General features: G+C 43.7%; 1 long non-coding RNA gene across 1 annotated transcript; it reads right to left on the reverse strand.

Moving 5' to 3' along the window:
* Positions 1–24,227: 24,227 nt before the first annotated feature.
* On the reverse strand, positions 24,228–28,256 carry LOC116975770. The gene is made up of 3 exons (XR_004412761.1): positions 28,246–28,256; positions 25,304–25,309; positions 24,228–24,410 (listed from the first exon to the last, which is right to left on the reverse strand). It is a non-coding gene; the product is annotated as an uncharacterized LOC116975770 (long non-coding RNA).
* Between the last annotated feature and the right edge of the window lie 43,833 nt (positions 28,257–72,089).

Raw genomic sequence — 72,089 nt, forward strand, 5'->3', positions numbered from 1 at the left:
CTAGGTGACCCACTTTTCCTTTGCAGATCAAGCTGAATTGATAATTTATTCAGCTCAGTTTTTGAATCGTTACAGCCAAGATATTCCAGCGAGGCTTTAATTAGTCAGGCCTGCCAGTTAACTGGCTCCAGACCAGGTGTTTTGTTTCAACCTTTGATGAACTTTGGCAGGTAATCAGTTCTGGGTTGATACTGAGAAGCATCTATGTGTATCTGTCTGGATTAATTTTCATTGGAGGCATGCTGTTTATAGGAACTGAGGAATTTGGAGACCAAGAAATGTATTGGAAGTACAGACGTTGAAAATCCCAGCACATTACTCATCCTCCCTTACTCCGATCTCTGCCACATAGGAACATGAGTAACTCATTCAACCCCTCGAAACTATCCACTGAATAATGTTAGAAAGACACAATTAGAGGGCCTAGCTTGAAGGTCAGAGGGGGAAAAGCTTAGAGGAGATGTGGGTAGCAAGTTTTTTTACACAGTGATTGGTGAGTGCCTGGAACATGTTACCAGAGGTGGTGGTGGAAGCAAATATGATAGTAGCATTTTAGAGGCTTTTAGATAGGTTAACAGATTTGCAAGGAATGGATGGATATGGATCACATTCAGGCAAGGAGATTAGTTAGACTTGGCATCATGTCCAGCACAAAAATTTGTTGCCAAATAGCCTGTTCCAGTGCTGTACCATTCCATGTAATATGATCATGTTTGTCTGATCCTCATATCATTTAATTCCCTTTGAGTCTAACGATTTGGTCACAGTTCTGAGTATACTCAAGGGAGTCAAGATTGTTTATTTGTCATATGCACCAAATATGAACCGGAAAAATGAAATTCTTACTTGCTGCAGCTTTACAGTCATCCGGCCACCAAGTATCCATATCTCCCTGGAGTAGAGGAACCAGTGATTCATAACAGTGAAGATGTTTCACCTCATACCAGTGCAAAATAGGCAATAATGAAATTGTCTTCTAGACTGTGCAGCTGGACAAAATAGAATCCCTTCAGAATCTCACATAATTTACCTCACAAAACTGCAGTGAGCTTATTAATTTCTTTATCACCTATGATAAACCCCTTCAGCCCGAGAATCAAACAAATCCAAACTGCATTGCAAACAGCACAAGTGTCTCCTTATTAGAATGTATGTACAATAATTCAGATGAGGTCTCATCAAAATAGCTGTACTGCAACCTCTATGTAATCAAAGCCACTTGGTTTCCTAATTTCTAAATTAACTTTCTGCGTTTCATGAACTTGCAAACCAAAATCATTGGTTTGCTTGTTTTGAAACAAAAATAACAGTGCAGGCAGATTTTGTGGAGCAAATTAAAGTTTCTGGCTGACCCACTAAGTTACTCCAGTAATTTGTGTTGTTTTTTTTTTTGTAAACTCTCATCTGCTTGTGTCTCGTAAAGAAGTGGGTATTGAGATATGAATTATGAATCATTAATATTGACAAATGGTAGGGGGCACAAAATAAATAGTATCATCCAAGCTAAAGAGCTAAAGATTGATATCTCCTGGCCTCATTGCTGGTGTCCCAGGTTCATAAAAGAGATGCACTTCTTCAGGGTTTCGACCCGAAACGTTGCCCATTTCCTTCGCTCCATAGCTGCTGCTGCATCCGCTGAGTTTCTCCAGCATTTTTGTCTACCTTCGATTTTCCAGCATCTGCAGTTCCTTCTTAAACACCCAAACTGACCTTTCTGTTCTGGGTCTCCTCCATTGCCCGAGAGAGGCCACAGAAAACTAGAGGAACAGCACCTCATACTCAGCTTGGTTAGCTTACAACCTACTGGTATGAATATTGAATTCTTCAATTTTTGGTAACTAACCTACAAACTGCACCCTTAAAAAATTAAGATATTGAGATACTGGATGCATTATTTATAATTTTCCAAGAATTCTTATATTCTGGCGAAGTGCCAGAGGATTGGAAAATTGCCAATGTATAGCACCTGTTTCAAAATAAAGGAGGAAGTAAAAGCCAGAGTGGATTTGCCTAACATCTATTGTTGAAAACATGTTGGAATTAATTATTGAGGAAGAAGGAGCAGCACATTAGAAAATCCTAATTTAATCAAGTCAAGTCAGTATGGTCTCCTGAAGGGGAAACCATGTTGGATGTATTTATCAGAGTTAAAGTCATACAGTCATAGGGCCCTACGGTTCAGAGACAGGCCCTTAGGCCCATCAGATATGTGCCAACCATCAAGAAATTACTTAGACTCGTTCCACACAAATACCATTTAATTTCCCCCAGAATAGAAGCAGTTTATGATGGCTAATTAATCCAGGCACACTGGAGCTAACTGAAGCACACGCGGAAATCTACTCAGTTACAGCAAGAACATACAAAATCCATATAAACAGTTCTGGAGGTCAGATTCAACCAAATCTCTGGGCTTGAGAGTTAAAGGTTCTCCTAGCTGAGACACAATGACATGCATAGTTGCCTGAGGAAGTATTTACTAGATTAGATTGAGGGGATCCAGTAATATATTGTATTTGAATTACCAGATGGTGCAGAAAGAAATGTGCCCCACTAAAGGTAACTCATGGGGTTAGAGTCCATGGTATTGAAGGTAATATCTGACCATGGTGAGAGGATTGGCTATCGGGTAGAAATCAGGGAGTAGAGATAAGGGGTCAATTTGCAGTTGGCAATTGGTGACAAATAGGTTAGTGTAAAATTTAGCGCTAATGTGACTGCTTACAATATATTTGAATAACTTGGGAGTACAAAAAACAATGCATGCAGGCTAAATATACAAAAATACAGAAAAAAAATAAAGGTGAGAAGACAAGTTGTGATAATACAAATAATTCATGGAGCGACACTACAAAGACATGTAGGTTTGTAGGTTAATTGGCTTCCATAAATTGTCCTGAGTGTGTAGGATAGTGCTATTGTACAGGGTGATCACTGGTGGGCATAGACTCGGTGGGCCGAAGGGCCTGTTTCCATGCTTTGCACTAAAGTCTAAAGTGTAAATTCTAAAGATAAAAGAAAGTTTACAATCCAGCTGTATGAATGCTAAATTTTCTCTCTCTCTCGCTGAGTTTCAAGTAACTTCTACTAACACTCCCCTCCCCTCTCCGCTTACCACCTTCCTCCACCCTAGATGTTTAATCAGTTCCAAAGTTCACCGCATTGTATCCCCCTTGCAATCACACCTCCCCTAGCCAACAATGTGCCTAACAGGGCACCACCCTGCCTGACATCATTTGTTTCTGGCCCTTATTAGTCCCTGTCTTTTCTTACCTCCAGCTCTGGATGCCCCCCACCCCCCACCCCACTATTACCACCACCCTACTTTCATTCTGAAAAAGGGTCCTGACCTAAACTTTTTCTCCAGAGATACTGCCTGACCCGTTGAGTTACTCCAGCATTTTGTCATAGAGTCATGGAGTCAAAGAGTGATACAGTGTGGAAACAGGCCCTTTGGCCCAACTCGCCCACACCGGCCAACAATGTCCCAGCTACACTAGTCCCACTTGCCTGCGCTTGGTCTATATACCTCCAATCCTGTCCTATCCAAGTACCTGTCTAACTGTTTCTTAAATGATGGGATAGTCCCAGCCTCAACTACCTCCTCTGGCAGCTTGTTCCATACACCCACCACCCTTTGTGTGAAAAGGTTACCCCTCGGATTCCTATTAAATCTTTTCCCCTTCACCTTGATCCTATGTCCTCTGGTCCTCGATTCTCCTACTCTGGGCAAGAGATTCTGTGCATCTACCCGATCTATTTCTCTCTTGATTTTGTATACCTGTATAAGATCTCCCCTCATCCTCCTGCACTCCATGGAATAGAGACCCAGCCTATTCAACCTCTCCCTATCACACCCTTTAGTCCTGTCAACATCCTCGTAAATATTTTCTGATCCCTTTCAAGCTTGCCAATATCTTTCCTATAACATGGCGCCCAAAACTGAGCACAATATTCTAAATGAGGTCTCACCAACGTCTTATGCAACTGCACAATGACCTCCCAACTTCTATACTGAATACCCTGACTGATGAAGGCCAAAGTACCAAAAGCCTTTTTGACCACCTTATCTACCTGTGACTCGACGTTCAAGGAACCATGCACCTGTACTCCAGAGGCCTACCATATATTGTGTAGGTCCTGTCCTTGTTCCACGTCCCAAAATGTAAATCTCACACTTCTCTGTATTAAATTCCATCAACCGTTCCTCCGCCCACCTGGCCAATGGATCCAGATCCTGCTGCAATCTTTCACAACCATCTTCACTATCTACAGAACTGCTAACTTTTGTATCTTCAGCAAACTTGCTATTCTTGCCCTGTATGTTCACATCCAAATCATTGATGTAGATGACAAACAGTAATGGGCCCAGCAACGAACCCTTTGGCACACCACTAGTCACAGGCACCCAATCTGAGAAGCAACCTTCCACCATCACCCTTTGCTTCCTTCCATGGAGCCAATTTGCTATCCATTCAGCTAACTGGTATAAACTGGCATCTGTAGTTCTTTATTTCTACAGGGAGATTAATAGGTTTGATCTAACTGTCTTTAAAAAGATGTGACTGCATGACTAAGAGCAAACTGTTCTAAGTGCTTAACACTCCTGAAATAAATACAAAATGAACATGAAGACAGCATTGCTTGTAAGGAAAATTCATAGAAGGGTCAGACTTGGAATGGAAAACTAGAGAGAAGAATCAGTATACGGTTTGAGTAGAAGGAAAAAAAGTGACAATAAAATTTTTTTTTAATTGGATTTATGAATTTATAGTTTATAGATTTCCAAGATCAACTGCTGTTAATCATAAAGAAATGTAATAAATGTTTTATAGAATTTTTGGGGATCTTTATTTTTGGCATAGGTTAATATTTTGGAAGAGAATTTCTGGAGTGCATTTGAGAACACATAGGGCGTGTCCCTACATCAATATATTGTAGAATTTGTCCAGAAGATATATATATATATATAAATTGATGGAGTTGTGGATAGTGAGGAAGGTTGGTCAAAGGTGTTTCAGTGTCCCCTCTGATCCCTATCCCAGGAGAGGCCAATCTTCAGCCTGGTAATACAGCCTCAGCATTGGTAATACAGGCAGCTGGGTCTAATTAGCTAATATCAGTTTGGCTTGCCTGAACTTCGTCAGCCTACTCCTTATAAAAAAAGAGGAAGAGGCAGAGGAACCCATGTCGAGCAATGTTCCCCCCTGTCTCAGGTTAAAGGACGACTGAGGCATTGTGGCAAACACGAAACCACCAATGCCACCATGTGGTCAAGACTGGGCTATCGGGAAGTAGCGCTAGACAGACAGCGCCTCAACTGAGGCTAAGACTGAGTGGCTGAAGCAAGCCTGGGTTGCCAGTGCCTCTTCCTGCCCAAGGACAATGAGGGATTGCGCGCACATAGAGGCAAAGACTGAGCTGCCAGGATAACTTAGACATCGCCAGTTCTGCCTCTTCAACCTCAAAAGATCTGCAAGTCTATAGGATGTGGGAGGAAACGGGATCACCCGGAGAAATCCATCACAGGGAGGACACGCAAACTCCACACAGGCACTCCCCAAGGTCAGGATCTATCCTGGGTCCCTGGCACTGTGAGGCAGCAGCTCTACTAGCTGCACTTTTGTGCTGCCTTGTCAGAAAGGAAATAGGGTGGTTAAAGTCAGGAAGCAATGTTGCAGCTGTATAAAACTTTAGTTGGGCCACACAGAATGTGGTGTGTTGTTCTGGTCTCCACACTATAGGAAGGATGTGGATGCTTTGAAGAGGGTACAATGAGGTTCACCATGATTAAGTCTGGATTGGAGACTCTTAGCTACATGGAGAGATTGGACAAACTTAGATTGTTTTTCTCTGGAGCATCAGAGAATGAAGAGTGACCAGATAGAAGATAACATTAGGAGAGTCAGTGAAAGGGTAGATAGTCAAGTTATTTTTCTCAAGTGTTAAATATTCGACAGCATACATTTAAGGTGTGCAGCAGGAAGTTTAAAGGAAATTTGCAAGTCAGGAATTTCAACAGAAAGTGTTGGGTGCCTCAAAAATGCTGCCAGTGCAAATTGTAGATGCAGGTACAATAGCAACATTTAAAAGGCATTTTTTCAGACACATGAAGAGGCAGGGGATAGAGGAATCGTGCTCAGCATGTACTTGTGAGTGAAAGGACTTGAAGCTGTGCTCTACGGTTCTATGTTCTGGCAGCGTACATGATGTATTAGTTGGGACAAGATGGAATTGTAATTCCATATTTAGGGATTCCTTTGAAAAGAATGATCTAATCACATACGCATTGCAATTTAAAGCATTCTCCTCAGTAAATCCCCTACCATTAATAACCTGAGATGATCAGCTTTGGCACAAAAATGTAAATATTGTGGCTATGAGAGAAAGTATGAGACTCATTTTCCTATGGTGAGTGAGTCATGTTCTGCTTCTCGATCACTTTCCCACATTAGCAACACAAACCAGGATTATGTAAAACGTATGCTCAGTTTACAGCTCTGACATTTAAGCTTAATACCATCCAAGATGCTTAATTGGTACACATCCACCAGTTTCAATAATTCTTCCATTGGCATACCATGGCTGTAGTCTTCACAAGATGTCTCGCAACAACTCATCAAAGCTTCATTGACAGCAGTACCAAAACCTAGGCACAGGTCCCCCCCCCCCCAAGTGACACACAATCCTGATTTGAAAAGATGGTACCATTTCTTCATCAGTGCATAATCTAAATCCTGGAATTCCCTGGAATTCCCTTCTTAACCAGACCAAGTCCCTTCATCATAATGATAGCAATAGTTCAAGATGGGGGACATCAACAGCAATAAACACTAAATTTACTGGTGATAAATGAATACAAATACAACAATTTCATGCTGGTTTTGGAATTACATCAATTCATAGTATAGAAACGGTGCCTTTGGCCCAACTCTTCCATAACAACAAAGATGCCCATCTACACAAGTCCCATTTCCCCACATTTGAGCCATATCTCTCCAAACCTTTCTTGTCTATGTAACTGATACATTTTAAATGTTATTCTACCTGCCTCCAACAACTTACAGTATTTGGCAGCTCGTTCCAAACATGAAGGACCCTCTGTGGAAAAACTTGCCTCTCAGGTTCCTATTAATTCTTTCCCCTCTCACAAACCTACACTAAGAGAAAAATGAAAGAAAATATGTTAAGAACCTTATGAACATCATGGTTGGCACAGACATCGTGGGCTGAAGGGCCTGTTCCTGTGATGTAGTCTTGTATATTCCATGTTTTAAGTATGTGAAAAGGAAAAGAGTAACAGCAGTCAATGTAAATTCACAGGAGGCAGAGCCAGGAGCAAATCTAGTTGTGAATAAGGAAATATCCAGGGAAGTTAAGAAATATTTCTGTCTTGATTGTCCAAGAGTACAACAAAATAGCAGTGAACTCGAAGTCTCAAGGAATCTAAAATAAATTCCTCGCATTAAGGAATCTAAAATAAATGAGTAAAGGAAAAGATTAGAAAAAAAGAATGTATATATTTAATGTAAATTACCAGTGAGGTTTACAGGTGATTTAATAGCACAGTTAAAAAATAATGAAATGCTTTGATACAGAAGGTGGAGAAAACCCATCCTCATTAGAAAGAAGGTACACAAAAATGCTGGAGAAACTCAGCGGGTGCAGCAGCATCTATGGAGCGAAAGAGATAGGTGACGTTTCGGGCCGAAGACCAGTCTGAAGAAGGGTTTCGGCCCGAAACGTCACCTATTTCTTTCGCTCCATAGATGCTGCTGCACCCGCTGAGTTTCTCCAGCATTTTTGTGTACCTTCGATCTTCCAGCATCTGCAGTTCCTTCTTTAACACATAACTCATTAGAAATAAGTTTGGTAACTAAATTGCATGGATGCACAGAAAGAAAACAAAGAAGGGACATCAGACGTTAGTCTTATGCGACTAATAATTGTGACCTGGAATTCATCAGCTGAAAATCACGAGGATACAAATTTTGGAGGGAGATTAAAAATATACTTAGACAAAATATTTGCAGAACCATAGGATGATGGGATTTTTTGGATAGATCTTTTAAACATAGGGCAGGCCAAATGGCTGTTCTCTTTGCAGCAGGATGAATTGATTCTATAATGGCACATGTTTGTCATTCATGTAAGGTTTGCATTATTCAAAAAGTTTCATTCCAAGTACTGTGCCATATTTGTGGCTCACCACACCAATTTTGAGTGTTTTCATTTCTTAAAGTTGAGCATTTAATTGTGGTTTAGAGTTACAATAGATAGTTATTGCAAACACAGTGGTAATAATGATCTGGAAATAGACTGCAGGCTTGGCAGATTTATCTTAGAAGTCATCACTCTTGGGTTTCCAATCAATCATTGGAACCTACTTTCAACTTATCTCAAATGTGTCAAAATGTTCTCCATGAAACAAAATGAGATGGTGACAGAAAGTAGGAGATGGAGACTCAAGAGAGTTTGCAGATACCAGAATTCTGATCAAGAAACAAACTGCTGGAGGAACTCAGTGGGTCATGAAAGGTCCCAACACTAACTCACCTGTCATTGTCCTTCCACATATGCTGCCTGACTCACTGAGTTTCTCTTGCAGTTTTGTTTGCTGAAGATGGGATGTTTGAAGAAACCAAAGAGACAAAAATGGAAACAGAGTTATAAACTATGCTACCAGACTGATATTGCTAGGTGCAGTGAAATACTCACGACCACCATGTTAAATTATGAATTACTTTGGGAGAAAAAAATAGGGGAAATGGGGCTGAGAGGCAGCTGGAAATATGATTAGAGAGGGAATGAGGAAAATGGGAGGGGATAAACATGCAGGGAAATGAAGTCAGCTTCAATGTCTAGTACAGGTGCACAACCTTTTATCCGAAAGCCTTGGGACCAGACACTTTTCGTAATTCGGAATTTGTCGGTCTTCGGAATGGAATTTTTTTAGCGTAGATTTTAATGGCTGGCTCAGTGGTAGAGTGCTCGGCTCATATCCGCAAGGTCGCGAGTTTGCGCCTTGATCCCGGCAGTAAACTCGGTCGCGAGTTTGAGTCTTCAATGTAGTTTTTTCTTGCAGAATAAATGTTTGTATGAAATGCAGTGTAGGAGAAGTGTACTGACTGTGTGGGCAGAACTTTGGAAGTGATTGCCCACCAGTCTAAAAAGCCGCTGTGTCTCCCTGTCCCTGGGATAGCAGGGGGCGATCAAACAGCACAATACCCCCCTCCCCCTCCAGAGGATACCGCTCCCCGATGGGCCGCTACGGCGACAAGTGGCAGTTTGCCCACAGCCCGAGCTGCGCCCCCTCATCCGCCACCCCAAGAACAAGACGTACCTTGCACACCATCAGCTTCTGCCCCTACGTGTTCCTCTGGAGTTGGAGCGGGGCTGGGCTGGAGTTGCTGCTGGCTGTGGGTCTCTGGGATCTCCGTGCTTGCAGTGGGCCTGGGGGTCGGTGTCCCGTTGGTCCTGACGTCTCCGGCCACCCCCCTGGACTGGAGCTGAGACTGGGAACTGTACCGCCCTTGCCCCCTCCCTCTGCAACAACAAACAACCCCACTCTCCTGCAAGGGCGGTACAGTTCCCGGAGGATGGCAGGTGGCCGGAGACGTCAAGACCAACAGGAACCCGCTCCCCGATGGGCCTCTACGACGCCCCGAGCTGCGCCCCGTCATCCGCAACTCAGGTTCCTCTGTAGTTGGAGCGGGGCTGGGCTGCTGTTGGCTGTGGGTCTCTGGGATCTCCGTGCTTGCAGTGGGCCTGGGGGTCGGTGTCCCGATGAGGGGGCGCAGCTCGGGGTACGGCTTCTGGTGGTCTTGACGTCTCCGGCCAGTTTGCAGTTTTCCTCTGGAGTTGGAACAGGGCTGGGCTGCTGCTGGCTGAGGGTCTCTGGGATCTCTGTGCTTGCAGTGGGCCTGGGGGTCGGTGTCCCGTTGGTCCTGACGTCTCTGGTGAATGGCACGGTCCTGCTGCAATCGCCGACTTGAAGACAGTGCAAAGCCCCCGCGCCGGTGCAGAGGGGAGGGAAGGGGTCACACACATGGCCGGGAAGCAGAGGGGTGTAGGTGGGGTGAAACTGAAGCGAGCGACAATCTGCTGCTGCCTGCCCGCTGAGTTAAAACGTTCCCACGCAAGACTCACGAAACACTGTGTATCGTGAGTCTACCGTGGGAACTTTTTAACTCGGCGGGCAGGCAGCAGCATATTGTCAATTATTAACCATCCCGCGCAATATACCCTCACCTTCTCTTTTATGAATGGGGATTTAGTTCCCCTTTCTTCGAGGACCGACCGGAGGTTCCGCTGTCACCTCTGCGGGCCGCCCTCGGTGAACGTTTTCAAGGACCTTTCTTCAAGGACCGAAAAAATGTCCGCTATTCGGAGGTTTTCGTTATTTGGATCTTCGGATAAAAGGTTGTGCACCTGTACTAAGCTTCTTGCAGATGTTGATAGTATGAGGTTTGACTAGTTGAGGCTGTTATTACTCTAAATATATTCTTAAGAAACTGTCCTTTGGATTGTAAATGCTTCAATATAATAAACTCGTTCCATAAGAATAGAAAAATATGCCTGTGTTTATCTATTATACGAAAACTCTTATCTTGTGTGTATGTATACGTGTGCGTGGGTGCGCGTCATCTGGGCAAAATCTGGTTAATTCCTATTTTCTTCCAAACGGCAGGCCACAGCCTTCCCATTTCCACACATTCTACTCACATTTTCCCCCTCGAGGTGATACATATCTTCCCGTCGCATTCCCACCAAATGTCAAAAACTTTTAAATTGTTTAAAGTTTTAAAAACAGTCCGAAAACTTACCCATTTTGAAAAAAATACCCCCCGAGTGATTTCACAATGGACTCACAAGACAGGACGGGACACTCCGGGAGGGAGGGACACTCCAGCGCACTCACGTGGCGGCCGCTGCTGGCGCCCGACACCTGGTGGCGAGGGTGGAGCCGCGGGCCCTGACTGTAGCCGAGCCTGGTGCTTGAGCTGGAGTGAGAGCCGAGCCCGTGGCTTGGGATGGGGCCATGACTGCCGACGCCCGACACCTGGTGGCGAGGGTGGAGCCACGGGCCCTGGCTGGAGCCGAGCCTGGTGCTTGAGCTGGAGTGAGAGCCGAGCCCGTGGCTTGGGATGGGGCCGTGACTAGGGCTGATAAAGAAGACGCCGCTGAAACAAGGACGAGCCTGGGTCCAGGGTCAGGGATGGTGAAACCGGAACCTGCACTGGAGCCCAGGCAGCAGTCGAGCTGACGGCTGGAGGCTGCCACTGGAACCAAGGACAAGCCTGGGTCTACAGCCAGGGCCAGGTGGAGTACGAGAACCAGGCCGAGTTCCAGGCCCTGTCACTGCTCTACGACCTGGGTAGTTCCTGTTGCCGGGAATGGGAGTGAGGAGAGGAGGATAAGGGAAATGAGGAGGAACAAGATGAGGTAGAGTATCTACCCCCATCCCTCTCTGCCTCTCTCCCTCTCTACCCCTTCCTTCTCTACCCCATTTCCCTCCCTCTCTACCCCTTCCCCTCCCTCTCTACCCCCTCCCCTCCCTCTCTATCCCCTCACCCTCCCTCTCTACCCACTCCCTCTCTGCCGCCCCTCACTCTCTAACCCCCTTCCTCTCTAACCCCCCTCCCTCTCTAACCCCCCTCCCTCTCTACTGCCCCTCCCTCTCTACCACCTGTCCCTCTCTATCCTCCCCCTCCCTCTCTAAGGAGTGGTGAGTATTGGGACCTATGGGTGAGTGGTGGAATATTGCGTTTGGGGACCAGCCCGTCCCCTGTGACGCTGCATCTCCAAGAAAGGCAACATTAATTTCCCAATTTTTGTTTGTCGGCAACAATGAATCACCTTCTTGTACTGATACAATCAGTGTGATGATTTTATCCCAACAGGGATAATGATATGTTGTAGAGTCTGTATGATGTGTGATTTGTGGGGGAACCTACAGTTGGCGGTGTTCCTGTGCATCTGCTACGTTTGGTGGTAAGAGATTGAAGATTTGATGCTGTAATAATAGTTGTTTTTATGTAACTCTGGATGAAAAGAGAAAAATATAAACTGGTGAATTACACTTACTGGTGGCTTGATAGTCATTTACTTAAGTTTATTTAAGATAACACTATACTGTATACTTTTTATTTGTCTTTTTAAAAGAACAAGATAACTCTAATAACTCCAGTAACCTCATTACCAGGGCACTTATGATTTTATGACAGGTAAAGAATGATCCCATCCCACAGTATATTATCTTTGAACTAACATCATATTCTTATTCTGTTGGCTAATGTGACTGGTCTGAACATGCAAATGGAACAGAATATTAGGTATCAAAAGCCAAGGCCTAATAACACCAGAGTGGGTTATTGGACCAAGCTATTTGATGCCTGTTATTAAGTCTGTCCATTAATAGGCAAGTGCGAAGAAACTTGGATGCCATCAGAGCCATGGTTTCAGCCAATGTTAGATGGACAAATGGCAAGCCTTCAAGTGATTTGTAGAGGGAGACATAATTCTGTTGACCTTTAATAGAATGCAGATAATCAATGATGTTCCCTCATGTAGAGGCAATAATCTCTGAGCAGATTTCCCTTAGTTGCAATTCCATGCTTGAAAGCAGGAATGCGGGAATTGGCTTCAATTGGAGCCACTTCATTTATCTTTTTTGGGCTATCCTCCTGTTAAGAAATAACAACAATCATGCGGTCCGTGTACAAGGCTGCTGAAATCACAAGACACAAGATGTAACTTTCAGATGATACACCCAAATGAGGCAAATACACCCAGCCTGCTTGCGGACACAAAAACGCTATTCCAGTGAAGTACTGGAGAGATCCTCCCCTTTGCTCCTCTCAACATTTATCTCACGATCATGACCAAAACAAATCAACATGTTATTAATAATTGCTGTTTGTGGGTAGTTACTGCAGGAAATTGTCGGGCAGATTTACTACATAACAACAGTGACAGCACTTCGAACTGCTTTGGGACATCTTGACAGGGACGTGCTGGAGAAAAGCAAGTCTCATGTTGTTTGTTCTTTCTGTTGTCAGGGCAAAAAGAACAGTGACACGTTTTACTCAGAAAGTGGAAAATCTCTTCATCATTTTTAAGGTTGAATTCCAAATAATCTTGGTACAACTCACATTTTGACTAATAAAATGGAAAGAATTTTGCTGTCATAACATTGACCTATGAAAGCATTATTTTTCTCGTAAGATAGTGGTTAGTACAGCCTACAGAAGGAATTTGATATATGCTTTAAAGAAAACAACATTTTGGGCTTTATTTTCGATGAACCCTACTATAAATGTTATGTTACGCTTTATTCTCATATGTGCTGTGATTCAGTAAAAAACTATGTGTGCTAACAGGTCATGCAAAGGGATAGGAAGCAGAGTGCAAAATATAGTATTACAGCAACAGAGAAAGTGCAAATACAAAATATGAGGTTGATTGATGGTCAGGAGATGGTTAGCTTGTAAGAGGTCCATTCAAGAGTCTGATAAACAGCGAAGATGAAGCTGTCCTTAAATTTGAGGTACTTTCTTTCAAGCTCTTCTTTCTTTCTTTCTTTTAAGTATCTTCCAAGGGATGGGGGAAAGAGGCAATGACCTGGGTGTGAGTGGTCCTTGAGTATGTTAGCTGCTGGCCTGAGGCAGATGAAATCGATTGTGTGTGTGTGGGGGGGGGGGTGGAATTCTGATGAATATGGAAAACTCTAAATAAAAATGCAGTAGGAGGGAAAAATAGAAACATGACTAGGCCATTCGTTGCGTTGAGTTTAGTTTATTGTCACGTGTATCATGATTACAATCAAGCCATCGACGTTTTACATAACAGATGTGTGATAATAAACTGTGATTCATTAGTGTTATGCAAGAACTTAAAATTGCCAAATGCAAATCTTTCTTACAATTGAGGCAGAGAGACTTTTTGGAACCAAAGCATCCAAGGACTAATTTTCCATTCAATACCTCATTCTGATTCTAATCAGTATTATTCTAATACTCCACTCATATATTTTCCCAAATGTAGTTGAATCAATACAATTGGAAGAACAGCTGTTAACCAAGCTTTGCCTACAATTGCTTTTTCTGCAGAAGGCTTTGGCAGACCAAGTAACAGATATTAAAAAAGTGTAATGGTAAACCTGCTATGGGACTGCTTATAGCAAATCCAGGACTGAGAGCATGGCTTCTGGAGTGCACGGGTCCCACATGATTAAAAAACTGTTTAATTATGGCAAAACAATCATAAACTGATGACCAATTCTAAATGTATCACTCCATCTTTGAATTAGACTACCTTCTTTCTTAATCAGAAATTAATCTAATTCATTTGTCCTGATCATCATCCCATCATCTGTTTTCCAGCTCTTATCACCATTTACTAAAATATTATTGAAACTAGCTAATTAAAAACCACAATTTTATTTCGAAGTCACGTGTGTGACTATGTGAAGAGCCCGCCAGCCCGCATGCGCTTCAACTTCGTCTAGCGCATGGCGCGAGTCGGAGCAGTTTGAACTGCTCTGCAAGGTAAGTCAATTTTCTCTAGAGCGTGCCTGGGGTAGCTATGGAGGCGGCCGGGGGGTTTTGGCCGCCATGGAAGCTCCATAGGAGCTAGAGTAGGTAGAATTTTGCGCTGTAGTTTGAGCTCCCCAACGGGAGCAGGCGGCTAAAATTGGAAACTGCGGCCCAAATGGGAGACCGGCGTAAGGCACCTTAAGGAGCTGGGATTGCGGCTGTTGCCGTTATAGTCTGCACGGCTGCAGACGGCCCAAATGGGAGACGGCTAGGTTAAGTGGTTACAGCTGCCGGCATCAGAGCTCCATACGGGAGCAGGCAGCCAGAGTCACAGACAGTGTGAGGCTCCGTAAGGAACTATAATTCATATTGCGGCTGCCGGCAGCCAGGTCTATTTCACTGCAGGAGATTTCCAGCAGCAGGTGAGTTTTAAAAATAGCTGCGGCCAAGAGCTACCGCTTAGGTAGCTCAGCCTGCCATAGCACCGAACAATTTTAACAGTTGCTGCCACAGCTATGCTGCAGCAGCATTTAGTGTACACTTTATATTGGGCGGCTATAATAGAGGTGGCATTAATGTTGCCACTGGGTCACGTTTGTGACTATCATAGCCGATAGCATTCTAAAGTCATGTTTAATTCTTGGCAATATCACAAATATGTCTTATCATGCCAATAAAGTTTATGTTTTAAACGAGATAATTACAAAGGCCATTTATTATCACTTAAACCTATGGTGTAGTGGAATTGGACTTGCCATTGCAGTCCAGAGCTCCTGGCTTGGGAAGCCTTGTTTGAGCTGTGCCTATCAGTCACCTGTGGGAGCTACACTAGGTGGCGGCATAGAAACATAGAAACATAGAAACATAGAAAATAGGTGCAGGAATAGGCCATTCGGCCCTTCGAGCCTGCACCGCCATTCAATATGATCATGGCTGATCATCCAACTCAGTTTCCCGTATCTGCCTTCTCTCCATACCCCTAATCCCCTTAGCCACAAGGACCACATCTAACTCCCTCTTAAATATAGCCAATGAACTGGCTTCAACTACCTTCTGTGGCAGAGAATCCCTGTAATAATCCGTTGGCTCCTGAAGGGAACAAGGACTCGGAGTCACTAGCAGGTGCAGTCTGTTTGATAAATAATGATAACAACAGAGCACCGATCTGCAGCTAGTCTCGGTTCGGCTGTTAAAGGAGGCAGCCTGATAACCCCAAGTCGGGGCAGAGTCATAGCCAAGTCTTGGGACATCTATGGCAGATGTGATTGGGCTTTGTCCAAATTAAGAACATCTGATGAATCAAATTATAACACAAGGAATGCTCTGTCTTACGAAGGCATGTCAGGAAGCAGCTCCTGGTTCAGGGTTGCAAATTGTCCTCCCACTCAGATGAAAGGAGTGGTGGAGATGGTGCCAAAGTATATGCACATATGCCTGAAGCAGCTCCTGGTTCAGGGTTGCAATTTTCCTCCCACTCGGATGAACGTAGTGATGGAGATGGTGCCAAAGTATATGCACACATGCCTGAGGCAGCTCCTGGTTCAGGGTTGCATAAGTCCTCCCACTTGGATGTATGAAGTGATGGAGATGGAGCCATATATATTATGCTCTGTATTATGGAAGCATGCACAGGCAGTTCAAGTCATATGCCTGTAGCTGCCCTGGTTTCAAGGTTTGTATTTTCCTCCCACCCGAAAGACTATCGGAGATGGTGTCACAAAATATTTTCGGTGTTATGGAAGCATGCACTGACAGTCCGAGGCATACGGATATGGCAACGCCTGGTTCAGGGTGCAATTTTTCTCCCACTCTAGGAGAGTGTCAGAGATCATTATGGATTGACTCAAAACATGATCCCGAACATGACTATGTGCCGGGATCCCATGCTTTAAGGCATGATGTATGACAATCGCATGAGGAAAAGCTGTGTGCTCTTGCCTCTAAAATTGCTATTCCCTCGTGGACGGACAAGCCACTTCAAGAGAAGTTGGCCAACGGCATCACCTATCTAACAGAAATGACAAGCATGATGGACAAGGTCTGCAAATGGAACTTCGCTGAAACTCCAACAAAGGAAATCGACCTGGGGTTAGAGACGCTGGTAAGTACGGTCTCGTTATTAACCTCCATAAACTCCGTAATGGAGCAGTCTGTCGGCCGAGCTTGGGATTACTGCCAGCATGGGCTGTCTAGTCATTTTCACTGTCTCTGGGATAAGATCAGGTTGATGTAGAGACATTGGCAAGGTGCCTTGCACGGTAACTTCTGTAAGTTCCAAGTAGGTAGGAACAGTTTGGTTACCCTGGATCGGGGTCGACCATCATGGAACTGGCTGGCCATATGAGTCATAGTGACCAGGGAAACACTGCTTCATCATCTATGAGAGGTTATCAGACTGCTCAATACAATATATTTGATGTTTTTCTCAACATATGGTTTATTTCTCCTCAGTTAGTAGAGTTACTGTTTCATTGGAATCATCACGGCCATCCTCTCTGGAACAGGTAGTTAACAGCAGGAAGCTCGTCTGGCATATAATATAACTTTATCTGACCTGCAGGTTCATGTTGTGAATCAACAATGTATTCATAATAATCCATAGGCTCTCAATACCAGTATTCCTGATTGAGTGGCGGGTCGAAGAAATTGTGTTATGCACTTTGGTGACTTAGACATGTGGTTTCAGTCAAAGGACTGCAAGGTAATTCCTGATTCAGCCTTGCATTATACTAATCTCCACTCTGAAGGAAAATGCTACGTATTCATGGTGACTTTTAGTCAAGAGTTGACAGGGAACTCGTATTCCCACATCTAAGGGAGACTGTGGTTTCAGCTTGTCATTAGCTGCTGATTATATATTATCAACGATATGTATGAATAACTAGATAATGCATCTTCCGCGGGTAGGAAAGCCAAAAAAATTCCGTCCGTAGGATCAATAGAGGAACAGCGGTTCCGAGTGCAATCAGTGACAACTCATCCGAGGATGAGCGGTCTGGCCAAGGACTAGAGGGGTATATTGCTTAAGATTACAGAAATATGCTGCAGGCCAAATCGGGTTAGCATTAGGCTATTCAAATTGTGGGTTTACTTACCCAGTTTAAGATGGATGATTGGGTGTCTGCAATTTAACTGACTCAGAGAATCGATCTTGTAGTTGCATTCTCTGTCATATCTATACACATAAGGCACAGATTCTGCTGTTTTAATAATAAAGCTAGTGGTGAAAGCCTATGCTGCTCTTCTCAGATTAAAGGGCATTATGTCATTGAGTTTTAGGTAATATGCAAAACTGCAACTGATAAAACCTATGGGTTGGCGGTAGATATCTTTTGCGATATTACAAATGAGGCAACATGAAATTTAACAGTACCAATTTGCCTATTCAATCACGCCATGGTAGGCGGCTGAAGCAACTCTTATTTACTCAGTCACGAGTGATGGCTGGGACAGCCTGTCTTCTCGGGCAGCTAGCTCTGCACGATTGTATGAGAAGCTTATGAACAACATATGTGTGTCCATTTTATACGGAAGTAACAGAGGTTTGTGTGGCTTCCAGTTTGAGCCTAGAGAAACTTTATGGGAAAGCACAATTGACATTGCTTTTGCAGCTTTATCATTTCTGTAATACCATAAGTGGGACATAAATGATTGGTTCTTCACCCACTATTCTCTAACATTATGCAGGATGTCTTTTATTTGACCACTCTAATAGCCTACACTCATTGTAATGTGCGATGTATATCAGTAAATTGTTATGCAAATATTCCTCAAAATTTTCCCAACGGATCCAGTATCTTAAGATGGTTATGCTTTTAGCAGCTGATCTCGGCATAAAGAACAGCCTTTACTCAATCTCTGGCTTAGTCTCCATGTCATACTGACATTAGGGTAGCTTGTTATAAAAATAATCTCATAAGCAAATGAGCAGGATTGCGTACATTTGAGGTTGACAGCATACCCACCAGAGCAGAGATTAGGGATGTCATTAGGTATACAAGTGCACTCAGTTGCTAGTGCTTATGAAATGGAAGATAGTTATTTTGTTTCAATACTCAAGATATTGCTGATGGCTCATTAGCAGCCAATACAATGGATTTCCCTTTCATCATACTGCATGAGGTTTACATAGTGCAGGTTAATAAATTATAAAATTTGGTGGAATATGTCTGGATATTTGCAGATAGAATTATGCACATTGTTGCATAAGTTATTGTCTAACTCAACAGTCTATTGGGACTACAGGCCAGTTTAGAGCAATGGCCATGTATGCAAGTTAGCATCATGATATTAATAACTCATTAATTTCCCACACAGATTGTGTCACTGCATGAAACCACAGAGGTTTGAAATCTTCACGTAGTCACTCATGTGACTTCAAAATAAAATAGAAAGATTAAACGAGAACTTACCGTTTGAAGTTCGATCTTTATTTTATGAGAAGTTGAAGTGAGGGATCACGTGCCATCCACTCCCAACCCTATTCTCATAAAGATCATTCGGTAGTTCTAGCCCTTTAATCTTCCTATAGCTTAGGTCAGCAACTATTCTGTGGGTTCATACAGCTACTTTGAAGATTGACGCGCATGCGGACTGGCGGGCTCTTCACGTAATTCCTCACTTCAACTTCTCATAAAATAAAGATCAAACTTCAAACGGTAAGTTCTCGTTTAATCTTTCTATTTTTCAGAAGTATGCCAATCTATTTATTGGCTACACCACATGGGAATTTCACCAGAAACATCTTAATGGACTTGTCAAACTAAACACATGTGGATGTCACTGGAAAGTCTGGTATCCTTGTTGAGATTCTTCAAGTACTACTGAAAGCAAGTGATAATTTTACCCATTGCAGAGCTTGTTATGTACAAATATTTTCATACAATGCTACAATGGCAACCCCATAAACGAATGTGAGAACTTTCACAACTTCAGAAAGCCACTAGTCAAGAGAGATTGTCAAGAGTGTTTTATCATCATATGTACCAAAACAATGACATTCTTACTTGTAGCAGCACAACAGGTTTGTAAACACAGTTCTCAATAGGTAATATAATGAACAAACATTTTTTTAAAAAAGTTAAATAAATAAATAACGCAATATAGTGCAAAAAAACCCAGATGTCCCTAGTGCAACCAAGGCAGCTCAAAGTTCAGAGTTTGGTTGGAGTTCATAGTGTTCAATAACCTGATGGCCGTTGGGAAGAAGCTGTTCCTGAACCTGGACATTACAGTTTTCAGACTCTTATACCTTCTTCTCAATGGCAGGAGTGAAATGAAAATATTCCAGGGTGGTGTGAGTCTTTGATGATGCTGGCTGCCTTCTTGTGACAGTGCCTCCTATAGATCTCGTTGACGATAGGGAGGTCAGTACCTGTGATGGACTGGGCAGTGGTCAGCATTCCTGGGGTTTCACGTTGCTGAACCAGGCTGTGATGCAGCCAATCAATATGCTCTCAATTGCACACTTGTAGAAATTCAACAGTGTATTCGATAACATACCGAATATCCACAATCTTCTAAGGAAGTGGAGGCATTGACGGGCTTTCTTAATGATTAAATCAATGTGCTGGTTCCAAGACAGATATTCAAAGATATGGACACACAGGAACTCTCTTCACCACCAACCTGTTGATGAAAACAGGTTTGTGGATCCTCTACTAAAATCAACAATCAGTTCCTTGGTTTTACTGATGTTGAGAGTAAGGTGGTTGTTCTGGCAACATTCAATCAGGCAATAATCTCCCTCCCACACTCTGACTTTATTATTTGTTCTTTGTACGACAACGGTGGAGTCATCAGTGAATTTAAAGATGGAGTTGGAACTATGTCTGTCTACACAGTCATGGTATAGAGTGAGTAGAGCATGAGGCTGAGCACAAGCCTTGAGGTGTCCCTGTGCTGATGGTTGTTGCCATTTTGTGCCCATTGTGTTCTGTCGATGAGGATATCAAGGATCAAGTTGCAAAGGGATGCATGGATATCCAATTCCCTGAGCTTGGTAGCAATTTTGGAGTGGATGATGATGTTGTACGCCAGCAGTAATCTATACTCAACTACCTGATGTATGTGTTTTTATTGTATGTGGTAAAGTGTAGAGTGGAGAGCCAGTGAGACCACATACTCCTTTGATCTATTGGAGCAATAAGCAAATTGTAGTGGGTCCAGGCTCTTGCTGAGGTAGGAGTTGATGCATTTCATCACCACAGACATCAATGCCACCAATCAGTAGTTATTGAGGCAAGTCACCTTATTCTTCTTGGTCTTACTGATGCTCTTTTAAAGCAGATGGGAACCTTTGACCTCAGTAATGAGAGGTTGAAGATGTACGTAAAAACGTAAAAACAGTTGGTTCGATCAGGTTTTAAGTATGCGGCCAGGTACACTTTCAGACGCACCCTCCTGAAGGACCTTTTGGCGTCAGAATCAGTGACTGAGATTGTAATACCATCGGGGGATATGGGGGTTGGAGGAAGTACATCAGTGTTCTCCCTATTGAAGCATGCATAGAATTGAGCTCATCCGGGTGTGATGCCTCACTGCTGTTTAAGCTGTCATTTGATTTTGCCAGTGATGGCATGCAAGCCCTGACAAAGCTGCTGATCATCCATCCTGTCCTCCAGTTTAGAGCAAATATCCTTTATAGCCTTTTTCATCTAGACTTCTTGCAAGAATCTGCAATGCCAGACTTGAATGCCCAAGAATCTGGTCCTCAGAAAATTGTGGACCTGCTGGTTCACCGAAGGCTTCAGGTTGGGGAACATTTGGATGGTTTTCATGGGAACACACTCCTCCACACATTTCACTATGAAATCTTTAGCAACCTTAGTGTATTTATTCAGGTCCTTTGCCGAGTCCTCAAACATCACCCAGTCTACTGATTCCGAGCCATCCCAGAGTCATTCCTCCACGTCCCCTGAGCAGCTCTGTGCAGTCCTCACTGATGAGGCTGCACACTTACATTGCTGCCTTCAAGCGGAAGAAGAAGTACATATAGGTGGTCGGATTTCCAAAAGTGAGGGCGAGAGATGAAGCGATAGACTTCTTTGATGGTGGAATATCCTTGGTCAATGGTGTTTGATCCTCTGGTGTTTCAGGGCATGTGCTGATTGCAATTCAGGAGTGATTTCTTCAAGCTGACTTTGCCTGAGTCCCTGGCTATGATAGGAAAGGTGTCAGGCTACTGAAAGCCTTGAATTTTTACTCAAATACCTGGTCTATGATTTGAACCCACAGCATTTGCTTCAATGGCGACAGCTACCGACTGAGCCACAGTATATGCTTGAATGCCCCGTGGATTCCACATAAACTTGTTTCTCCAAGCCCAAGGATATTGGAATGGTCTCAAACAGAAAGTTTACCAGATGAAAAATCCAGATTTTATCTGGATTGATACCAAACCTCGTATTAAATGCCTCAATGTGCTGTGTTCCATTTGAGTTTCTGAAGCTTAGTATCAGTTTACAGACCTCAAGAACTGTAATTTCCTTTGTCAGCATATTCCAAAGTGCTCATATAATCGAAGTAACCAATAGGATCTGTGAGGCGTGGTTTCCTCCAAGGCCAATCTCCAGCTTTCATGTTACACAATAACAAATCTGTGGATTCCTTGGAATCACATCAGTACTCTGCAGACCAATCTATACCTTGCCAAAGTTTGGCTCCAAACTTTCAAGATTCTCAGAAGCCGTTGTGAGTTCACATTGCAATCAATCACTATTTAAATACGGTATGTGGTGTGAATGCTCTCATCTCTTCTATTGCTCATTACTCTCTGTCCTGCACTACAGTCAAGTAGAAAAATAAATCAAGTATTAAAATGAAAGGTGGGGATTAGTCTTCTGTCAGAAAACTGATGCAACTTTTGGATCCCTGTTAAGGAAATTGCATGATATAGACATCAGTGTATTTGCATTGACACTGGAAGTCCAAAGAAGAATGCTCCTCCAATCTTGAGCAATCCCTTACTCAGTGAGAGACAAACTAATCTTCCTTAGTGAGTTCAAGAAGATAGTTAGTCAAAGTGGGTATGATCAAAGACGATTCTAAAGGAGCATGTTCATAAATGTTAATGAAGTAATAAATTATATTTTAGTGTCCAAGTGATTAGATATTGCACCCTAAAATGTTCGGAGTCAACAGAAAGTTAACTAAATGCCTCTCTCATTCGGAAGATGACTGAAATTTGGATTCAACATGGAAAAATTGTTAACACATTTTCACAGTGAAACAGGCGGCAATGATGTGCAGATGGACCGGAGCTTCAGAATCTGCAATAAGATCTCAATCAAGTTGTTCCTGGAATGCAAAGTACTTTTATTTATGTTGTACTTCTCGTAAGATTTAAATAGTTATTTTGAAGTGCAGCCACTCTAGTAATGTGGCCAACGGATACACCGTAAGCTCCTACAAAGAACAATGTGATATTAGACAGATACTGTAATTGGTTTGAGTTTAATGACAGTTTTTACCAAATAAAAACAGCACTGAAGAGTGTCCTCCATTTATGTTTCCAGTTGAAGCTTATCATTGCAAACCAGTATAGCACGTACTCTACCTCAACACTAGATTTTTTAATTGCCCCAAACTATTTAGTTTGGAGGTGACAACTCAAACCGCTAAATTCCACTCGGAGCTAACACCCCAACCTGCCTTGGTAGGGATCAGTCACATCACTGATCTGAACCACTAGCTAAAATGGTGCAAACAATGCTTGAGTAGCTCTAAGGGACAACTCCGTACTTGATAAAAAGCGATCGTTTGGTTAAAGCCGCCACTACATTATAGATAAGTGGATTGGCTGTTTCCATTTAGTTGTGGGTGCATGTCACTTTAATTCAATGTAAGTTCACTTATTGTAGCAAGGTTTTGGATTGTAGAATGCAAGGAAATGAAAAATGTAGAAAAAACAAAAGTGTTGAAAGAACACATGGGTGCAACATGAGTGCAAAGAGGAACAGATTCAGACAACTGCTTCCAAACTAAACCCCACAGTTAAAAAAAACACAAGATATTTTAAGCCAGTGAGTGGAAAACACAATAAGAGCCCAGACACTGTTATATAATAGCTTTGGATCTCAGTTCATGGAGATTAGCACTTCTAACCACAAACTTTCCTACCTAGTCTCTTAAAAATACACAGAGCTTTTCCCTTACGTGGCATTGGGAATGGAAAACTGTAAAGGTTATTGTTGACGAGTATATGATTTTGACTGCTGGGCTGCTTTAAACAAGAGAAATTAGTTTATTTATGCCAGAGAATGTTATTGGAGCGAAAGTGCACCTTCAGGAGGAATTTCTCTCTCTACACTCATCACTCTCTGCAGATTTTTTCCCCATGTCTTCCTATTGCGACAAGATTACAAGATGGTGGAAAGCCCTACAAACCTTTAGACTTCTGATCTGGAGAATTAAGGGGGAAATGGGTTTGATCCTGAGGGTCTAAATATTGGTGGTAGACAAAAATGCTGGAGAAACTCAGTGGGTGAGGCAGCATCTATGGAGTGAAGGAAATAGGCAATGTTTCAGGTCGAAACCCTTCTTCAGACTGTCTAAATATTGATGGGTCTAAATTGCAGGTCAGGATTAGGAAGGATCATAAATTGCTGCAAAAATGTTAGAGTGCAATTTCCTATTTGTCCGTTTCTTTCTCTGTTTAGTTTAGTTTATTGTCACGTGTACCGAGGTACAGTGAAAAGCTTTTGTTGCGTGCTAACCAATCAGCAGAAAGATAATGTATGATTACAATCGATCCATTTTCGGTGTATAGGTACATGATAAGTGAATAAAGTTTAGTGCAAGGTAATGCCAGTAAAGTCCGACCAAGGATCGTCCAAGCGTCATTAAAGAGGTAGATAGTAGTTCAGCACTGTTCTCTGGTTGTGGTAGGATGATTTGGTTGCCTGATAATAGTTGGGAAGAAACTGTTCCTGAATCTGGTGGTGTGCGTTTTCACACTTCTATACCTATTGCCTGATGGGAGAGGAGAGAAGAGGGAGTAGCCAGGGTGCGACTCAACCTTGTTTATGCTGCTGGTCTTGCCGAGGCAGCGTGAGGTATAAATGGGATCAATATTAGGGAGATCAGTTTGTGTGATAGTCTGTACTGTGTCCACAATTCGCTGCAATGTCTTTCAATCTTAGATGGAGCTGTTCCCAAACCAAGCTGTGATGCAACCTGATAAAATTATTCTCCTGCTGGATTTTAGAATTGAGTGGGGATGAAAGGGTCATTCCATAAGCAAAAATCAAACTGCTGGAGGAACTCAGCAAGTCAGGCAATGTCTGCGGAGGGAAATGGACAGATGGTGTTTCTCCACACTGATGGAGTCGAGAGACATAGCTGGCAGATTCTCATTGTTCAATCAACCCCTCCTTACCGAGATCACCTTCACCTTTGATTAAAATGTCACCTACCCATGTTCTCCAGGGCTGCTGCCTGACACGTTGAGTTACTCCAGAATTTTGTGTCTTTCCCCCTATCACTTGCTAGCCCGTGCCTCACCCCTTCTCCTCACCTCTTTCCACCAGCTATTTTCCCTCTACATCTGAAGAGGGGTCCCAACCTGAAATGTTGTCTCTCCGTTCCCTGCACAGATGTTGACTGACCCGTGGAGTTCCTCCAACTGTTTGTGTTGCACAATATTCCAGCAGCTACAGTCTCTTGTGTCTCACATTAATCATAGGACATGCCCAAATTGCTGACCTTTCTCCTCCCACCCTATTACTCACTTATGTCATGAGCTGGTCTTTTATATCAAAGCTCACTAAATACTACTAGACCTGCCCGTAATACTACCCGAGATGCCTGTAACCTGAATAAAAAGTTAAATAAGACTCTGGGTGAGAGTGTCCGAAGAAAACCTGCCAACATGTTGAAGGAGCTGACAAATAATAAGCAACAAGACTAAAGATGTCCGTGTAGGAAAGAACTGCAGATGCTGGTTTAAATCGAAGCTAGACACAAAATACTGGAGTAACTCAGCGGGACAGACAGCATCTCAGAAGAGAAGGAATAATTGACGTTTCAGTCTGAAGAAGGGTCTCGACCCGAAACGTCACTCATTCCATCTCTCCAGAGATGCTGTCTGTTCCACTGAGCTGCTCCAGCATTTTGTGTCTATTAAGTCAGTGTCTCTGCTTGTTGACCAGCAGATGGCAATCCAGGGCTCTCACTTAACTTTTTTTTCCCTCTGTTGTTAGCCGGGCAACCTAGGCAGCTTTTTAGGTTGCCAAATGACAGTTTAGGTGGTGATCTAAGACGGTTCGCATGACGCATGCGACAATGTGCTCGGATGAAGTGCGTAGTTACCAGTCGGAATTATGCTCAATTAAGTATTCACACATTATTTCTGCTTCAAATAAAGTCACAAACTAAACATATTCACCAATCAAGACATGATATATACCACAATGACATGCAGCAAAATTATAAGACAGTATCTCAACCATTTTTACACGTTGCAATGAATGCAATTTTTATTATTTCTTTCCACTTCCAAACAAAAATGTGGTAGGATTATTCAGCTTATGATCAACCTCAGTGAGACCAAGCCCAGGCTTGGCGATTGTTTCGCACAACACCTCCACTCAGTTCGCAATAACCAACCTGATCTCCCGGTGGCTCAGCACTTCAACTCCCCCTCCCATTCCGAATCCGACCTCTCTGTCCTGGGCCTCCTCCATGGCTAGAGTGAGGCCCACTGCAAATTGGAGGAAGAGCACCTCATATTTTGCTTGGGTAGTTTACACCCCAGCGGTATGAACATTGGTTTCTCCAATTTCAGGTAGACAATAGGCTATAGACAATAGATAATATGTGCAGGAGTAGGCCATTCAGATCTTCGAGCCAGCACTGCCATTCAATGTGATCATCCCCAATCAGTACCCCATTCCTGCCTCCTCCCCTTATCCCCTGACTCCGCAATCTTTAAGAGTCCGATCTAGCTCTTTTTGAAAGTATCCAGAAAACTGGCCCCCGCCGCCATCTGAGGCAAAGAATTCCACAGACTCACAACTCTCTGTGTGAAAAAGTGTTTCCTCTAAATAGCTTACCCCTTATTCTTAAACTGTGGCCCCTGATTCTGGACTCCCCCAACATAGGGAACATATTTCTTACCTCCAGCGTGTCTAAACGTGTAACAATCTTATATGTTTCAATAAGAAACCCTCTCATCCTTCTAAACTCCAGAGTGTACAAGTCCAATCGCTCCATTCACGCAGCATATGACAGTCCCGCCATCCCAGGAATTAATCTTGTAAACCTACACTACATTCCCTCAATAGCAAGAATGTCCTTCCTCAAATTAGGGGACCAAAACTGCGCAAAATACTCCAGGTGTGGTCTCACTAGGGCCTTGTACAACTGCAGAAGGACCACTTTGCTCCTATAGTCCTTGCTTTTTCCCTCCTTCCCCTCCCATTCCCAGCTCTCCCACAGCCTACTGTCTCTGCCTCTTCCTTTCTTTTTCCCCCCCCCCCCCCCCCCCCCCCCGAAATCACTCTGAAGAAGTGTCTCGACCTGAAACGTTGCCTATTCCTTTGCTCCTTAGATGCTGCCTCACCTGCTGATTTTCTCCAGCGTTTTTGTCAACCAACGGGATCCCACCACTGGCCACATCTACCCATCTCCTCCCCTGTCGGCTTTCTGCAGAGACTGCTTCCTCCGTAACTCCCTGGTCAATTCGTCCCTTCCCACCCAAACCACCCCCTCCCCTGGTACTTTCCCTTGCAACCGCAGGAAATGCTACACTTGTTGCTTTATCTCCCCCCTTGACTCCATTCAAGGCCCCAAGCAGTCTTTCCAGGTGCGGCAGTTGTTCACCTGCACCTCCTCCAACCTCATCTATTGCATCCACTGCTCTAGGTGTCAGCTGCTCTACATCGGTAGACCAAGCATAGGCTTGGCGATCCCTTCGCCCAACACCGTCACTCGGTTTGCAATACCCAACCTGATCTCCCGGTGGCTCATCACTTCAACTCCCCCTCCCATTCCAAATCCGACCTTTCTGTCCTGGGCCTCCTCCATGGCCAGAGTGAGGACCACTGCAAATTGGAGGAGCAGCACCTCACATTTCGCTTGGGCAGTTTACACCTCAACGGTATGAACATAGATCCATAGATGTTGCCTCACCTGCTGAGTTTCTCCAGCATTTGTATCTACCCATTCACACAAGTTCTGTTATCCCACTTTCCTCACCCACATTAGGGGCAATTTTACAGATACAAGTTAACCTACAAAGCCAATGCATCTTTGGGATGTGGGAGGAAACGATTGCATGGAGAATGTGCAAATTCAACAGACTGTGCCCGAGGACAGGATCAAACACAGATCTCTGGTGTGTGAGGCAGCAATTCTACCAGCAGTGCCACTATATTTTGTATTCCAACACACAAAAAATCATACGTTGATAGCTTTGGTAACTAAAAAAAAGAAACTATCTATTTTCAGTCTTAAATCTCTACGTGATGCTATGTCCCCCTTTACAGCTACTGTATGTTTTAATTCAGTTCAAGACTATGGGGCAGTACATTGGCCATAAAGTTGCTGCCTAAAAGTGCCAGAGACCCGGAATTAATCCTGAATATGGGTGCTGTCTGTATGGAATTTGCTCCTTTTCCCTTTGATCGCAAGGGTTTTCTCTGGGTGCTCTTGTTTCCTTCCACATTCCAAACGTGTGCAGGAACCTTTTTCAGACCCAACCCAAAACGTAATATTTTCCTTTTGTCCAGAGATTCTGTCTGACCTGTTGAGTTATTCCACCTTTTTTGCTTATGTAGATTGTTGTTGTCCAAGTCAAGAGTCAAGAGAATTTTATTGTCATGTGTCCCAGTTAGGACAATGAAATTCTTGCTTGCTGCAGCACAACAGAATATGTAAACATAATACAGAACAGGAGATAAAAGTTCAGTGTGTCTATAGACCACAGACCATATATATACACAATAAATAAATAGATAAAATGCAATAGGATGTTATTGTTCAGAGTTTGGAGTTTGGTGGTGGACCCTTCACCACCTCCAGTTTAAATTCCACTTGGAATATTTTTGGAGTACCTCTTGCTCCCTGAAGCAAGAGTTACTCCAGGGAGTTACTCCAGCTCCAGGGAGTGATTCTGCATTGGTTTACAGCTGACACGGCGAAGCGGCTACTGGAGCAATGGCGGCCAGATCTCCCACAATGCAAAGGGAGGGAGAAAGTGCCCGGCACCGACCAGTTGCCGTGGCAGTGCGTATGTGCAAGGCAGCCGATGATGTGCTGGCCGTGGTTGTGCGCGTGTGCAGGGGGAGGATGTGCAGGCCGTGGCAGTGCGCATGTGCAAGGCGGCCGGCCATGCCGGCGGATGAGGTGCGCCCAGAGAGCGGTGAGCGGAGACCCGAGACCCGGCCAAAGATCATAGAGTGGAGCCCGGCAGCCCGGACACGGATGGCGGGCGGAGACGGAGAGTGACAGAGAGAGAAGGGGGGGGGGGCCCGCTCAGATTTGAATGGCAGGTGTCCCAGGTGCTTGCCAAGCTGGGAAAAATGGAACGGCTTTTAGTCGCCCGGCAGGACTTTAGATGGCCATTGGCATTCGGGCAACCGTTAATTTCGAGCCCTGCAATCTGAGGGTGAAATTGTGATCAATAGCAGAGAAGAATAGGTTTGTGCTTCTGAACCATTTCACAGCCTCTGTTTGTGCCAATATGCTCTGCAGTGAAATGTGTTTACTAGCAAAGCAGTGAAAGTAGGGAAAGTAGAGCAATGCAGTGAAAGTTTTGTGCAGGGCAACCTTCCACAAAGAGCAATTGTCAAATAATCTATTTTATTCATTTTGACCAGAGCATAACTATCAGCAAAGAAAATAAAGAGGAGGGCAAATTGAACCAGCTGAGATGAGCATTTTGATAAGCATGGGGAAATTAAGCCGAAGGGCTTGCTTCCATGCTGTGTTGAACTGATTCCATGACTCAATGAAATTATTGCTCTCTCATTATTGCCTGCTTCAAAAGATCCACCATTGTACCAGTGCCAAAGAATGCCTCTCCAGCTTGCTTGCATGACTACCGACCTTACCTCGGTAGTCATGAAATGCTTCGAGAGGCTGATCAAGAACCACATCTGCGCCTTCCTCCCTCACACCATGGACCCGCTGTAGTTTGCATACCGTCCGAACAGATCCACGGATGATGCGGTCTCTCAGGTTCTGCACACCACTCTCTCTCACCTTGAACGCCAGAAGGGGGGCTATGTGAGGATGCTGTTCATTGATTTCAGTTCAGCTTTCAATACCATAGTCCACACCAGACTTGCTGAGAAGCTGCTGGAACTGGGGCGGAATGCTACCCTGTATGCCTGGGTCCTGGACTTTCTTACTTCCAGGCCCCAGATGGTCAAGATGGGGAAACATACCTCCAACCCCCTCACCCTGAACACAGGATCCCCCCCCAGGGTTGCGTCCTTAGCCCCCTGCTGTACTCCCTGAACACACATGACTGTGTGGCCAGGTTCAATTCCAACTCTATAATCAGGTTTGCTGATGACACTGTGGTGGTGGGCCAGATCTCCGATAACGATGAGAAGGTCTACCGGGAGGAGGTGGCTGATCTGGCACTCTGGTGTCAGGACAACAGCCTCTCCTTGAATGTCAAAAAAACTGAGGAGCTGATTATGGACTTTAGAAGGGTTCAACATCCGAGGATGTACACGCCACTGGAGATAAATGGGACTACTGTGGATAGGGTGAGCTGCTTTAAATACCTGGCATTCCACGTCACAGAGGATCTGACATGGACAACACACACTGCTGTGTGTGTTGTCCAGGCAGTGCCTTTACCAACTCAGGCAGCTAAGGGAAATTCAGAGTCTCTCTGAGGATCCTTCAATGCTTCTACTCTGGGGCAGCAGAAAGCATCTTGTCCAGCCACATCTCAATCTGGTTTGCGAACAGCTCTGCCCAGGACAGGAAGGCTCTGCACTCACTTCCCTGCAGGACCTATACACCAGGAGGTGCAGATCCAGATCTAGCACTATAATGAGGGACCTCTACCACCCCAGCAACAGACTGCTCCAGCTGCTACAGTCAGGCAAGCGCCTCCGCTGTCACATTGTGAAAACAGAGAGGATGAGACAGACTTTCTTCTCACAGGCGATCAGGAATGTAAACTCTTATCTCACCAGGGACTAATAGTAAGATTAAACGAGAACTTACCAGTTCGAAGTTTGATCATTATTTTATGAGGAGTAACGTTGAGGGATTACGTGAAGTACCCGCCAGGACGCATGCGTGTCATTCTTCAAAGCAGCGGTGTGAAATCACAGATAACAGTAATGACTGAACATAGTAAGATTAGAGAAGAGGATACCAGTTGAACTTTATGATCAAGGGTGGGAGCGGAGGGCATGTAATCCCTCAACGTTACTCCTCATAAAATGACGATCAAACTTTGAACTGGTAAGTTCTCGTTTAATCTTACTATTTTACTTCGGAGTCACGTGAGTGACTACGTGAAGATTTCAAAGCTCTGTGATGATTTCATGCCGTGGAAACGAGTCCATGCATCACATCTGCCTTAATTGACTAAGGGAGGAATTGTGTTAACATATTTAAACATGAATCCGACATTGAAAAACCATGATAAATTTATTAACAACTAATTATAGCCCCTATTTCATGGGGTGAAATCATAATACAGAACTTAAAATTGTTTCTGCAAAAGTTCCAGGTTTAACCACTGGTTTATAGTAGAATTGTTGGAACGTTTTTTCCCTAGACCATCCTGCTGTCTCCAGGATTTGGTCCATCGGTACGTCCAATTCCATAGCTGCCGATGTAGCTGCAGCCCTGGTGGAATGAGATTTGAATATGTTAGTATCTACCCCAGCTGTTGTTAAAACCTGTTTCAGCCATCTGGAAATAGTTTGAACCGACACCTTTTTGTGGGGTTGTCTCTGGCTGATTAGTAGTGCCATCTCATTGATATTTTTGGTGTTCTCTATGTATAACAATAAATGTCTTATTATACAGAGACGATCATCTATAGGGTAAGCCCTAAATTCTATTTTGAGGCCTGTTCTGTTTGACTAATTCGTGAATATGAAAAATTATATTTCTTGTTGAAGAAGTCATATCGCCCAGCCTTAACTTATGTAAAGACTGTACCCTTTGTGCTGAGACCAAAGCCATCAGCATTACTGTTTTATGCGTCAGTTTTTGCAGGGACAGAGCTGTTGCTGGAGACCAGTTCCTTAGCAACGTTAGGACAATACTCACATCCCATATATGAGAGTACCTGATTCCTGGGGGATTGGTATTAAAAATTCCCCTCATAAGTTTGGTTACCAGGGGGTTAGTCCCCACAGAATGACGCTCTGATCCTCGCCACAGATATGCTGAAAGGGTACTTCTGGCGCAGTTAATGGCACTGTAACTGAGCCCCTCATCATAATGGAGGCCTGCCAGGAATTCCAGAACAGACGTTATGTTCATCGTGCTGTAAGTGATGTTGTTTTTGAAACAATATATCTCCCATTTCCTGATGTATACCAGATATTGTTTTTTGGTGGACTGCCTGTGGGCCGCTGAGACAATGTTCAATGTTCGGTCTGTCAGTCCCAGTTCCAGTAGAGGTTTCTTTAGACTCTACAAATTAATAAGTTTGTCGTATTATGACATGGATGGCTATCCCCCGTTACGGATGAACCAACAAATCTGGTCGTTTCAGGACGGTGATACATGGTTCTAAGACCATGTCGAGAATCACAGGGAACCAAGGCCAATCGGGCACTACCAAAATACCAGACGCCGAGTCTTGTTGTATTTTGCGTAATACCCGACTGATGAGGCAGAAAGGAGGGAATGCATAGAAAAACAATTTCCCCCAATGCAGCGAAAAGGCACCTATCGCTGATGCCCCAGGGTCTGGTTCCCAAGAAACATAGTTTGGTAACTGGTGATTGAGTCTAGATGCAAATAGATCGATATCTGGTGTTCCGTACCGTGCTACACTATCAGCAAATACTTTTTGATCCAACATCCATTCAATGTTTTCATTGAATTTGCGTGACCTGGTGTCTGCCACTGAATTTAGGTTACCTGGTAGGTAAGTAGCTGATATCCAAATATTTTTCTCAATACACCATTGCCAAATTGTATTAGCCAGATTGTCACATGATGTCGATTTGATTCCACCCATATGGTTAATATATGCCACCACGGTGGTATTGTCAATCTGTAGTCTAACATGCTGGTGATGCATTCCAGAACAGTATGATTTTAAGCCATAGAACGCACCCAACATTTCCAGGTAGTTTATGCCAAGTGTCTGAAGTAATGATGCCTCCTTTGCATTCCATCTACCTCCACAGCTAGAGATGGAGTTGGTAGCACCCCAACCAAGCGCACTGAGGGGTTGCTGACAATGATAGGGCTGGAACAATGTTTGTAGCACCACTGAGGGGTTGCTGACAATGAGGGCTGGAACAATGCCGAATGTTATCCCTCCACCATTTTAATTCCATAATTGCTTTGATTGGTAGCTTCATTGGTCTGTCGAAATGACCAGCATTAATTTTGAGTGCTTGTATTTTTGCCCTTTGTAAATTTTGGTAATACAAAGGTCCAAGTTGTGTGGAAAAGCAGCCACTATTTTGCCAATTTCCCTTGCTACCAATCTAATAGATGGTTCACTGATGTCAATGAGGTTGTTGCAGGCCTCAGTTAAGACTGTAGCCTTGTCCTTTGGTAAGGTCACCGACATGTGAACTGAGTCAATAGTGAACACCAAATAATCCATTATGGTGCAAGGCGTTAGTTTAGATTTAACTGGATGGATGATAAACCCCAGTTTCTCAAACAATTGTTTGGTGGCTGATACAGCTAGTTTAGCTAATTCCAAAGTTTTGCCCACAATTAATATATCATCCAGGTAGGCCATGACCATATGTTTTTGTTTCCGAAGAAACGCTATGGCTGGTTTCAAAATTTTGGTAAACAGCCTTGGGGCTGATGATAACCATTGGGTAGAGCTCTATACTGCCAGTGCTGCCCCATCCAGTTGAATTTTAAATAACGTCTGTGATCAGTCCGTATAGGCACTGAATAGTAAGCATCTTTTAGGTCGATGCTAGCCATGAAGTAGCCTGTAGAAATCAATTGTTTGGCAGTAACAAAGGTTTCCATTTTGAAATGAATATACTGCACAAATGTATTCAATTTGGTCAAATCTATGATGATGCGACAACCACCATCTTTTTGGTTTTTGGTAAAGATATTAGACACAAATTGCAGAGAATCGTGTTGGGTTTTTTCAATAACCCCCTTAGCGTGGAGTCTCACCAGTTCAGCATGTGCTTCCAATTTTTCTTTTCATGAAAGTACGAACGTTCGGTTCGGTACATGCTGAACTGGGGGGCTATTTTTGTGCACAAATTCAATGGTATATCCCTGGATACTGTTTAGGATATAAGTGTCTGTTGTTAATGCACTCCATGCCTCCCAAAAGAAGTGTAATCTCCCACCGATATGTGTATTATCCACACTTCCTATAATTAGTAAGGGACCAGACCCACCTACCTCCATGATTACCAGTGGAAAGTTTAGTTCTTCCTGTGTAGTCTTCGAGGAGGTTGAGGCGCCGGTGTCTGAGTTTGGGTTTGGGGTTTGCGCATTTTCCACGAAGGCCGGTCTGGGCCATGGCCTAAAAAAGACCGCTGTCCTGTATGTCCGGCCTTTGAGCTTTCACCAGCTTCTGATTGTCTTGCTCTGCTGGTGGGTGCGTAAGGGTGCTGTCTTTGAGTGTAGGAGGTCCTTCCTGTTGTCGCCTTTATGAGCCCCAATGTTTTTGCCTCCTCATCGAGCTCCTTAACCTGTTTGGACAAGTTGCCCCCAAATAATAATATTGGTGGCTTTGTGTCTCAAGGTTTGCACAAGCCTGCGAACTTTGGATTTAAAGCAGGTCGGATGGCATTCTTTCTGATACTATTGATCTCATACTGCGTATTGCAGAAGAGTGCCAGTGCATCCTGTTGTTCTTGCGACATTTCTTTCTCATCCACTGTGCAAGCGAATGCTGTGATCCCTGCTGTTAGTAATTTTAGTACTTTCTGGAGTTTTACATCCAGGCTTCTAACTCCTGCTCCAACGTGTTTCCAAATACAATTGTTCACCACTGGAACATTCAGGGATACACAATTTCCTGGTGCCAAATATTTGGCAGTGGTGTCCATCACAGCCTGTTCCTGTAGTTGCTTGAATGATAGGAAATCAATGCTGGATGCTAGTTTTTGTTCTAGATTTTTTCCAGTCTGATCTGGCTGTATGTATTTGGACACCATGTCCAGTAGGTTTTCTCCTTCCTGCACCCCCTGCACACTTGTTGTTTGTTCAGCAAACCCCCTGTCAGGGTCAGCCCAGAATTGACCCCCAGTACTCCCCTCTGACAAGGGAGATGCACTGTGCAGCCCTACGTAAGGTGCTGCTGTGGGTGTTTTGTATAACCCATGGTGACTAGACTCCATCTCCTGGAGCCTGTCACGTTGGAGCATCTGTTCCATAAGCCGCTCCATTCGGCTCCAGCGCTCACGGTCGCTGGCCGCTCGCGGCATCCCACTACTGGTGATTCTAGTGCCATCAGCCGCTGCTGGCTGCCCACAACTCTGTGGTCCTCCCCAGCCAGCTTTGTCGCAGCTCTAGTCAACTTTTTGGGTTTATCCATCGTTTTCCCACCTGTGAAACAGTACGGGAAATAACAACGACCGCAGAGTAACTCGCTTACCTGTCGGTCTCGGCTTTTAAACTTGCCACTACGGGGGAACGTCGTTCCACCCCGCCTGTCGTTTCGCAATGCGTGTAGCGATATGACACGCATGCGTCCTGGCGGGATCTTCACGTAGTCATTCATGTGACTCCGAAGTAAAATGTACTAATTTACTGTTGTGTTGTGTCTTTTATTTTTTTTATTTTTTTTTTTAAATAATATTTTTATTAGTAGACATATTATAAAGTATAGTTACATATTATAGTAAAAAAACTTTTCATATACATCAGTCATACATTATTAAAATTTTCAATTGTCGATTACTTCTGCTTCTAGTGTTTTTTTTATATAGAAAAAGAGAGAATAAAGAGTTACAAATATCAAAAAAACAGAAAAGGTGGAATGGATTACTTATAATACGTCATTGGAGATAGGTTCGTAGATTATAATGGATGGGATTTATATAGCGCCTTTCTAATACTCAAGGCGCTTTACATCGCATTATTCATTCACTCCTCAGTCACACTCGGTGGTGGTAAGCTACTTTCTGTAGCCACAGCTGCCCTGGGGCAGACTGACGGAAGCGTGGCTGCCAATCTGCGCCTACGGCCCCTCCGACCACCACCAATCACTCACACACATTCACACACATTCACACACAGGCAAAGGTGGGTGAAGTGTCTTGCCCAAGGACACAACGACAGTATGCACTCCAAGCGGGATTCGAACCGGCTACCTTCCGGTTGTGAAGTATGAAGTATGAAGTATGAATTATGAAGTATGACTTTTCATCTAATCCTGTGTTCAAGTTTCAGTTGGGTTTTCGTGCTGGGCCAATCTATCCCGTCAGATAATTAATGAATGGAGCCCATATTTTATCAAAAAGAAATGATTGGGAAGAGATTAATGCTCCTCGCACAAATGCTTTAAATGTTTCCCAAAGAAGGGAGGCAGAGATTTCAGGGCTATCATTAGCCTCAAAAAACATATTAATCTGTTTTACGAGGTATTCATTACATAACTTTTCTTTTAAGATTTGGGGATTAAGTCTCCATTGTGACTGTGTCTCTGCCATTCCGTTTAGTTTAATCATAAATGTTAGTGGAGCATGGTCTGAGATTATGATATTATGATATTGCGATTTATAGGTAAATGGGATAAGTTTTGAGTCTACTAAAAAATAGTCTATCCTTGAGTAAGTTTTATGTACTGGTGAGTAAAATGAATATTCTCGACCCGATGGGTTTTCAATTCTCCAAACATCCTTAATGTTGGTAGTATTAATATATGAGTTTAGAAATTCACTTGATTGAGATTTTAGTTTTCTTTGAGTTGATGATCTATCCAAATAAGCATCCAATGTACAATTTAAGTCTCCACCGATTATTAAGTTTTGTTGTGTAAAATTCCGGGATATTGTTAAATATTCTCTTAAAAAACAGGGGGCTATCAAAATTTGGTCCATACACATTAAGGAGAGTCACCTTTTTTGAGTATAACTCCCCTATTATTACAATATATCTGCCTTCAATATCTTCTATCGTTGATATATGTTTAAAGGGTATACCTTTACGAATTAATATTACAACCCCTCTAGATTTATGTGAGAATGAGGAGTGGTACGCTTTAGCAATCCATTTTGCTTTCAATCTATGTTGTGCTTCCTTTTTAAGGTGTGTCTCCTGGAGAAATATTATATCTGTTTTCAATGATTTTAAATGAGCTAACACTTTGCCTCTCTTGATAGGTTCATTAATTCCCTTAACATTCCAGCTACAGAATTTAATCCCTTCACCCCCAATTTTCCTATTCACGTCTTGCATCTTGTGATTAGAGTGGTTAGAGCAGATGGCTCAGCACACTCAACCCTACCTTACACTCGAACATCAGGTAGATTAATTTTAAGTCTCGTCTGTTTTCCATCCGAACATATCTCCCTAAATAAAATATGTAATTCCATTCCAAGTACAAAATATTATATATTATAAGGTAGAAAAGGTAATAAAAAATTGTATTAGTAACGTGTAAAAGGTTGAAAAAGAAAAAAACTACAGCTACGATTAGTGCAGTTAGTGATAGCCAACCTAATGTGGCTAAGCATCTAAGGACTTCCGTAGCTTTTGGTAAAAAAAAATTACTAGCTCCGTACTTTCCTTAAAAGAAAAGTTTCAGTGCAAACAATTTATGGGGGGAAGGAAATAATGGTTATATTCCATTAATGATATAATTATTAGTCTCAAATTGAAATGTTAGTCTCGTATAACATAAACATTTATCAAAGAATAATCAAAATCAAAAATATCAGAGAGAGAACCACTATACATAAAATACCTGAATCACACTTTACTTATATTTCATATTTTTAGTTAATTCTTAGTTGATCCAGTTAGCAATAATTAGTGTTAATTAGTATTCATGATTATTAATAGTTGTTAGAAATTAGTACTAAAATGTAAGTATTATATATCAGTAGAAAGATATTTGCCCAATTCTTGTTTCAGATTTTGGGCAGCTCTTAAATATAATAGTTTAGAGTTTAGAGTTCCATATCTTCTCTGCGGGATAACAATATCCAGGTAAGTGTTGAGTGTTGAATATTATTCAATCTTCAGTTTTATCCTCGATACTCTTGGCGAATTCAAGTGCTTCTGTGTGCTTGATGAAGAAGTGTTCCTTCTTCTCGTAGGTAACTCTTAATGTTGCGGGGTATAACAGTCCGTATCTCAAATTTTTTATGTTCTTCAGTATTCTTCTTGTTTCTGTAAACAACGCTCTCTTCTTGGCAACTTCCACAGGATAATCTCTAAATATACTAATCTTATCTCCTTCAAATACGAGATTTCTGCTTTGGACAATTTTCTTCATCATATCACCCAAAACATGGTCATATTGCACCATCATTATCAGTTGTCTTGGAGGGGCGCTCTCCCTTGGGCGACGTCTCGATACTCTGTGCGCTCGGGCAAGTAATGATGCTTGATCCAGGTTCAAGACTTTTTTCAGTAAATCTGCAGCAAATTCACGGGGGTCATGACTCCCCTCTCTGCCTTCCTGGACGCCCACGATTCTTAAATTCTGACGCCTCTGTGGTCCCTCCAAGTCAGTACATTTTTCGGTTATTTGATGCAATAACTTTGATAGGCGTTTGTTCTCGGCGATAAGTTTTTTTGTAGTTTCGGTGCTTGTCTCAGCAATTTCCTCTAGTTACTTTACAATCTCTTGGTGTTGATTTAATGTCTGGAGGATAAGTTCCAACAGAATCAAATCTAGATTTCATCGAATTCAGTTTATCATTTACTTCTTCATTATTTTGAGTCAAATTTACTTCTATATTTAATTTCCAGTCTTCCAGAACTTCATGTACAGTAGCTGTAACCTCTTCTTTAATTTGTTCTTTAATTTCATTTTTAAAAGATTTCAGCTCTTCCTTGAAGTTCTGTTTAAGATTTTTTAGTTCTTCCATTAAATTAGAGATTTCCTGTGCAAGAAAAATTCTTAATTCTTCCACTTCAGTCTTTTTCTTCTTTGAGATATCTTCTTGGGATGCTGTTAAAACTGAGGCCGAGGCTTCAGTTGGGCCTACCTCTTTAGCCCTGCCGGTTTTTCTCGTCTTGGGAGGGGGAGTATGCTGTGTCGACATACTGCCGGTGTCGCGCGCCTGATGACTTTACGAACTTACTGCAAACAATCGGTGCCGTTTTCAGCAGGCAGGACCTGTCTTTTTCCCCCGTTTTTAGCGTTGTTTTCCCAGAGCTAGTCGGCGCGAGTCTCTTCTACTCCATAGCGCCACCGGAAGTGTGTTGTGTCTTTTAAAAAAAATAAAATTCTAAAATGTAAATACTGGTCCTGGTCTATTCTGTTCTGTTGTTTTTGCACAATCCACAGGCATTGCCACTTTCATTTAACTGCACATCTTGTATGTGTATGTGACAAATAAACTTGACCTGTCGATCTGGCAAATAGCTAGATCTGGGAGCTGGAGAATGATAATGCTGACAGATCAAAATGCAAACATTGTAGGGGAAAGGCTGAGGACAGATTACGATGAGAGAGTGTGGAAAATATAATGATAATTGCTCGTTTCTAAGCTTCCCCCCAGTCTAGTTTCAGTAAAAACACTGAATCAAGCACTTGAAACAACTAAATTTTATTTTACCAAAAGAGCGTTACAGATCTTTAGTAACTTGTCAGTTTCTTTGTTGAACTAAATTAAGGCGCATGTTGCATTCAAAAGCGCTTGAACAATTGGTTGGGAAGAAAGCCAAACTGTAAGAAAGACGACTGTACCTATCCCACCGCAGGTGCGATCCTTGAGTCTGCCTGTTTAAGCCGTCTAGGCCTCGCTCAGACAGAGACACTCCAGACGTTCACGCAGTCCAGAGTGTTCTTCCAGATGATCGACGCTGAGCCTCGTGATCACTGACTTTTATATGTCCCGGGAACTTGAGGGACCAAACCACATGGGGGTGGTCTCCCAATAACCCATTTACAGGTATCGATTAACCCCATACATAACAGGCATTCCCCAAACCCAATGATACAACAGTTCAATACATTGTATTCAAAATGGACTTTGAGAGGAAGTCAACTGAGAAACATTTACCCTGATTTACAGAAAACCTCATCCAATCAACACTTGGCAAAGTCAAACGCTGCAACATTATTTACAACTATTTACAAGGTGTATGTCTGGTTTGCAGCCATCCAATCCATTCTATGCATTTTGTACCAAATTGACAGTGTTTGCAGATCTTCCCATTCTTTGCTTGCAAATTGTATCTAATCTCCTGACCCTCTGCAACCTCTCCGCAGCTTGTCCCAGCTCTGCAGTGAGCAATTCCAATTTGACAAAATCTCCCAGCATCCCTGAAACCTAATCCCATTTTGAAGTCCTAGCTGCTCCAATTTAGCCAGGATTAACTATAGTTGCAGGGAGATTGATCGAAGGATGATGGTGGAGACTGATTATGGTGAGAGAGTTTATAGGGGAGTGTTGAAGCTAATGTGGCAGGAAATGGGAGAGTTGGTGGGGGAGTGTGAAGGATGAGAAAAGGTATGTGGAGATTGCAAGAGATGTTTTGAAGGACTCCATGGACTATAATAGTGAGGAGAGGGGGGTTAGAAATAGTGGAGGGTGATAGGCAGATTCTAGAGCATGATATGGATGGGAGGGATTGTGATGAAAATAGTGGCAAGAGATACCAGTTGTGCAAGATGGTTGATGACTGCAAATAGTCAATTAAGGTGATGAAGTGTAGTTTGTGATAGGAGGCGGCCGATGATGACTATACTGTACATATGGTAATTAAGCTGTGGATTAAAAGGTCGAGGGGGCATTAAAAATGAAGACTGGTGCAGTTTACAGGTCCTATGTGTTGGGAGAGAGCTTGTGTTGTGAACTGAGACAGGCTTTGATCTTCACAGTAGATAATTGAAAGAGCTGCATGTTCAAGACCAGATGTTGGAAATGCTTTGTAGCAAATTAAAAGTATTGTTTATGTACTGGACGAGTGAAGATGAGTGTTGTTGATATACACATGGAGCTATTAATACTGGCCAAATTAAAGACACCATAAAATGGAGGATCCCTGCACTGGTCAGAATTGCTTAACCCTTGTAAGCTGAAATTTACAGGCTTTGGATGGCGCCAGCCAGTCTAGGCTCAGACTGGTACACAGGATGGTGAGGGGTCCAGGTGTTCTCCTTGTTTCTCGTAAATTGATAAAATGTATAGCAGTTTTGCAAACGAACCCTAAATGTATAATTTCGATTGGATCGCTGCAAGGGCATTGTAAATAGTATAAATAATGTTGCGAGACAGTCATCCTGTTGTTTGATGATTGGTCAAACTGTTGAGCCTTGGAGAATGTTTGAATCTCAGGGCACATGTTTCAATGTTTATTGTTGTTTGCTTCCTTCTAGAACTTTCTTTCAAATACATTGTATTAGTCATTGTATTATTGGGTTAGGGAAATGTCTATCATATACTGTATTAATCAATATCTGTTATTGGACTGCATAGAGACCACCTCCATGTGGTTCGGCCCCTCAAGGTTCGGGGATCTATAAAAGGTAGCTCCCACAAGGTCCTGTGTCGATCTTCTGAAGGAATGCTTGGGACTGCGTGACCTTTTGGAGTATCTCTGCTTGCACGAGGCTAGAAGGGCTTGGCCAAGCAGATACAAGGATCGAACCTGCGGTGGTTAGGTATAGCAGTGGGGCACTGCGTTTTTCCAAAATAAAGTTTAGATGGGCAAGTGCTTGACTCAGTATCTTATTGACTGAAACTAGACTGGAGGAAGTTTAGAACGAGCTATTTACATTGGGGGCTCATCCAGGATCTCAACGGACCCCCAAACACAAGTTTGCGATTAAGGGTGTTGAACTGTTTCGATCGCGAGTGCAGAAACTGCGCGGTTTTCACATTGATTTTCGGCACTTCGCTAGTTGGAGCAGATCAATAATTCGTGGGCTTGGGAAAGGGTCCCAATGAGATCATAGAACATAGTCTAACAAGCACGGTGGGGTGGATAGAACTCCTTTGGGTTAGGGGCCCATAAAACTAGAGTGGGGTTAGAAGCCCAAAACTTGGTCGTAGTTGGCAGACTGCAGCGGCTTAACGAGAGCCAAATGCGCATCCTGTCCCAGATTTGGTATCCAATTGATGGGGTATTGAAATACAAGTCTGGTTTACGTGCTAAGCGGTGAAGCATTTGAGCTGTTGTTGCTGGGAGCTCTAATTGGAAAGGTGAATTCCGAATATCGGCATCGACTGCCAGCGCAAAGAGGCCAAGCAGGTATAAAGGAAATCCTTTTGAAGAGGTAAAACCTAGGTTGGTTGGAGGCCACACCTGTATGAAGATATCTGAATCCCTCCCTGAAGTGACGGATGAGGAATCTCGTAAAGGCACTGGGCTCGGTGGCTAGAGTATAGATTGGCTGGGATTACTCTAGTCCATTTGAGATTTCATTGGGCAATTTAATTTGAATTCATAGAAATATAGAAACATAGAAAATAGGTGCAGGTGGAGGCCATTCGGCCCTTCAAGCTAGCACCGCCATTCATTGTGATCATGGCTGATCGTCCCCTATCAATAACCCGTGCCTGCCTTCTCCCCATATCCCTTGGTTCCACTAGCCACTAGAGCTCTATCTAGTTATGTAAAAGTGTGTTTTTTTGTGTTTTTTTGTGTGTTTTGATGTGGGGGAAGAGGGCACGGTGCGGGGGATACCGTCCTTCAGCCGCTTCCTGGTGAAGACGCGACTTTTATTCGAGTCGCGTCCTCGCCCCCCCCCCCCCCCCCCCCCCACCACCAGCGGCCTACCTACTGGATTGGCGTGGACTTCCCTGCGACCAGAGCTCCAGCAGCGGCGGGACAGCGCTGATACATCGCGAGGCTGGCGATGCCTTACCGGGGGTCGCCGTCTGGAGCCCGGAGTGCTGGACCTGCTGCACCGACATCCTGGAGCTGAGGTTTGCGGAGCTCCCAACGCGGGCGGCGCGGATGGACAGCGCGGGGTCCTGTGACTCTGCCCAGCTCGGCGCTGCGGACTCGGGAGCTGCGGACACGGGAGCTGCGGACTCGGGAGCTGCGGACTCGGCCGCTGCGGGCTCGGGAGCTGCGGACTACGGCTGCGGGAGGCGGCTGATCGGGAGGTCCGGGCCGCTGAGGAGGAGGATGTTCACCGTCAGGGTTCGGCGTCGGCGTTCCACCAGCCCGGCGTGAGGGCCTGAACATCGGGCCACCCAGGGCGGCGACTGCGGGTGCTAGGAAGGCCTCGACCACGAATGAAAATCTGGGAAGAACGGAGTGGAGGCTGGCTGGACTATGGTGCCTTCCTCACCTTGGTGCCACTGTGTTATGTTGTGTCGTGGACTTTCAGTGTTTGTGCTTTTTTTAAATTCTATTTTATTTTTAATATGTTTTATTATTTATTATTATTTATTTATTTTTATTTTTATGATACTGCCTGTAAGGGAAATTCATTTCGTTGTCTCTAACTGAGACAATGACAATAAATTTGAATACAATACAATACAATCTAACTCTCTCTTAAATCCATCCAGTGACTTGGCCTCCATTGCCCTCTGTGGCAGGGAATTCCATAAATTCACAACTCTCTGGGTGAAAAAGCTTTTTCTCACTTCAGTCTAGAATGACGTCCCCTTTATTCTAAGACTATTCTGTGGCCCCTGGTTCTGGACTCGCCCAACATTGGGAACATTTTTCCTGCATCTAGCTTGTTCAGTCCTTTTATAATTTTATATGTTTCTATAAGATATCCCATCGTCCTTCTAAACTCCAGTGAATACAAGCCTAGTGTTCTAAATCTTTCCTCATATGACAGTCCAGCCCTCCCAGGGATCAATCTCGTGAACCTATGCTGCACTGCCTCAATCACAAGGACGTCCTTCCTCAAATTAGGAGACCAAAACTATACACAATACTCCAGATGTGGTCTCACCAGAGCCATATACAACTGCAGAAGAACCTCTTTACTCCTATACTGAAATCCTCTTGTTATGAAGGCCAACATTCCATTAGCTTTCTTCACTGCCTGCTGTACCTGTAAGCCAACTTTCAGTGACTGGTGTACAAGGACACCCAGGTCTCGCTGCACCCCCCCCTTACCGAACCTGGCCCCATAGAGATAATAATCTGCCCCCTTGTTTTTGCCACCAAAGTAGATAACCTCACATTTATCTATATTATACTTCATCTGCCACGCATCTGCCCACTCACTCAACCTGTCTAGGTCACCCGGCAACCTCCTAACATCGTCTTCACAGTTCACACTGCCACCTAGCTTTGTGTCATCCGCAAACTTGCTAGTGTTGCTCCTAATTCCCTCTTTCAAATCATTAATATATATGGTAAACGGTTGCGGCCCCAACACCGAGCCTTGCGGCACTCCACTCGCCACTGCCTGCCATTCTGAAAAGGACCCGTTCACTCCTACTCTTTGCTTCCTGTCTGCCAACCAATTTTCTGTCCACGTCAACACCCTACCTCCAACACCATGTGCTCTAGATCCACTACATCCACTGGCTCCCCATCATCCATTTTACTTGTCACATCCTCAAAAAATTCCAGAAGATTAGTCAAGCATGATTTTCCTTTCATAAATCCATGCTGACTTGGACTAATCCTTTTAATGCTATCCAAATACCCCATTATTGCCTCTTTCATAATTGACCCCAGCATCTTTCCCACCACCGAAGTCAGGCTAACTGGTCTGTAATTCCCCATTTTCTCTCTCGCTCCTTTCTTGAAAAGTGGGATAACATTAGCTACCGCCTTAGATCCTCTGTCCTCCAGTACTTCAGGGAGATTGTTTGTGTCTTCCTTAGTGAAGACAGATCTGAAGTACCTGTTCAACTCTTCTGCCATTTCCTTGTTCTCCATAATAATTTCACCTGTGTCTGCCTTCAAGGGACCCACATTTGACTTTGCTATTCTTTTTCCCTTAACATATCTAAAGAAGCTTTTACTGTCCTTCTTTACATTCCTGGCCAGCTTCCCCTCGTACTTCATCTTTTCAGCCCGTATTGCCTGTTTTGTTTCCTTCTGTTGTCCTATGAAAGTTTCCCAATCCTCTGGCTTCCGGCTATGCTTTGCTGTGTTATACATCTTTTCTTTTCGTTTTATTCTATCCCTAACTTCTCTTGTCAGCCACGGTTGCCTCCTACTCCCCTTAGAATCTTTCTTCCTTATTGGAATGAAATGATCCTGCGTCATCCGGATTATGCCCAGAAATTCCTGCCATTGCTGTTCCACCATAATTCCTGCTAGTATCCCATTCCAGTCTACCTTGGCCAGCTCCTCTCTCATGCCTGCATAGGCCCCTTTGTTCCACTGCATCTGACACTTCCGATTTAACATTCTCCTTCTCAAATTGCAGATTAAAACTAATCATATTATGAATCTAGTTTTCTTCGGCAAAACTGTGTATCAGTTGTCGACCTCTCAAAATCCTACCCAACAACTACTTGAACAATACAAAGACCTTTTTGACAATCAGCTGGGCAAGCTTCCCACAGAGGTACAGCATTATGTACAACAAGGAAGTTATACCTGCCGTTCGTTCTCCTCACAAAATCCCGCATGCAATGAAGGACCATGTCAAAGCTGAATTAGATAGAATGGAATCACTGGACGTAATAGCCCCTGTCAACGACTACTCCTCTTGGGTCTCCACCGTGGTTGCAACAGTCAAGAAGAACAAAGACGAAATAAGGATCTGCATCAATCCTAAGGATTTAAATATTGCCATCAAACGGCCACACCACCCAATGCGGATGGCGGAAGGAGTCGCTGCCAACCTGGGACAAGCCACAGTTTTTTCTGTCCTAGATGCAAAGAACTCATTTTGGCTAATGCCACTATACCATGCATCCTCCATGTTAACCACATTCGCAACGCCCTTCGAACGCTACTGATTTTTACTAATGCCATTTGGCATCAATTCAGCCAGTGAGGTTTTCCAGCATACTATGGAACAACTCTTTGATAGCTACCCACGTTACATAATTGTTGACAACCTCCTCGTCACCGGGTGCAATGCACAAGAACATGACTCAAACCTGAAGCAGGTCCTGGATCATGCCAGGGAGGTAAATCTTAAACGTAACCCTCTCAAATGCTGGTTTCGGGTCAACAAAGTGACTTATGTGGGCCACGTGTTCACCAACAACGGACTTAAGCCAGACCCATTTAAAACCATTGCCATCAACGAAATGCCAGCACCTACGGAGGAGACTGCTCTACAACGATTCTTAGGCATGGTAAACTACCTTGGAAAATTCATCCCAAACTTCAGCGAGCTATCAGCCCGGCTGCGACAACTGACCCACAAGGATACGCACTGCTCCTGGCACCAACACCAGCAGAGGGCATTTGAAACACTCAAACAACTAATGTCTTGCACTCCAACCCTCGCATACTTTGATGCCAAATTACCCATCACCCTTACTTCTGATGCCTCCCAGTATGGACTGGGCACTGCTTGCCTACAAGATGACAGAAAGGGCTCTAGACCAGTTGCCTATGCTTCCCATACCATACCCGACACTGAACAGCGCTACGCTCAAATCGAAAAGGAGCTACTCGCAGTAACCTTTGCCTGCAAGAAATTCAAGGGCTTTAACTTAGGCAATCTTATCACGGTGGAAACTGATCACCAGTCACAAACAGCTGCAGACAAAACACTACAATCGCTGGCCACTGTCATCCACCGCGGCTGGTCAGACAAACAGCACCACCTGCCACAAGCTGTCCAACCACTTTTCCCTCTTAGTGACGAACTGGTCATTCAGGACGGCGTGATAATGAAAGGACACAAGGCGGTCATCCCGAAGTCTTTTCACAGCAAGTACTTCGACATTGTCCATGGGGGCCATACCGCTGCAGAAATAACCCTTCAACATGCGAAAGGAATGCTGTTCTGGCCAGACATGGCTAACTACATTAACCATATAACCATATAACAATTACAGCACGGAAACAGGCCATCTCGGCCCTACAAGTCCGTGCCGAACAACTTTTTTCCCTTAGTCCCACCTGCCTGCACTCATACCATAACCCTCCATTCCCTTCTCATCCATATGCCTATCCAATTTATTTTTAAATGATACCAATGAACCTGCCGCCACCACTTCCACTGGAAGCTCATTACACACCGCTACCACTCTCTGAGTAAAGAAAGACATTCTAGCGAAGGTTGCTGCCTGCCCGATCTGCAATAGCTTGACCCCGCACCAACAGAAACAACCACTCCACTCGCACCCTCACACGGTAGCAGCCGACATCGTCGAGTGGCACGGCAACCAATATCTGGTTTTAGTTGATTCCTACTCAGGATGGTTTGAAATCGACCTGCTCAGTAGCCCGACCTGGGCCGTGCTCCACCACAGCTCTTCCCGCTCCGAAGACGGCCAGATCCACGATGTCAGTTCCGCAGGCTCTGCTACTGGAGCCCTCAGGTTAGTCCCCGGCCGGAGGCCGCCACTGGCTCCTCGATGTTAGGCCCAACGACATCCGAGACCCGACAGGGAAAAAGTCGGGTCCCCGCACAGGGAAGAGAATAAAAGGTTTCCCAACAGCCGCCCCCCCCACCCCCCACATATACACAGCTAAAAGAATAATAAAAACTAGCTCAAGACATACATTTAACAAGACAAAAAAAAAAAAAGACAGACCACTGTAGCCGAGCCGCTGCCGTTAGGCGCCGCCACACCACACCACATTGTGGTCTCACATTCAAAAGTACTGGTAGCTCAGGAGAAAGTAAAATTTCTCAGAATTATAATTTCGGCCACCGAAAGAAGACTTGGGAAGAGCAGATTCGAACCCATCTGCGAATTTCCAATCCCAAAAGAAGCCAAACAAATGAGGCAATGGCTGGGCATGGATAATTATTGCAGACTCTGGATTCCAAATATAGGTCGAGAAACCAAGGAGCTAACACCCTATACCAGCAAGGTGGGTGAACTTAAATTAACAAAGAAAGCACAGGAGGCATTTGAGAACTTCAAAGGATCATTGATGCAAGCCCGGCATTGGGAAGGCCATTATCCGATCGTCCTTTCCAGCGGTATTGTACAATTCTATCTGACTGTGCCACTTTGGTACTAACGGAAAAGCATGGGGATAGACATAGATCAGTTGCATATTACTCCTCTAAATTAGATCCAGTAGCTAGGGGACATCCTCTTTGCACTCAAATCTTAACTGCACTCTACAATAGTTTACAATCAGCTGCTAATTTAACACTCCAGCAGGAAATTGTAGTGTACAGTTCACATTCGATTGTTGGGGCAGCTTCAAACCCAGCACTTAACAATGGCCTGCCAAAATACATCGGTGAGACCAAGCGTAGGTTGGGCGATCGTTTCGCCGAACACCTCCGCTCAGTCCGCAATAACCTACCTGACCTCCCGGTGGCTCAGCACTTCAACTCCCCCTCCCATTCCCAATCCGACCTCTCTGTCCTGGGTCTCCTCCATTGCCAGAGTGAGCAACAGCGGAAATTGGAGGAACAGCACCTCATATTCCGTCTGGGGTCCTTGCGTCCTTATGGCATTAACATTGAATTCTCCCAATTTGGCTAGCACGTGCTGTCTCCTCCCCTTCCTTAACCCTCTAGCTGTCTCCTCCCACCCTCCCATCCGCCCGCCCTCGGGCTCCTCCTCCTCCTCCCCTTTTCCTTCTTTCTTTCCCCACCCCCCATCAGTCTGAAGAAGGGTTTCGGCCCGAAACGTCGCCTATTTCCTTCGCTCCATAGATGCTGCTGCACCCGCTGAGTTTCCCCAGCAATTGTGTGTACCTTAAGTATGAGATCTATCTGTTGAACAATCCAAAATTGTAGTTCAAACATTATACATTGATTAACCCAGCCTCTATTCTTATTTCACCCCCAGAAGAGCAATCAGAAGCAGGACATGACTGTTTATTTGTTATAGAGGAAGAAACATCAGTGAGAGAGGACTTGAGGGATGCTCCCATGGAAGACTGACATCACATTATATGTGGACGGGAGTGCATCCATTGGACCGGGGGGTGAGAGATTGTCTGGGTATGCAATTGTTGATCAAAAGACGGAGATTGTAGAAGCAGCTGCCTTTGAATCACCCTATTCAGCACAGCAAGCTGAATTATTTGCTTTAATTCGAGCTTGTATTATTGGGGAAAATCTAAAATAAATATTTACACTAATTCTCAATTTGCATTCGGGGTGGTGCATGATTTTGGACAATTATTGAAAAATAAGGGATTCGTAACTTCTGCAGGAACCCAAATATCAAACAAACAATCGGTGACAGATTTATTGAAGGCCTTAATGCTATCAAGACAAATCTCTGTAATGAAATGTGGCACCCATACTAAAGAACAGTCGCCAGTAGTCATTCGAAATCATAATGCTGACTTAGTAGCTAAGAAAGTATCATGGGAACGTAAGGTGGTGGTACCTAAAATTAAGAGGCAGACTAAAAATCTAATGAACAAGTCCCCCTTGGTGAAAATGATGCCAACCATCCAAGAAATTGTTCGATTACAAGAAGAGGCTACTGAAGGAGATAAGGAAAGATGGAGACAACTGGGATGTGTACTGGATTGTATGACTGGGCTGTGGACCACTCCAGCAAGGCAAACTTGCATGACAGACTCATTAGCAGTATGGGTTATAGAGTGTGTGCACTATGCAACCCATTGTGGTGCAAAGCCAGTACGGGACAGTCTATTGGCTACTTGGTGGCATCCAAAATTACAATCTTTTGCTCAGAAGGTAAGTAGTAATTGTCTGGTCTGCCAGCATACAGTCCAGGGAAAGGAATAGGATGTGAAGGAGGGTCCTTTTTAGACATTGCAGATGGACTATATTGAATTAGAAAGATGCCAAGAATATAAATACGTTCTTGTCATAGTCGATGTATTCAGCCGGAAGATCGAAACATACCCAACCCTTGACAATAAAGCGGCTACTGTTGCCAAGGTGCTAATGAGAGAAATTGTCCCTAGATTCCGCATTCCCATTGGACTTAGCTCAGATAATGGTCCACACTTTATTGGACAAATCAATAAAGAATTTTGTGAACAGCTCGGGATCCAGCAGCATTTACACTGTGCTTATCGACTATAGGCTGCTGAACTTGTAGAAAGGGCAAACCAGACCCTTAAAACTAAATTAGCCCAATTAAACGTGGAGATTGGACTTGGATGGATTAATTTACTCCCAATAGCCCTATTTCAGATGAGAGTCACGCCTGCAGAAAAACTAGATCAAGCCCAGCTGAAATTATTCACGGTAGGCCTTTAAAAACCCCTTGAAACCAGAATGAGATGTTTTCTGGGGTTATCATTTATCATGAGGGTTATCATGAATGATAAAACGGGGGAATGTTAATACTGGCCAAATTAAAGACACCATAAAATGGAGGATCCCTGCACTTGTCAGAATTGCTTTACCCTTGTCAGCTAAAATTTACATGTTTGGATGGCGCCAGCCAATCTAGGCTCAGACTGGTATGCAGGATGGTGAGGGGTGCAGGTGTTCTCCTTGTTTCTCCTAAATTGATAAAATGTATAGCAGTTTTGCAAATCAACTCTAAATGCATCATTTTGATTTGGATCGCTGCAAGGGCATTGTAAATAGTATAAATAATTTTGTGAGACGGTCATCCTGTTGTTTGATGATTGGTCAACTGTTGAGCAATGGAGAAACTGTTTGAATCTCAGGGCACATGTTTCAAAGTTTATTCTTGTTTGCTTCCTTGTAGAAACATAGAAACATAGAAACATAGAAATTAGGTGCAGGAGTAGGCCATTCGGCCCTTCGAGCCTGCACCGCCATTCAATATGATCATGGCTGATCATCCAACTCAGTATCCCGTACCTGCCTTCTCTCAATACCCCCTGATTCCCTTAGCCACAAGGGCCACATCTAACTCCCTCTTAAATATAGCCAATGAACTGGCCTCAACTACCCTCTGTGGCAGAGAGTTCCAGAGATTCACCACTCTCTGTGTGAAAAAAGTTCTTCTCATCTCGGTTTTAAAGGATTTCCCCCTTATCCTTAAGCTGTGACCCCTTGTCCTGGACTTCCCTAACATCGGGAACAATCTTCCTGCATCTAGCCTGTCCAACCCCTTAAGAACCCCTTAGAACTTTCTTTCAAATACATAGTATTAGTCACTGTATTATTGGGTTAGGGAAATGTCTATCATATACTGTATTAATCAATATCTGTTATTGGACTGTATAGAGACCACCCCCATGTGGTTCGGCCCCTCAAGTTTCGGGGATCTATAAAAGGTAGCTCCCACTAGGTCCTGTGTTCCACTTCTGGAAGAACGCTTGGGACTGTGTGACCTTTTGGAGTGTCTCTGCTTGCACGAGGCTAGAAGGGCTTGGCCAAGCAGATACAAGGTTCAAACCCGTGGTGGTTAGGTATAGTAGTGGGGAACTGTTATTGTGCTTTTCCAAAATAACATTTAGATGCGCAAATGCTAGACTCAGTATCTTATTGACTGAAACTAGACTGGGGGAAGCTTAGAACCAGCTATTTACAGAGCCTGTTATGGTGTTTGGGAGAAAAGGACAGCAGGGACCAAGGTGTAAAGAGAAGGATGCCAATTGGACTTGCTGATTTCCAAAAGCGAGAGTCTGATAAATGAGGACAGAAGCTAATGTTCAAGACAGTCTGACTATAATTGTATACAATCGAGAGTGGATATATGGACACTGGGAAAGGGGAATTTGTGGAAAATGATGACGTTGACCAGCATAGCAAGAAACTATAGAGTACAGTTGGAGTCTTTGAAGTTATAATTTAAGGTTTTGCTTTGATTTATTTTAGTGCAATAGCAGAAACCCAATCAGAGAGATTCTGACAAGCAGTTTCTGGAAAGGTGAATGGTGATAACAAGAGAAAAATGTGGATGTGTGTGTATTTTGAGGTGTAGTTAAGTGACTTTAGATGAGATTGGTCCAATAGTTATTTGGATAGGGGAATGGGGAAACAGGGAGAGGGAGAGTGAGAGGGAGAGAGAGAGGAAGAGATTGGATAGTGAGTAATTTACTTGGAAAACTTCTATCAGTAGCAGAAGAGGGCTCTGTTACATCTAATACTTGGGACATGGGAAGAAGTACATCTGACCTCCAACTATCATGAAAATGGACACAGCACTTATCCAGTGGGAAGGATTGATTCACTGTAGGGATGGGGCTGTTTGATTTCCAATAGGATTGGAAAATACCCAAACCATTGGGTCAACAAAGTGACACAGCAAGTAGTTCCACAGCCTCACTGTTCCAGCAATCCACGGTAATCCTGGCTATGTTCAATTTGTTCCCATGCATTTTCAACCTGAGAATCAGTCCTATTCCCTGCTGTTTTCATACCATGCAATTGTGCGGTACACAGGAAATTAGCCTCATGAATCTCATTGGCAACTTGAATGTAGATGGCATATGAGGGACTAGTGGAAATGAATTAGAGCTGGATGCAAATTTAAGTCTGAGAGATGTCAGAGTTAGAGATGGGGGAGCTAATGGTAAAATAGATGTAGCTGGGGTACATAGAACAATGAATGGTCAAAATCCTTATAAGAGGATCCTGCATTCCTTTACACTTTTATATGTAGAATTTGATGCACAGAAACAGGCCAACTGGGCCTATAGTGCTTTCGTTGTACGTGAGGCCGCTTCAATTCAATTCCCCTCACCCTTTCACTATTTCCTTTTATGGTTTATCCTTTACATGTATTCATCTAGCTTCTGCTGTGTCGGAGATGATGAAGGATTTGGGAGGAGTGGTTAGGGGTGGGCAGAATGTGGAGCGGAGTTTGGAAGAGCCAATTGCCAGTAGGGAACAGAAGCTGGACGCTTTCTCACTTCCTCAGGACCACCTGGAAATGCAGATGCTTTTTGGCAGAGAAAACTATGGTGGAATTATGCTCAGTGTGTTCCTGTCAGATCTAGTAATGGATAGTTAAGTAGTGCGTCAGCTGAAGTCTGCTTTCCTTAACAAATAAGGTACTAGGCTCCATTAGCAGTGGCTGGACCGCAGGGTTATGGGCTTGTTCTGGTTGGAGTATTCATCATCCTCAACATTTTCATGAAGAGGGCACAAAAATACTTCAAAATATCAAGAGTTTAAATGGTGGGGAAGATTAATGTTCTCACTAGATTAGCTTCTGGATTGGAGAGCAGGACTGAAACAAAATAAATCTTTCTTGTTTTATGGTATGATCATCAATTTAAAATGTTTATCAAGCACGATAGATGAAGAGTCAATTACTCAATGCTGTTGGAACTTGGTATTGTTTGACACAGGGAATGATTGAAACAGAGACTTTTTCCTTTTTTAGGAATGTGGAAAATAAATATGCAGAGCTGTGGTTAGGTCAATGGCACTCAGAAGATCATCATCTGTTATTAACTATATACCAAAGTTATTGCAAAGGTATGCTGATGGCTTCTCCAATTTCATCCATCCACCAGTTTGTCCTTATAATGTAAACCTGACTACCTTTCTCATTCCGTTAAATGCTCCAAAGTATATGAGTTTCTAATTGGGCTTAGGGCCCTCATGTGACATCAGCTTTATCTAACCCTGAATGGTTTATTGCATCTCGTAATAGTCGATTAAGATTTTGTCAAATTTTCTCAAGCACCACTTCAAGAAGTGGGGTGAAGTACACACCCCATGCAGTATCTATCAATGGTGCTAAAGTGGACATGGATAAAATATCCAAATTCCTATGTGTAAATATCATGAACAATTTGTCCCAGTCCCACAAAACTGATGCTATGACCAAGAAAGCACACCATCGCCTCCACCTCCTAGGAAGGCTAAGGATGTCTCCAATGATTCTTACAATTTTTTACAGATGCACAATGGAAAGTATTTAGTTACGTAGCTTGGTACGTCAACTGCTTTATCCCCAAAACTGAGAACTGATGGCTATATGAATGTAGCTGCTCTTGAACTTTGTGGTGAAGGGTTTCAGGCTTCTGTACTTCCTGTCAAACAATAACAGCAAGTAGACGGCGTGGCTGGGATGGTGGAGTTCCTTGATGATAGACGCTGCCTTCTTGAGACAGCACTTCATGTAAATGCTGTCAATGGGCGAGGGGATGGGGGTGGGGGTGGGGGGAGGGTGGTGCCCATAATTAATCAGGCTGAGTCCATCACACTCTGCAGGCTCTCCTGTGTGTTGGAATTGCTGTACAAGATTATGATGTACCCAGTCAAGATACGTTCTACAGTACATCTGTTGAAGTCTATTAGAGTATTTGATGGCATGCTGAATCTCTTTACAGTTCTCAGAACAATTTAAGAACAGCTTCTCCCCCATTGTTGTCAGACTCTGAAACACATGCTAATGATGAATTCCAGATCTTTCAATCTACCTCATTGTGGCTCATTCATTTTTTTATCTGCTCTTTCTCTGTAGCTGTAACACTATATTCTGTACTCTGTTTATTTTCTCTTTTGAGCTATTTGATGTATGCTTGTATGTTATGACTCACCAGGATAGCATTCTGAACTAATTATTTTACTGAATCCTGATAACAATGATAAACCAATGCCACAATAAAAATCCTTTCTCGTGCTTTGTTGTAAGGACCAGCATTTACTCCAATACAACACCATGGGGAAATCTGGCTCCTATATTTTCTATTTTCACTGTTGTATGCAGAAGGCATCACCAGGCAATTTTAAACAGGTATAGTGTATCCTGCACACTCAGTTAGGTGTTTCCTTCGGGAGCAGCTTATCTCATAAGGCTCAGATAGTATCTTGTGACTTGGACCTTGTATTTCCCAGTTAATATTTAAAAACAATATGCTTTAAGGTTCTTTATGGGCTGGCACAAATAGATGGAGTATTTCCATTCTCACTGGCCAGCCCATCCAGGATTTGTGGTTGAATAGAAGAATTGTGCATGGAAACAGGCCCTTCAATCAATTCAATGTGAATTTCACACAGACAGTATTAGAGATCAGGATTGAACCTAGATCGCTGGAATACAGAGGCAATAGCACTACTAGCCTGCCACTTAGTTGGCCCAATGGCTGGGATCAATTCCATGAGTTCCCAGTGGATACCAGACATCCCCAGGCCCACAGTAAATCCATCAGACTCACCAAAATCCATGCTAGTGATAGCTAAACAAATCCTGTGGTCTCTTAGTGGGTGTCGGGGGAAAGTCGGATGCTCTTCTCCCCACTTCCTATGGTTTAGATGCAACTGAGCTCAGTTCTGGGCTGTCAAGACAAGGATATGTCTGTCTGATGTGGGACTGGAGTCACAAATAGGCCAATTCGGACCTGGATAGCAGGTTTTCTTCCTTAAACGACACAGAAATCTGATCGGTCTGTGCCATCCATACTCACTGTCCACATCAAAGTGGTCAACTCATATGGCACTGCCCAGCATCTGATTCTGGGCCCTCGTTGCAGCGTTTCTTCTAATTTACTGGCAAAGCGAGCATTTATTGCCTGTTGCTTACGACCTCATCGGGGGAACTGCCCATGTGAATCTGGAGTCACATACGGTCACTCCAGATGCAGTGAGGACTTGGGGAATTCAACCTGGTAGACTTAGTGTGAACCAGTAGGGACTGAATAACAATCAACTAGGGTTGAAGTCACTGATAATCCTGCTTTTTATTTTAGTTCCTATGTTTAATTTAGCAACTAAACCCAAATATTATCAATCTCAGAATCATTGGAAGATTCTACGCAGGGCACGTCTTACGAGAAAGAGCTCACCAGATAGGCAATATTGGGGGAGAGAAATGTCCTTGATCTACAAGACTAAACATACACTCCGTTGACATCAATGGAACTAAATATTGAAAACAGAATGCAACATGCAGCTATTATTAAATTGTGTGTTTAGTGCTATGTACAAATTTACGTGCTAAGTACAAATTTTTCGGCACACTGTTTTTGGGTTCCATACTGCGCTGTTCATTTCCTTGGCTAGGACACCCAGTAGCCATCAACAGCCAACTGGATGGGGGCCCAGAAAGCAGTGAACACACGAGGCAGGCAGTCGGTCAAAAGGGAGAGAACACAAAAGAATAATGTTACTGCAGCTCAGACCAGAGCACATGGAAATATTTTTTGCAGTGTAAACTGAAATAAGTTATTGTAACAATTTTTTTTTTCCCCTTTTGCTTGGAGTCAGATCCCACCCTATAGTCATTCCAGTGGCTAAGATTCTTGAAGAATGCAATTGCTATTTTTGGCTGGAGCTTACTAACCACTTTTGGTAAAAGATTACAGCCCAAACCTCAAAAAAATAGTGAAAGAATGTGGTTTCATATTTACTCAGTGGAAACTGAATTGCAAATAACAAGCGATGAAATGTGGCACAGTAGCATTTTAATACATAAGAACAACCGCAGTTTAATCGTAGGAGTTCCTGGAAAAAAAATGTTTCTTAGGGAGTCAACAATATGCAATTGTCTCATGATTATTTGAATTTCAGATGTAGACTATGCCTCAGTAACTATCATTAGGTCCTGGTATGGATATTGTATCCCCCAAACTATTTATTGACATTGAGAGAGTGCTATACTGTTGGAAGCATAGCCTCCCCATTGACATATTAACTGGAGGCATGGTCTGCCATTCAAATGGATATGCATGATCCGACAGAATTACTTCAAACAAGAGCTAGTTTTCTCTCCCGTGCATCCAGTTAAAATTCTCCTTCAATTAATGACAATAAAAAGTACATTATCTGATTTCATTTCTTCACTGGCAGTAGGCAAATTAGCTGACAGTGTTCCTGCATTACAGCAGTGCACTTTGCAAATCAATCTTTGAGAACTTTAGCACCTAAATCATATTTTCCTTTTGTCAAAGACAGAAGGAGAGCCACCAGGAATGTTGTCTCAATATTTTCCTTTCTGTGGCAGATCTAAGTTTGGTAATTGCATAGTTTATGATCATGAGTCTTCCACAGCCTTGTCTATTAGATTAGTTGTTGCAGTAGCCAATTTTGCAAACCCTATGGTTCACTATTTTCCATTTTGTCATGGAATCTGGATGTTGCTGTCAAAGCCAGAATTTATTGTACCATCTTAACGTGCTATAGTCCATATGGCAAATGAACTGATGGTAAGAGTCTCCGAACATTGGGAACATGTTTCCTGCCTCTAGCTTGTCCAAACTCTTAGTAATCTTATATGTTTCTATAAGATAACCTCTCATCCTTCTAAGTTCCAGAGTATACAAGCCCAGCCGCTCCATTCTATCAACATATGACAATCCTGCCATCCCGGGAATTAACCTCGTGAACCTATGCTGCACTCCCTCAATAGCAAGAATGTCCTTCCTCAAATTTGGAGACCAAAACTGCACACAATACTCCAGATGTGGTCTCACTACGGCCCTGATGTCAGCCCAATCTCAGGGGTTCATAGTGAAGAAAAAGCTCTTCTTGCCACTCCTCTGCAGCTGCAATGTTGACAAAAAGAAATTCAAGCTTGTTCAGTTCACTTCAACTTTCATGTGTATCCACATACTCCCCCTCTTCCACAAGGCTTGCACTCAGAACAATAGCTTGTGAACACACTCAATGGTTGATGGATAAAAAAGTGACAATGGAATTTAAAGATGAGAAGTTCAGGTTAATACATCTGAGGAGAGCAATCAAGACAAGAGAATAAACAATGAATGGCTGCATATTGATATTGGTATAGGTTTCTTGGTGTTTTGTAGCGAGATACTGTGAAAAACTTTTGTTTTGCGAGCTATCCAGGCAAATTCCTTCATGCATTAGTACAGCAGATATTGCAAATGAGAAAATATGTGCAGAATATTAAGGGTGGCACAGCGATGCAGCGGTAGTTGCTACCTTACAGCGCCAGAGACTTGGGCTCAATGCTGACTACGGATAAAGTCTGTATGGGGTTTGTACCTTGCCCCCCGTGACCTGCATAGGTTTTCTTCAGGTGTTCTAGCTTCCTCTCACACTTCAAAGGCGTAGAGGTTTGTAGGCTTATTGGCTTGGTAAAATGATAAATTGTCCCTTGTGTGTCAGATAGTGTAAGTGTATGGGGAGTTTGCTGGTCGGTGCGGACTCGGTGGGCCGAAGGGCCTTTTTTGGTGCTATATCACTAAAACTAAAACTAAAACAATAAAATGGTGTTATAGTTACAGGGGAAGTGCAGATAAAGTGCAAGGGTGGGAATAAAGTAGATTGGAAGAGCGGGAATTCATCCTAAGCGTTTGAGAGGTGCATTCCAGAGTCCGATCATAGTAGGGAAGAAGCTGCTGGCTGAATTTGATGGCTGCTTTCCTGCTTTGGTACCTCCTGCTCAGTGGGAGAGGGGAGAAGAGAGAATGACAGTAGTGTGAGTGGTCCTTGAATCTGTTGGCTGCTTTCCTGATGCAGCCTGAAGCATGGATGGAGTCAATGGACGGAGCTGTGCCAACAACGGTCTGCAATTTCTTGTGGTCGTGGGCAGAGCCATATCAAACTGTGAGAGGAGCTGAAATCCATATTCACAAATCACCAATGAAAGATAAATAAAGAGGAGGTTAAAGTAGTTAAGAAGACTTTTTATGAAGCAATTACTTTTGTTAATTGATGCATGCAATTTTATGAGATCAGTATTAGAATTGTACTGTGCATAGTTTTGGTCAATACATTGGATGAAGGTTGGGATAGTATGGGAAAGAATGCAAAGGAGATTTATGTGGATCAAGAATTTAAAATGTTAGCTGTGATGAAGGAACTTCCGGGCTGGGATTGTTTTCTTTGAAACTAACTGAGCTGTACAAAATTATGAGAGAACTAGATGGAGAGAGCAGGAAAGATTTATTTGCCTCAGCAGAGAGTTACTAACTAGAGGATAAATGTTTATAATTGGTAAAATATTAGATAAGGGATGAGGAGAGTTATTTTTCATGAAAATGGCAGGAGGGACCTGGGATTTACTGCTTGGATGGGGAGTTCAGCCAGAAAAAACTTCGTATTTAGAAAGTACCTGAATGAACAGTAATCCACAGGGCAATATGGGAAACAATCTGGAAGTGAAATTACAGGAGTCTCTATAACTCTTTCTTTTGCCTGGCGTAGACACAATCTACAGAGGGATCTCTTAGCTAAACATTCAGCTTTCTACGATCCTGTGTTTAAATCCACAATTAGATTTCACTGCATTTGAATAAACTTCAAACAATTCATTTCAATTACAATGTTCTATATTGTTGGGTGTCACACAATAGAACAAAGAATCCTATTATGTTTGGATTCTAATACATAACAACAATCGCAGTTTAATCACAGGAGTTCCTGGTTAAAAATGGAACTGCATAGAAACTGGTCCATAATGCCTGTGGGAAACATGGCGCCAAATTATGTTCATCGTTTCTGCCCGCATGTAATTCATATCCCTCCAAGCCCTGCATATTCATGTGTCTATCTAAAAGCCTCTTAAATGTCAATATCGTATCTGCTTCCACTTCCCTAGCATCGCATTCCAGTCACCCAGCAGTCTCTGTACAATACTTGCTCCAAATGTTTCCTTTAAACCTTCCCCCTCCGAGTAGAGCAAAGTCCTCCAGTATTTATCAAATATGGAAAGTTCAAAAGAGATGATACAGGGCAACCTCCTGTATGCTCAGTGCGTTCAGATGCATTAATCTTCACTATGACAAAATAGATTAAAAAGGCTGCTTTCATCGACAAGAAAATGGAAGATAAGGCATGATGTGAATGAAATAATCTAGGAGACCTCATTGGGATGATCCAGTGGTTTGACAGTTCCAAGGAGTGCAAGGAATCAATGTTGAGGATCACGAACTAAACAGTCTCCAAATAATTCGATGGAGCATTCAAGAGAGCCAGATGTGAGAGAAATCAGAGATGATTGGTGGACCTGGGAGAGGTGGAAGAACAGCAGCAGATGGAACCCATGAATTGAACTATTCAGATTCAATAATTTAGCTTAGCAATTTATTCAGAATTTGCATTAGGGGAGTTCACAGTCCAAAGGGTAAAATTGGGGAGCAAAATGCTAAACTAAGGCATGTAAGATCCCAAGGTGTGAAATTGGAACAAAATGCTGAACATTGCCCTGATTTGCATTTACCATCATCACCGAGAGTAAACTGAGCAACATGGATCGCAGAAGCTCACAATCTCTGCTCATCCTGACCACATCAACCGAATCTGAATGGGCAGGGTTTCATCTGAGAGCTGGCATGCGCTCGCCTCTCTCTAATAAAGTCCAGCAGCCACAAATTCTTCACAGTCTTATGGGACCAGCTAATAATGAAATCAGGAAAACAGATGATTTTAATCAGAACAGACTGTCGCAACCTTCTGTCTGTTTGACAAGTCTAGCTTTATCCTCAGCACTCTCATTATTCTACAAGAAGGTTCATGGAGCATCTTTGTACCATGAGGAAGTTTACCCAGAAATGTAAAAGAGAACCCATTTCCTTATGAAAGGCGAATAGCAAGCCAATTACTACCTCTCTGGGAATATTTTCCTCATCCACTATATCTGGATAGTTCTTGTGAATTCTATCCCAACATGTCCTAAATTGAGTAATCTGGCTGCTCTAAAATTACAAATCCCAGAGCCTAAAATTCTGACAAACTAGAACATTCTGTAACTATTCGCTGGTCCAGGAAGAAGAAAGTGGAGGCTGGAGAGTAAAGAGAGGGGTATGCTGATAGTCTGGAGTATGTCTGCATCAGGAAGGAGGAAGTGCTAGAAATATTGGAGCACAGTTTTGGTCAAATCATTGGATGAAGGTTGTGATTGTATGGGAAAAATGCGAAGGAGGTTTATGTGGATCAAGAATTTAAAATGTTAGCTGTGTTGAAGGAACTTCCGGGCTGGGATTATTTTCTTTGAAACAAGAATAACTGAAGTGTACAAAATTATGAGAGAACTAGATGGAGAGAGCAGGAAAGATTTATTTGCCTCAGCAGAGAGTTACTAACGAGAGGATAAATGTTTATAATTGGTAAAATATTAGATAAGGGATGAGGAGAGTTATTTTTCATGAAAATGGCAGGAGGGACCTGGGATTTACTGCCTGGATGGGGAGTTCAGCCAGAAAAACTTCATATTTAGAAAGTACCTGAATGAACAGTAATCCACAGGGTAATATGGGAAACAATCTGGAAGTGAAATTACGGTAGTCTCTATAACTCTTTCTTTTGCCTGGCGTAGACACAATCTACAGAGGGATCTCTTAGCTAAACATTCAGCTTTCTACGATCCTGTGTTTAAATCCACAATCAGATTTCACTGCATTTGAATAAACTTCAAACAATTTATTTCAATTACAATGTTCTATATTGTTGGGTGTCACACAATAGAACAAAGAATCCTATTATGTTTGGATTCTAATACATAACAACAATCGCAGTTTAATCACAGGAGTTCCTGGTTAAAAATGGAACTGCATAGAAACTGGTCCATAATGCCTGTGGGAAACATGGCGCCAAATTATGTTCATCGTTTCTGCCCGCATGTAATTCATATCCCTCCAAGCCCTGCATATTCATGTGCCTATCTAAAAGCCTCTTAAATGTCAATATCGTATCTGTGTCCACCATTCCCCGAGCATCGCATTCCACTCACCCAGCAGTCTCAGTAAAATGCTTGCCCGAAACGTCTTCCCTAAACTTGGATCTTGGTTCTTGGTTTCTTGGTCCTCCAAAATATTCCAAATGGAATTTAAACTGGAGGTGGTACCCCATCTCCCCCCTCCCCCACACCTCCCTTCCCCTCCCCTCTCTCCTCTCCTCCCCTCCCCCACCCCTCTCTCTTCCCCCTCCATCTCCCTCTCCATCTCCCTCTCCTCACCCCTCTCCCTCTCCTCCCCCTCCTCCTCCCACCCCCATCCCTCTCTCCCCCACCCCCCTTCCCTCTCTACCCCACCCCCTTCCCTCTCTCCCTCCGCCCCCTTCCCCTACCCCTCTGTCCCTCTTCCACCTCTCCCCTCTCCCTCCGTCCCCACTCTCTCCCCTCTCTCTCCCCACCCCTCTCCCCCTCCCTCCACACTCTTCCCCCTCCCTCCCCTACCCCATCTCCCTCCTCCCCTCCCTCCCCCCCTCTCCCACACCTCCCTCCTCCCGTACCCCACCCCAGCCCTCTCTCCTCCCCCTCTCCATCTCCCCCTCCTCACCCCTCTCCCTCTCCCTCTCCCTGCCTGCAGTCATACACAATAATAATAAATAACAAAAAAAAATCTGTCGCTGCGTCGCATTCGCCGCCACCATTTTGTGTCCCGCGCCTTCACATTTAAAAACAAATCGCCATCTTGCAGCTTCCGGCTGAAGCAACCTTCTCCTTCTGACTATAGTTAGGTCCTCTAGTATTTGTCATTTCCACCCTGCCTCTCATAATTTGATATGCTTCTCTCCGGTCTCCCCTCAATATCTGCAGCTCCAGATAAAACAATCCAAGTATATCCAACCTCTGCTTATAGATCATACCCTCTAATCAAGGCATCATCCTATTTGGCACCGCTTCAAATCTTCCACATACACTCTGTAAAGGTTTGTCCAGAACTGCACATGATGCTCCAAATGCTGCCTCATCAAAGTTTTATAAAGCTGCAACCTCACTTCATGATACTTATACACAATGGTCCAAACAATAAAAGCAAGCATCCACATGCCGTTTTCACTCTATCTATTTCTGTTGCTACTTTCAGGAAGCTATTGTCTAGAACCCAAGGATCTCTCTGTATATCAAAGCTGTTAAGGATCCAGCAATTAACTGTATTCTTTGCTATTATATTTGTCCTTGCAAAGTGCAACAGCTCACACTTGCCTGGATTAAACTCATTTTGTTGCAAATGAACAGGACTGATCCAGGCTCTGTTCATTTGTTTTGCCCAAAATATTCCTTTCATTTCAGTGCATCAGTCAGACCACATTCATTAATTTGTCTGCCTGACCTTGTCATAACCACTACCCACCTGGCAGACATAAGGTAGACAGTCTGACCCTTTACACCAGGGTGGAAATATCAAAGGCTAGCATTGAGGTTAAAGTTGAAAAGTTCAATAGAGATGGTACAGGCAATCTCCTGTATGCTCAGTGCGTTCAGATGCATTAATCTTCACTGTGACAAAATAGATTAAAAAGGCTGCTTTCATCGACTCAAGAAAGATCCATTGGTGCTCCGCAAAGCAGTCTCCCACCATCCACCGGAGTCGGGTCGCAGCAGCACGCCACCACAGGTCTCCACGCTCCGATGGCGGCCAGCTCCACGATGGTAAGTCCGCAGCTCCGCCGGCTCCGTGACTTGAGCCCCCAGGTCATTCCGGTTGGAGGCCGCTCCACGGTGCTGGGCCCCAACGACAATGGAGACCCGACAGGGAAAAGGTCGGGTCCCCGTGCAGGGAAGAGATTTAAAAGTTTCCTCCACCCGCCCCCCAGCCCCCCACAAATGCACAGTTAAAAACCCACTACACACTATACCCTCAACGGGACAAAAAAATAAAAAAAGACAGACGGACTGCAGAGGCCGCTGCGACGTCGGTCGTGCCGCACACTCTAAATAATTCGATGGAGCATTCAGGAGAACCGCCTGTAACCAGATGCGAGAGAAACCAGAGATGATTGGTGCACCTGGGAGAGGTGGAAGATCAGCATTATTCAGATTCAATAATTTGGTTTAGCAATTTATCCAGAATCTGCATTAAGGGAGTTCACAGTCCAAATAGTAAAATTAGCGAGCAAAATACTAAACTAAGGCATGTAAGATGCCAAGGTATGAAATTGGAACAAGATGCTGAACATCGCCCTGATTTGCATTTGCCATCAACTCCAAGACAAAACTGAGCAACATGGATCCCAGAAGCCCTCAATCTCTGCTCATCCTGACCACATCAACCGAATCTGAATGGGCAGGGTTTCATCTGAGAGCTGGCGTGTGCTTGCCTCTCTAATAAAGACCAGCAGCCACAAATTCTTCACAGTCTTATGGGTCCAGCTAATAATGAAATCAGGAAAACAGATGATTTTAATCAGAACAGACTGTCGCAACCTTCTGTCTGTTTAACAAGTCTAGCTTTTTCCTCAGCACTCTCATTATTCTACAAGAATGTTCACGGAGCATCTATGTACCATGAGGACGTTTACCCAGAAATGTAAAACATCGCACATATCCTTATGAAAGGTAAATAGCAAGCCAATTACTACCTCTCTGGGAATATGCTTCTCATCCTCTATATCTGGATAGTTCTTGTGAATTCTATCCCAACAAGTCCTAAATTGAGTAATCTGCCTGCTGTAGAATTAAAACCCAGAGCCTAAAACTCTGACTTAAAATAGAACATTGTGGAACTATTCGGCAGGTCCAGGGAGAAGAATATGGAGGCTGGAGATTACAGAGGGGTATGCTGATAGACTGGAGTGTGTCTGCATCAGGAAGGAGGAAATGCTGGAAATATTTGCGCACATTAGGGTCCTCAGTGCCTGACAGGATCTAGTCCAGGATGCCAAGGGAAGCAATGGGACAGATTGCTGGGCTCTTATGGAGGACTGGGGATGGTTAATGTTGTCCCGTGGTTCAAAGGCCAGTAGGAGTGCCCTCTTGAACGTCTACAAATGTGCAGTAGAGAGCATATTGATGGGTGCTGACCTCTCCACCATCGAAGGAATCTACAGCGGTCACTGTCTCACAAAGGCAACCGGCATCATCAGAGACCTACACCACCCTGGCCACACTCTCATTTCACTCCTGCCATCAGGAAGAAGATAAAGGAGCCTGAAAACTGTAATGTCCATCTTCAGGAGCAGCTTCTTCACTACAACCATCAGGCTATTTTACTTCGGAGTCACGTGAGTGACTACGTGAAGAACCCCGCCAGGACGCATGCGTGTCATATCGCTACACGCATTGCAACGAGTCACAGCAGGGGGAACGACATTCCCTTAGCGGCAAAATTTGAAAGCCGGGAACAGCAGGTAAGAAGTCTCTGCGTTCCTTCCACTTACCTTTTAGGTGGAGACATGGACCGGATCCACGAAGGCTGCGGGAAAGCTGGCGGGGGAGAACCGCGGAGTTGCGGGCAGCCGGCAGCAGCAGCCAAAGGCACGCTAATCTCCCGTAATGGGAACAGCTGTGCCCGACTTCGCTCCCGCGCCGGCCCCGGCCAGTCGGGAGAGGTAAGCATAAACTAACAGAGTCGTTGACTCCGAGGAGTCCGACTCTGAATAGCCGCGAGCGGCCAGTGCCCGTACACATGGGGGCCGGTTGGAGCGGCTTCAGGAGCAGCCGCGAGCGGCCAGTGCCCGTGCGCACGGGAGCCGGTTGGAGCGGCTGGGAGCGGGGAACAAAGCAGCCGCGAGCGGCCAGTGCCCGTGAGCTCGGGAGCTGGTTGGAGCGGCTGCAGGATGGACCATCTTCAAGCAGCCGCGACGGCCAGTGCCCGAGAGCATTGGAGCCGGTTGGAGCGGCTGCAGGAGGGACCATCTTCAAGCAGCCGCGACGGCCAGTGCCCGAGATCATTGGAGACGGTTGAAGCGGCTGCAGGATCAACAGCAGCCGGGAGTGGCCTATGCCCGAGAGCATAAGAGCCAGTTGGAACGGCTGCTGGAGGAAATACCCCAAAGTGGCAGGAGATGGAGGCTAGCCACAGTGGGCAGGTAGTAAGCCCCACAGCAGTACCTCGTGTAGGGCTGCACAGTGTTTCTCCCTCATCAGAGGGGAACGCCGAGGGTCAATCCTGGGCTGGCTGCAGGAGCTGGAGCAGGAGAGGCTTCAGGAGCAGCCGTGACGGCCAGTGCCCGTGAGCATTGGAGCCGGGTGGAGTGGCTGCAGGAACTGGAGCAGGAGCGGCCTCAGGAGTAGCGGCTTCAGGAGCAGCCGCGATGGCCAGTGACCATGTGCATTGGAGCCGGATGGGTGCCCGAGAGCATCGGAGCCAGCTGGAGCGGCTGTTGGAGCAGGTAAGTGGCAGGCTCCGGGAGATGGAGACTAGTCACAGGGGGGCAGCTAGTAAGTCCTACAGCAGTACCTCTTGTAGGGCTGCACAGTGTTCTCCCTCATCAGAGGGGAGTATAGGGGGTCTCTACTCTGGAGTCGCACGAGCTTCATTGGCTCGTCTCCAGCTGGTTCAAAATGCTGCCGCTCGCCTTTTAACCGGAACTCGAAAGAGGGAGCACATTACGCCAATTTTGGCCTCCCTTCACTGGCTCCCAGTGCACTTTCGAGTTCATTTTAAAATTATTTTATTTGTTTTCAAATCGTTGAATGTGCTCGCCCCACCTTACCTCTCTGAGCTGCTCCACCTATATGCTCCTGCCCGGTGCCTCAGGTCAGCTGATCAGCTGCTCCTTGAGGTACCAAGGTCTAAGCGGAAGCTCAGAGGGGATATAGCCTTTTCTGTTGCTGCTCCGGCACTCTGGAACACCTTGCCGTTGCACATCAGACAGGCCCCCTCACTGTCCATCTTCAAATCCTCCCTAAAAGCTAATTTTTATTCTCTGGCTTTCGACACTGGCTGAGACATTGCTCCTGTTCTTAGTGCTTTTAATGTCTTTTAATTTTTACTGTTTTTAATGGTTTGCAATAACTTTTTGTCCATGAGTTCTCATGTACAGCACTTTGTGGCAACTGCAGTTGTTTAAAGTGCTTTATAAAAAAATTTAAACAAATTCTGGGCTGCACTTGAACAGGGGAGCAGAACATACCCCTAGTGCACATAGGGTGCAGAAGACCTATTGGAAGACACTTACCATCAGGGAACTGCAAAACACTGAATGTTCCCAGTATCAACCAGTGTATTTGAAAACATGATAGGGCAGGGAATTGAAACGAAAGAAAGTTCTAAAGTCCTAACAGCGGGACGGGGTCGCCCGCACAAAAAGACATGACACTAGATCACTAGGATGCACTGGCCTTATATGCAAACCTGGAACCTCCTAACCTCCAATATTAAAATTTGGAGGCATCTTATCTTAACAGGTAAAGAACTTCACATAGAAGGAAACTCTGGGGCACATTAAGCAACGTCTAAAAACTACTTCCTGGGGAATGCGCTACCCTCATCACAGACACCAGCACCTCAACGACCACGGAGGATGCCGAAATAGTAACAAACCTACTAATAGTAACCATGGAGAAAGGTGGGTTTGACTCCTTACGAGGTTGGTGGGAGATTACAGTTCTATCTGGATGCATAGAATATATTACTACCGACACTTAAATTTCAGAAGTATAGGGGTATACCTTAGAATTATTCATAACATTATCCTCCAGTTCAGCATGTACCGAACTGAATGTTCATGCTTACAGGAAAAGAAACAAACAAAAGCGCATACTGAACTACAGTGCCCAAATAAAATAGGAGTGATGGAGGACATCCAACACCAATCACAGAAATTCGTGTCCAAAAAATCTTTATCATAATATAGATGGTGGTTGCCACATCATCATAGATTTGACTAATTTGAATACTTTCGTACTTTATATTCATTACTAGATGGGAACCTTTGTTACTGCAAAGGTATTGATCCAAGGGTACTACATGGCAAGCATCGTATTAAAATATGCTTGCTATATAGTACTCATTGCAGGTGCCCACAGATGTATTTAACACAACAGATCATCTGCGTTTCACCCTTAATACAGTTCACATGTCAGTGACTTTGCCGTAAGAAAGGGTACAGCTTTAATGGAGGCTTGCAGGAAACTAAACCATCCATCAGACTGGTAGTAGAATAATTGGCAGTAATGGCTGTGTTCCAGCCACATAAATCGGACCTTTACACAATCAAATTACTGAGCGCAATCATGCGTCACTCAAAAATTTATGGGGGGGGTCATTCTGACAGACCAATGAAGCTACCAACAGAGGCCACTATGGTACAAAAATGGTGGAAACATAACATTAGGCATTGTTCCAATCCAAACATTAACAGTTACCCGTCTATGGAACCACATACTGATGGGCCTTGGATTGGGATGCTACTAATTCCATCTCCAGCTGTGGGAGAGATGGAATGCACAGGAGGCATCATTACTAACGCTGGGCATAAATACCTGGGGAAGTGAGTGCATGCCATGGCTTTAAGTCATATTGTTCTGGGTTATATCACCAGTATGTTAGACTACAAATTGACTACACCACCGTGGTAGCATATGTCAACCATATGGGTAGAAACATATCGACATCATGTGACTATCTGGCCAACACTATTTGGCAATAGTGTATCCAGATAGATATTTGGATATCAGCTACCAACTTACCAGGAAAACTGAATTTAGTGGCAGACAACAGATCACGCTAAGTCTAGAAACACTGTATGGATGTTGGATAAAAAATGTATTGCTGGAACAGCACGGTATGGAACACCAGATAACGACCTATTCACATCCATCCTCTTACCAGTTATCAAATTATGTTCTTGGGAACCAGAACCTGGGGCAGTGGTTCAGATGTATCTTCGCTGCTTTGGGGGATCATTTATGCATCCCTCCTTCTGCCTCATCAGTCGGGTATTTAGGAAGAAACAATAGACTCCGCGTCTCGTATTTTGATAATACCTGATTGGCCTACTCAACCATGGGTCCTGGTGATATCGACATGGTTTTAGAACCATACATCACCATCCATCATAGACCTAACTTACTGGTTCTTCCCGCTACAAGGGGAGTTATCCATGTCACAATTATATATAAACCTATTAATTTTTACAGTTGAAAGCACCTCTTCTACACCTGGGACTGACGGACTGAATGCGGAATTATTTCAGCGGGCTACAGACAGTCCACCTAAACATCAGTACTTGGTGTCACCAAGAAATGGGAAGTACTGTCACAACAATAATCATCACCCACAGATCTATGAACATCCCGTCTGTTCTGGAAATCCTAGCAAGCCTCCATTACGATGAGAGGCTCAGTCATAGTGCCATCAACTGCGCCAGAAGTGCTCTGTCAACATACCTGTCGCAAGGAACAGAGCGGCATTCTGTTGGGACACACCCTGGTAACCAAACTCATGAGGGGCATTTTAATATTAATCCCCAAGAACCAGGTACTCCCAAATATTGGATGTGAGCATTGTACTGACCATGTTAAGAAACTGGTCTCCAGCTACAGCTCTGTCCCTACAGAAACTGACTATGAAAACAGTCATGCTGATGGCCTTGGTCACGGCACAAAGGGTCCAGTCACTACAGAAAATAAGGTTGGACAACATGATTATTTCATCTGAAAATTTAACTTTTCACATCAATGTAATAGTCATACAGAACAGACAGGGGTCAGCAGGCCTAAAAAACAGAATTCAGGGCCTACCCTACAGATGGTCGTCTCTGTATTGTAACACACTTACTATCATATATGAAGTATACTAAGATCATCAGAGGGAAGAAATGTCACTTTAATCAGCTACTAACAGCCACTCAAAACAGTGACAGTCCAGACCATCTCTAGATGGCTAAAACAGGTCCTAACAAAGGCTGGAGTGGACACCAGCATTTTAAATCTCACTCCACCAGGGCTGCAGCTACATCGGCAGCTATGAAGTTGGACATACCTATGGACCAAATCCTCAACACAGCAGGATGGTCAACAGAGGAAACTTTCCAACGACTTTATAACAAACCAGTCATTGAACCTGGAACATTTGCAGAAACAACTTTAAGTTCTGTAATATAATTTACCCCATAAATAGGGGCAATAATTGATGTTCATATTTTTACCGTTGGGTTTCAATATCGTATTGATGTCTAATGATGTTAACTCTATTCTCCCCATAATCAAGGCAGATATGATGCATGGACTCGTTCCACGGCATGAAATCACAGAGCTTTAAAATCTTCACGTAGTCACTCACGTGATTCCGAAGTAAAATAGTAAGATTAAACGAGAACTTACCAGTTTGAAGTTTGATCTTTATTTTATGAGGAGTAACGTTGAGGGAATACGTGCTCTCCGCTCCCACCCTTGATCATATCCTGAACTGGTATCTCTTCTCTAATCTTACTATGTTTAGTCATTACAGGTATCTGTGATTTCACACCGCTGCTTTGAAGAATGACACTCATGCGTCCTGGCGGGGTTCTTCACGTATTCCCTCAACGTTACTCCTCATAAAATAAAGATCAAACTTCAAACTGGTAAGTTCTCGTTTAATCTTACTATTAAGCACTACAGCCTCCAAATAAACTCTGAATTACATGCACATATTTTTGTCTTCACACTATCATCATTTGTTTGTCCATATAGATATACTGAACATTTTTTGTTATTTATTATGGTGTTTACGAAGTACTACATTTACATATCTGTTCTGCAGATATGAAGTAAGAACTTCATTGATCCATTTCAGGACATATGACATTAAAACATTCTTGACTATTGGTCCTTGCATAAGCAGGAAAACTGTTGGGAGTGAACTTCATGTCAGTAGTACGGAAATTGTTGGAGAAGATTCTTAGACAGGATTTATGTTCATTGTCAATAGTTCAGTGGTTCAATAGTTCAAAGTTTCAGTGGTACTTTTTTGTCAGGTGTATTTAAGTACTGTACAGTGAAATTATTTTTTGCATACAGTTCACTGGCAATCCTACAATACATTAAGCACAATCGCGCTAAGTATTGTAGTGTAAGATAGTAGACCACACTAAATCAGTACACAAGAGTCGCAACATTTTTGGTGCCATCCCATACCCTTCAAGTATAAAATGTTTAAAAATGTTAGAGTCTTCATGTGGCCATTAAGGCCGATTGTCCTGGGTTCAGCACAGGGTCAAAGTTGGATGGATCGGCCTGGCCAGATGATGTGTCCATGTCCTCTTCCGCCTCTCCGTGCCACTGCAGGCCATGCTCGCTCTGAGCACTCGACCACTTGTAGTGGCACCGGATCTAATGGAGTCCTAGGCTACTTCAGGGCCGCCAGCAGCCCATTCCACTAACTACACCACTCTAATGCCTCCTCAACATCGGCCCATGAAATGCATGGACTGATTAGGAGTAGGCAGAGGTAGACAAAAATGCTGGATAAACTCAGCGTGTGAGGCAACATCTATGGAGCGAAGGAATAGGTGATGTTTCGGGTCGAGACCCAGAAGGGTCTCAACCCGAAACATCACCTATTCCTTCGCTCCATAGATGCTGCCTCACCCGCTGAGTTTCTCCAGCACTTTTATCTACCTTTGATTTTTCCAGCATCTGCAGTTCTTTCTTAAACCGGAATAGGCAGAGTGGTTTTATGCAGGAAGGTCATGTCTCACAAAGTTTTATGGGGAGATGAAGGCAGAGTGATTGATGTGGTTACATGGACATTAGTAGAGTTGGACATGGCCCCACATGGTAGACTCATCCAGAAAGTTAAGGGTCAAAGTATTGAGATATGTAGTAATACAGGATCCAAAATTGGCAGTAATAGGAGACTGGATGGTGGTGGATGGGTATTTTTCTGACTGGAAGTCTGTAATAGGCTGACTACCATCGGGATTAGTGTTGGGATCTTTTTTTTTTCTGTCAGATAATTGAGAATGTAGTTTTAATGATACAGTATGTTTTCAGATGGCAAAAAATTGGTGGTGCTGGTGATAGTGAAAAAGATTGTCTATCGGTATGGTGGGAAATAAATCAACTGGAAAGTTGGGTGGAGTGGTGGCAAATGGAATTTAAACCAGACTGTTGTGAGGCAAGATAGACATGATTATGTGAGGCAATTAACTTTGTAAAATCTGTACTTGACTGGGCATTGAGCCTGTTAATTCACGTTGGAGAGAATAAGAGAATGAGACAATATCTCAGGACAAAGATTCATCTATTAGAGATTGAGATGATGAGTGTCAGGGTATCATGGATTAAGAGAGAAGGTGAGGATCTGACAGTGAGTAATGTCTTAAAGCTCTGTCCCACGGTACGAGTTCATTCCAAGAGTTCTCCCGAGTTTGCCCTGATTCGAACTCAGAGATTTACGGTAATGGACACTCGTCGGTACTAGGGGCTCTCGTGGACATTTTTCATCATGTTGAAAAATCTTCACGAGTCCTCCCATGCTTACCTGCCGTTAGCGAGTCTTCCCGAGTACCTGCCGTTAGCGCTAAGAGACGTCCCCGAGTTCCGATGTACCCGCTACGTTAATTCCCCGTGCTTACCACGTGTTTGATTTTTTTTAACTCGGGAGAGCTCTTGGAATGAACTCGTACCGTGGGACAGGGCTTTTAATTCTGAAAGTTGTGTATTTTTGGTATTCACGTATATGAGGTATTTGGAAATCTATGGTGAAAGGGATCTGGTTGGAAAAGTAAGGGATCAGTCAGGATCTTATAGAATGCAGAGGAGGATC

The sequence above is a fragment of the Amblyraja radiata genome, chromosome 8 (assembly GCF_010909765.2).
Source record: "Amblyraja radiata isolate CabotCenter1 chromosome 8, sAmbRad1.1.pri, whole genome shotgun sequence".
NCBI lineage: Eukaryota > Metazoa > Chordata > Chondrichthyes > Rajiformes > Rajidae > Amblyraja > Amblyraja radiata.